Source organism: Monodelphis domestica, chromosome 3 (genome assembly GCF_027887165.1).
Source record: "Monodelphis domestica isolate mMonDom1 chromosome 3, mMonDom1.pri, whole genome shotgun sequence".
Taxonomy (NCBI): domain Eukaryota; kingdom Metazoa; phylum Chordata; class Mammalia; order Didelphimorphia; family Didelphidae; genus Monodelphis; species Monodelphis domestica.
In genome coordinates this window covers 329410024-329482112 of record NC_077229.1, presented here as the reverse complement: position 1 = coordinate 329482112, position 72089 = coordinate 329410024, and the positions used below count along the sequence as shown (strand labels likewise).

The window sequence follows — 72089 nt, the reverse complement described above, 5'->3', positions numbered from 1 at the left end:
GGTCCTGGAACATCAAGGTACAACAAGAAAACTCCTACCACTATCACCACTATCACCACCACCACCATCATTCTGAGGACTATACAAGGTTTTAGTTTCGTACTTTTTTCTGTCTTTGGGGCCAGACCCAATACTATCTCTTCTATATATGGATAAATAGACTCATCAAGGAAAAGTCAAGCAGTAAAAATTGAAATGAATTTAAAATAGTCAATGAAGTTGTCGCTGTACACTGCTTAGTTGTTATAAAACAGCTCATCATACCAATAGAAACTTTGCTTGATCCAGAGAAAAACTAAAGAAGCTGTAAAAATGAGAAGCAGCATAGTAGAGCAGATAAATATTGGATTTGGAGTCAGAAAAGCCTACCTTTAAATCCTGACTTAGTAAGCTGCATGACCTTGTTTGTATGAGTCTCTCTGGACCTCAGTTTCCTCATCTGTAAAATGAGACAGTTGGATTCAATGACCATTCAGGTATTTTTCCAGTTCTAAATAAATGATTGCACTGTATTTTCAAGAGTATGGTGATGGGATTAGTTTGGTAAATCCATAATTGATAATGAAATAAAGACAAGTGATTGCTAACTACCTGAAGTTAAAGATTGTTTAACATAATATCTTGATTTTGGCTTCTGGAAAAAAGCTAACTTTATGTTCATAATTTTAATAGGTAATGTGGGATGACCTTTATAAATATATTATTTTTATTATATTTATTATATATTATTATAAATATAAATAAATTATACTTTTTTGAATCATTCTCAGAAATGCAAACAGTAAAGCTGTAAACTAAAGCAAGAGATTCAATAAGAAATTTTGTATTTTAATGTTTTCTTATTGGTATTTCCATTCTAATGTTAATTCTATGCATTATTAATTAAAACCTTATTGTGGGGCAGCTAGCTGGTTTTAGAGCTAAGATGGCAGATGGGAAGTCCTGGATTCAAATTTGATTTCAGACACTTTCTACCCATGTGACCCTGGGCAAGTCACTTAACCCCAATTGCCTAACCTTTAGTGCTCTTCTACTTTAAAACTGATTATATCAAATTTAAGAAAGAAGGTGAGGTTGTTTTTTTTTTTTAATTTGACTGTATATAGCCTATACCATGGTATTATGAAAGATGTAAAAGAGATGTGACCACTGCTTTTAGGGAATTTAACTGATCATCAGGAAGGGAGGATTCGCACATATGAGACAGTTATAAAATCTAATCAACCAAAAGAATATATAACACAAATGAAAGATCAATACACTTGCACACAGGAATGCCATGAATAGGTCAATGTGGAAAGAAAGTATTCTAAGGCAGCTTCTTAAAAGAGAACTGTGTCCTGATCTTGATCTTAAAATGATAATTATTGCTAGAAAGGAGGGTTTGGGTAGTAAGTCCAGTAGAAAGAGGACAGGTAACTTTTAAAGAGCATCTAAATTATAGACTTCACTTATCAGCATTGGTAAAGGAAATTTCCATACAAGGAACTAGCCATATAAATAAAACTATGGGTCCAAACTATATTTAAAAAATTATTCTGAAGATTTAATTGTTGAAATAAAAACTCTTTCTACCTTATGTCTAATAAACATAAGTGAAATCTAAAATGATATTTCTATGTAAACATTTCTTAACCTAAGTAAGATTAAATTTAATGAAGTGTTTTTTTTAATTTGTGAAATACCATTTACAGATCTAAGATAACTACTTTTGAAATAAAATTAGAACAAAGACCCATTAACAAAACATATCAACTCTTGTGATCATCTTGAACAACAACAAAAATACTATAGAATAAAGTCTTTGAACTTGCATTCCATTTTGTAAAGTAGAACCCTGCCTTTGGGGGAGAAATATACCAAATTAGGACACCAACTACTTTATTCAGGCTAGGGATTTCAACTAGAAAATAGCAGGATTGAGCTAAAATGCTGGGTGTAAAATGACATGTTAAGGATGCCTAGGGAATAAGAGCTCAATGAAGAACATTTTAAAGCTCCCCCTTAGGAATAAATTTGAAGTATTTAAGTCTGTCCATAGAAAGCTCAGTCCTGAGGGGTGAAAAGTTTTAAAGCATGGTTTCTGAAATAAACTGAAATATTTTTAAAAGGAAATAAATATTTAATTGATTAATCCAACAACATCACAAAGAAGGACATAACTCTAAAAATTCATTCTTTGTCTGAAAAGAAATATAACATTCCTATGTGAAATTGCATTGTTCACATATTCAATTATGATTAAACTACCTCATGCAAGTTGATATACCATAGAAAGGAGTGGAGGGGGAAAATCAATCATCTTCTGGAAGAAAATAGAACTTTAATATGTTGTCTCTTTTATATATTTCTTTATAATATTTAGGAAATATGGGTCAGTCCCATCATCCAATCAGAGCAGATATCTGAAGTTTTGTGTTGTTTTATTTTTTAAGTTATGAAATCAAGAACAAACATTTATTAAGTGCCTGCTATATACCAAGCACTCTACTAAATGTTTGGCATACAAAAACTAAAATTAAGCAGTACTTAGATTAAAAGTAGGAGAACTGTTTTCTACTGAATTTTTCACTAATGGAAAGCTTCTTCCTTTATGTAAAATAAATTTATTGTGAATTTTTTTAAAAAGCTACCATAAAGTAGCTTTTATTCTAATATTCCAGAAACGTGTGTATGTATATGAATAAATGCATACATGCACATACATATATGTATTTCTCTACTGCCTACTATGTGCAAAACACTATGTTTGGGGTTTAAAATAAAGAGACATAAATAACAATAGTTTCTGACTTGAAAGACTTTACATTCTACAATGTGAATACAACATGAATAAATGTAAATAAATGGGAAGCATATGCAAAGTAAAAGCAAAATAATTGGGTGTAGAGTGAAGAGGAATGACCTAACAACTGGGAAGGACTAGGAAAAGCCTTTTAGCATGAGGAGTGGTTCTTGAGCTGGACATTGAAAGGAAGTAGAGATTTCAAAAGGCAGAGGTGAGGAGAGAGAGCATTCTAGCCATGGGGTATACAGATTCTATACAAAGATTCCGAGAGGGAGATGAATGCCTCACTCAGTAAATACAACTGAAGTGTTGAGAGTGTGTGGAGTAGCTAAAAAAAATTCAGAGAAGTTGGTGCTTTTGTTTTTATTTGGTGGTTGGTTTGGGGGGAAGAGATCATTTTGTTTTGTTATGAAAACTTGTCTAAATTGGCCAGGTACTCTACTGAGATTTTCCAGGCTAACACATCTTTCATTCTGCTATGCAGACCTGGCTTACTGTGTTTCACGACCATTGTTCTCATTTTCTTTCTTTATTCATTGGCTCTACTAATACTCCTAGGCTTCATTTTTCATTTTTACCTAAATAGCAGTTTTTGTTTTACTGCCCAACAAAATTAAATATGCCATATGAAATATATTACTAGCTTAGCTTATAAGGAGAGAAATGCATACAGAGTGAGACCTTCCCAGGGAGAAAAATAAGGTACCATATGGCAGATGGGATGAAGGTATGCTACTAAGCATCTGCTTTTATTGTTGTAGGCAATCTCTGACTTATAGTACAAAGGACCCACATATAAACATCTTGCCCTGTCCTTTTCCAACCCAAATTCACAAGCCCACACTGTGGTTTAGAGCTATTGTGAAAAAATTGGGGGTTTGTGATAATCTGTGGGTTCTGGATCGCATATGGGAAATTTGTACAGTGATTTTAATGGTCCCAAGTTGCTCCTGGAAGCAAAAACCCATCTTTTTTCACATCAGTGTTCTCCTAGGGAGGCTTTAAAGTTGCAATCTTTGAATAACACAACTTTTAAACTAAATTAAAGTTGTGGGTGAACCAAAGGGCAAAAGAAAATCATATGACAGATATAAAAATCTATAAAACATTTCCAATCATTAGCTATATGCAAGAAGAAGAACATAAAGAAAATGATCAGAAAAGGTAGGCAGGCCAGCCAAATGGTAACAATAGAGGTTCCTAAATGGAATCCCTGATCACTACATCTGTATCAATATAATGTAGAAAGACTTTAAAGCTCCCAGTACATTATATAGATAGATCTTTTGTGAAGTATCTAGGATACAACTTGGTTAAGAGTTATGCAGGATAAGAAATGTGTGGATGAGTGCTGATGAAGATGAGAACACAGATCACTAAATATTTAAATAAGCGGATTCAGAAATGGAATAATATAAACCTAAAAAGAAGAAAATATTGTCCAATATTTTTTGTCACATTTGTTACACCATGTGGGTTAACTACCATTCCCTTTGCAAATGCCAATGCTTCTAGATTATTGTTAAAGAATTTTTTTTTCAGAATTCTCTTTTCCTGATATCTAGCTAATATCATTTGCATTGAGGAGTTTTGATGGGGTTTGGGAGAGTAGACAGATCCTTTTAAAAGGTGGATCATTTTGAAACATAGGGCAATAAGCCTAAATAGAGTGATTCAGTGAGAGGCTCAGAGCAAGGTGAAGGCACCAGTAGCCTAAAAGTAGGGGACACTAGAAACCCAGGGAAAAGAAAAAGGATTCCAAAGGCAAATCAATTATTTCAAAATGTTGCCTCAAGCTGTTTCTGCTTGTAGGAAAGAAAAGGAAAATTATGTTCTTCCTCTTCCTTTATTTTGCATCAGATTTTGCATCAGCTCCCAAGATCAAGAATTGGGAGTAATAGTATCAATATTATAATTTGGCCTTCCATTAAGGTCTACTCTGATATATCATCATAAAGCAAGTGACCTTAGGTTTTCAAAGGCTGTCCTAAAGGAGGGAAAACTGGCAGATCCAACTGAACTTAAATACAGATAAGGTGGCAGGCTTTCATTAAAGAACCAGTTTAGCAAAGTTCATAAAGACTCTTCACAACAAAATAATGCAAAAATAGTGAAGAATTTGGGCATAGTAACTCATGGATAAGGCAAAGGGACATATATTTGGAAGAGATTTTAAAGGTCATCTATTCCAATCAAAGTAAAATAATTCAGTTATAGACTGTGATACCTATATTTTGGAGGGATAGTCTAGTTAGTTAACCACCGTATATAATATTATTTTAAGGAGGAAAAAAAAATCATCTCAAGTTAAAGACCTGATATACAAATAGACTTTAAATTGGAGGTCTGGAAAAGCTACAAGTGTATTTGATAGGGATAAAGAATACCTACATCTAGTAAGGGCTCTGAACTTCTATCAGGAAAGAACATTAAACAATGAAAAGAAGTTCATTCCTAATCAGATTCGCCTAAACAAAAAATCATTTAAATTCCAGCAATAATCTAGTTTTTATTGTTTCTCATGAATTGTTGAGACTTTTTTTTGTTAATTCATGATTATTACTAGCTGATTATCTATTCATTGGATTCCTCACAAGCTTTGACTTTTTCAGGCTCTCTTTGCTATCTATCTTTTGTCCATTTCACAATGACAATAGACAGAAGATATAAGAAAAAGCAAAATTGGTCAAAAGATATCAAGGGGAAGAGTTCAAATATATTAATCACCCAGTTTTTATGTTAAAAGCCAATAGCATTTATCCTCCATTGCCCTTGAAATCAAAAGTTAACTATTTTTCTGATACAGTAAAATCTTATTAGATTCTACTACTTTGGAATTTGTGAAAATTCAGGAAAACAGGATGAAATCTATCTTTACAGTGTTTATGAAGAAATAGTTTTCCTTATTAAATAGTATACATAAGATTTGCAAGAAGATATTTAAACCACTTAAGAGAATGAACTATACAGGTCACCTTCTTCCACTTTAGAAACTCCTATCAATTTAATAACTTACATGTCAATTACAAATATTTCTTATTCATTTAAAGTTTTTTCCACTACGATTGCACTTAGACAAGTTTCAACTATTATTAAAAGATAGACTAGTTGCAGTTATCATATGTGAAATAATATTGTAGCTCTTAAAATAAATATGCACTAATTCAGGACATTTAACTAATTCAGCTGTTGTTGTTTAATTCCCATGAATCTAAATTTTATTGCAGATCAGAATAGACAGGGTTGTGCTATTCTTAATAACTGAAATTACTGTCTTTCCTCATCTCTGCTTGTTAAAATCTTACTCACCCCTTAAATCCTAACTCAAATGCAACCTCCTCCAAAAAGGCTTCCTAAATGTCATAAGTCAAAAATTATTTCTCCATACTCTGAATTTCTATGACTAAAATACAATGGGAAAGCATCTATTGAGTATATACAATATATGTTTGTATCTTAAGCCCTAGAGATACAAATATAAAACTAAGACTAATCCTGCTGTAAGGAGCTCACATTCTAATAAGGGGAGACAAGATCTATTGGAGAGGTCTATTTCAGGTTAGATAGACAGAACCAGGAGTCTTAGAATTTAGCAATAAGTCAAATTATAATGCATCTTCTTAAATGTAGATTCCATTGATGAAACTCCTTCTGTTTCTCAAACTGAACCATTTCACAATACTAAGAACTTTGATGACAAAAACTTTCTCAGACTTTAGTAGGTATGAGTGTGGAAGCTATGAAACTAGGGGGAGCAGGATAGTATTGCTATTTGCAGGGTGCATGGGCATAGGTTCCTGGGGCACTTCCACTGAGGTCACAATAGTTTGGTCACCTGGCACTTCATTTATATTTACTTTGGATCAGTTTCTACATGTATTATCATTATTTTATATTTAATCTACCATGCCAATTAGAAGAAATCATCTTAGGTACCCAGAAAATTGGATAAAAAAAGGAATTAGATAGGACTATGCTTACATAGAGAAAAGTTGTGCTAGCTCCAACACTCCCTGCTATACTGGCTCAGACTTATCAGCAAACTGCCAAGAAAAATCTCCTCAAAAAATGAGCCAAATGACAACATAAACTATTTCCTTGAACTTGTATCAGCAGAGCAATAGTAAAATATAAAGCATGTCAGGCTTTTAGAAAAATCTTAACATGATTCAAATTTTTGAATGTGTTGATAACATCTATGAGGTCTTGTGGAAAATGAGAATTGATGTCCTTGATCAACATTAATAGTTGCAAAATTCCATTTCTCCTTATTAAATTTTATTTTTGGTCAAGAATTTCCAATTGCTTAAAGAAAAAAAAAAGGAAAACTTTAGCATATAGGGGTATATTTCTATAAATCTCAATTTTAAATTTATGGTTCTACACTGCTTTAAATTGTATAGATAATTACATCCTATATTTTATGGAAAAAAACATAACTTAGAAGCTATGTAACCATCAAGACAGAAGGATGAAATGGATAAGTCCCAGCAGTAGAGTAAAAATTGAATAGGAGACATTATAGAGTACTAATAAGAAACTTCAACTATGCAAGCCTCTACTGTGTCACACTTTATGCTAAAAGCAAAACAACTGATATATTCTTGATTTATGTTACTAAATTACATTCTTCAGAGGATGAAGGAAATTATAAGATGACCTTCTATTCTATCCTTATCAAAACACTAAGGAGAAACCATTTACCAAATCAGACATAGTTCTTGAGAATCTTAGAAAGAAATAATCAGTCCAAGGTAGGGGATGTAGGAAAAACCAAGATGGCAGAATATAGACTGAAACTTAGCTAATCTCTCCCAACATTCCCCTCTAAACAACCTAAACTTTAAATTAAATCAAATCAAATTAAAATGGGGGAAATTATCTCTTATAAATGATGTACACAAGAGAGAGAGAGAGACCAAGGTGGCTGGCAACACTTGAACATCACCCTCTTTAGCACTTGTTCAAAGAGGAAATAGTATACACACTCAGTTGGGCATTGAAATCTATCTTACCCAACAGAGAAATAAGAAGGGAAGGAAACAAGAGAAGGGAGAGGAGTGATAGAAGGGAGGTTGGATTAAGGGAAACAATGATCAGAAAGAAAACAGACTTTAAAAGAGGAACAGAATTAAAAGATGGAGAAGAGTAAGAAAAAGATAAAGATAAAGAAAGAAAGATAAAGAAAGAAAAAGATAAAAGAAAAAAGAGTAAGAAAAAGGAAAATACAGTTAGTAATCATAACTGTAAATGTGAACAGGATGAACTCATCCATAAAATAGAAGTGGATAACAAAATGGATTAGAAACCAGAATCTAACAATATGTTGTTTACAAAAAATACACTTGAAACAAAAAGGCACAAAGTAAAAATAGGGAGATGGAGTAGAATCCATGAGGTTTCATGACAAGTTAAAAAAAGGCAGATGTAGCAATAATGATCTCAAAACAAAAACAAATATTGATCTAATAAAAATAAACAGAAAAACTTCATTTTGCTAACATGTACCATACATAATGAAGTTATAGCAATACTAAATATGCACCAAGTGGTGTTGAATCCAAATTCTTAAAGGAAAAGTTAAGTGGGGTTACATTAAGAAATAGATAGTAAACTTATACTAGTGAGAGACCACAACTTCCCCTCTCAGAACTAGATAAATATAGCAATGAAATAATAATTAAGAAATTAAGGACATGAACAGTATTTTGGAAAAGATATGATAGAACTCTGGAAAATTGAATGGGAATAGAAAAGAGTATACGTTGTTCTCAATCCACATGGCACCTGAACAAAAACTATGTTTTTTTTGTTAGTGTGTAAAATCATCACAACTAAAAGAAGAAAAGCAGAAATATTAAATGCATTCTTTTCAGACCATAATAAAACAAAAAAATACATTCAATAAAGGCCCCTAGAAACATAGAATAAAAATTACTTGGAAACTAATCTAATCCCTATAAATGAATGAATTTAAGAACAAACCATAACTAATCAATAATTTCATTAGTAAAATAAAAATGATGAGACATATCAAAATTTGTGTGATGCAGCCAAAGCAGTACTTAAGAGAAAATTTATAGCTCTAAACACTTGCATTAATGGAAAAAGAGAAAATGTGTGTCAATGAGTTGAGCAAACAACCTAGAAAAAGAATAAATTTAATAAACCCAAATAAAAACCAAATGGAAATCCTAAAAATCAAGTGATAGATTAATAAAATTGAAAACAAAAAAATCTGAATTAACAAAACTAAGATCTAGTTTAATTAAAAGCAATAAAATTAATAAACCATTGGCTAATTTTATTTTTTTAAAGAAAGAAGTCAAATTACCAGTATCAAAAAATGAAATGTATCAAATATGCCACAAATGAAAATGAAATTAAAGTAATTAGTTATTTTGTTCAATTGTAAGCCAGTAAATCTGATAATGTAAAAGAAATGAATGGATATTTACAAAAATATAGATTGTTCAGATCAACAAAAGAGAAAATAGAAAAATAAATAACTCTATCTTAGAAAAACAAATTGAATGAGACATAATTGAGCTCCCTAAGAAAAAACTCTCAAAATCAGATGTATTCACAGGTGAATTCTACCAAGTACTTAATTCAATGCTATATAAATCATTTGAGGAAATAGGCAAGGAAGGAGTCTTTTTTTTTTTTAACCCTTACCTTCTGTCTTGAAGTCAATACCGTGTATTGGCTCCAAGGCAGAAGAGTGGTAAGGGCTAGGCAATGGAGGTCAAGTGACTTGCCCAGGATCACACAGCTGGGAAGTGTCTGAGGCCAAATTTGAACCTAGGTCCTCCTGTCTCTAGGTCTGGCTCTCAATCCACTGAGCTACCCAGCTGTCCCCACAAGGAAGGAGTCTTACAAAATTCCTTCTATAACACAAATATGGTGCTGATACTGGAACCAGGAAGAGGGGAAAAAAAAGAAACCATAAACCAATTTCCCTAATGAATATTGATATGAAAATTTTAAATAAAATATTAGCAAAGAAATTAAAACAATATGTCTCAAATATAATACACTATGTCCATATGGAATTTATACCAGAATGCAAGTCTTGTTCAGTATTAAGAAAAATATCAGCATAGCTGACCATATCAATATAGAAACAATAAAAAATTATATGATTACTTCAATCAATGCAAAAAATTAAGCTTTTGACAAAAATACAATACTTATTCATATTACAAACAGTAAAAAGGACAGGAATATATAGGGATTTCCTTAAAATAATAAGTACTATGTATTATGAAAGATATTTTCTGGGATCATCTACTCTTTTTCATACTCAAACCAACCCTTTAATACAGTATCTAAAACCATCAGTAAGCGTAATCTGTAATGGGGAAAGAAACCTTTCCAATAAGGTCAGGAGTGAAGCCAGGATGTCTATTATCACCATGATCATTCAATATCCTATTATAAATGCTAATAATAGTATCAACACAAGTAAATAAAACCAAAGGAATATTAATAACCAACAAGAAACAAAAGTAAGGCTCTTTTGAGATGATATAAAGGTATATATAAAGAATCCTAAACACTCAACTAAAAAACTAGTTGAAGTAGTTTTAGCAAAGTTGCATAATATAAAATAAATAATTAGCATTAAGATATATTACCAAAAAATAAAAGTCCAGCAGGATGAGATAATAATAGAAATTCAATTTAAAATAACTGAAGATACTATAAAATTCTTAGGAATCTACCTGCACAGTCAAACCCTGGAACTATAAGAACACAATTCCAAAAAATTTTCACAAAAATAAAAACAGTTTTGAACAGTTAGAGAAGTACCAATTGCTTATGTGTAGACCAAGCCAATATTACAATTCTATCTAAATTCATTCATTCGATGCCATACCATTCAAACAACCAAAAAACTATTTTATAGAACTACAAAAAAAAAAGATAATAAAATTCATCTAGAAGAGGGGGAAAAGATATCAAGGGAATAATAGAAGAAGAAAAAAAGATCCAAGCTTTGGAGTCAAGAAATCACGATTTGATAAAAATTATTGGGAAAACAAGAAAGCAGTTTGGCAGAAACTAGGTATAGACCAACATCTCACACCACATACCAAGTTAAAATCCAATTAGATACATTATTTAGACACAAAGAGCACTAACATTAGAAAATTTGGGGAGCATGGGAAAATTTACCTTTCAGATCTATGAATAAGTACACAATTATGACTAAATAAGAAATAGAGGGAATAGGAAGAATAGAGAACTGGAAGAAAAATGGACAATTAATTGTTGTTCAGTTGCTTAGTCATGTCCAAATTTTGTGATCCCATGGACTATACCATCCATGATGTTTTCTTGGCAAAGATACTGGAATGGCTTATCATTTCCATCTCCACTAGATTATGCCAAACAGAGGTTAAGTGACTTGCCTAAGGTCACAAAGCTAGTAATTATCTAAGGTCTGATTTGAATTCAGTTCTTCCTGACTCCAGGCCTAGTGTTCAATCCACTGACCTACCTAGTTTCCTCCTTTTTTTTTAACCCTTATTTTTCATTTTAGAATGAATACTGAATATTGGTTCCAAGGCAGAATTGCAGTAAGACCTAGGTAATTTGGGTTAAGTAAGTTTCCCAGGATCACACAGCTACGAAGAGTTTGAGAACAAATTTGAACCCAAGATCTTGTCTCTAAGCCTAGCTTTCTATCCATTTCATCTAGTTAGCTGTTCCCCTCAGTGCAGCCAAGATTATAAGGAAAAGCAGAAAACCTGGGGAGGGGGAAAGAATTTTAGGAAAAATTTCCTATAATGACCTCATTTCTCAAATATGTAGGGAACTATATTATTAGTTATCCTTCAATTGATAAATGGTCAAAGGATGGATGGACAGTTTTCAGAAGAAATCAAAGCTGTCTATAGTTATATACCAAAATATGTCATAAGTCATTATTGATTAAAGAACTTCAAATTAAAACAACTCTGAGATACCACCTCATCCCCATCAGATTGACTAACATAACAAAAATGAAAAATAACAACTGTTGAAATGGACATTGAAAAACTGGGACACTGATGCACTGTAGGTGGAATTGTGAACTGATCCAATCACTCTGAAGAACTATTTGAAACTATGATCAAAGGACTATAAAAATTATGCATACCATTTGACCTTAGCAATACCACTACTAGGTCCCTGTCCCAAAAATATCAAAGGAAAAAGAAAAGGACTTAATGTATAAAAATATTCATAGTGGCTCTTTTTTATGGTGGCAAAGAATTGGAAATTCAAGGGATGTCCATCAATTGAAGAACAGCTGAACAAATTGTGGTATATCATCATGATAGAATACTATTTGGAATACTATTGTGCAATAAGAATTAACATGGGGGAAGACTTATATGAACTGATGCAAAGTAAAATGAGCAGAACCAGGTGAACTTGTACTTTGTAACAGCAATACTATATGATAATCAAATTGAATGACTTAGGTTTTCTGATCAATAAAATGATCAAAGACAATTCTGAAGAACTTCTGATGAAAAAACACTATCCACCTCCAAAGAGAGAACTGATGGAATCTGAGTATAGATTGATGCATAATATTTTCACATTCTTTATTTTTCTTATTTTTTGCATAATGTCAAATGTGAAAATGTTTTATATGATTTCACATGTATAATTAATATATTTTTGCCTTCTCAATGGGTGAGGGAGAGGCAGAAAAGAGGAAGAAAGTTTAGAACTCAACATTTTTTAAAAGAATGGCAAAAATAAATAATAAATTCTGAGAAGAAAAAGAAATGATTAATTCATATTCTTTATACAAAGATACTCTGTATCTTCCAATAGGATCTCTCTTCCTCCTCTTTTCCTGCCAAAAGTCTTGCCCAGACCCTCTTTGGGAGAAGAAGGGTGGTAGTGCTTAGTGTGATAATTAAAATTTAATTATTCCAATCTCCACCTTCAAGAGAGCCTCCTTTCAAGAAATGTTTCCAGAGAATTCTCCTCCTTCAGAGCCAGGCTTCTCTCCTGGTCCTCCCACAGAGCAACCTCCTCAGTCCTCCTTCAGAGCCACCTCGCTCAGAGCAAAACCTCCCCAACCAACCACCCCCAGTCCTCAGACCCCTCTATCTTTAAGGAAACCATCCAAGTTCCCTCCCCTCAGTTCTCACATCTACCAATCACTATCCATGTCTTCCCTGTGCCAATGGTGGCTCTAACTTAACCCATGACTACCCAGAGGTCTGTGGCTTTGCACATGTCTTTGAAGGTCATATTCTCAAATAATTAAATCTTGATCCTTTGCTACAGCCCTTCCTAAATCCTGTTACCCTGAGTAGGGTGGAGATTGGAATAATTAAATTTTGATCTATGCTGCAGCCCTTCCTAAATCCTGTTAGGACTGAGTAGGGTGTAGATTGTAATTTCCAAGACCTGGTTCTGTCATTCCAAGTATCTCTATTGTATCAATTCTAAAATCAATCATGACTCAAAGAACTTCCTGTTCTATGCTTAAGCATAGGTCCAAGCCCTTTCCATTGTTCAGCAAAAGGTTTTTGTCCTAAAATAATCTCAGGTAGGGAGGAGAAGGACCCTCCCTACCTAATGTTGGAAATGGGGAAATTTCCAACATTCATGAGTCTAAGAAATTTTAAGGTTTACATTAGAAGGCCCCAACTGGAACAGGCAACAAGTAGAACTCCATTTTCCCCATCTTTTCCCCATTAAACTTATTTCCAGTCTTCTTGGAAATGCCTGTTCCCCCTGGAGGGAAGGAACTCTTTATCCATTCTCTACTCTAACTCTAAATGCATCCCTTCCTCAATAATGATGAGCTATCCCTGTGGGACAGAAATCTCAAATCATCCTAAGAACTATTGTTCTTATGAGATGACCCCTAACTAGACTGAGAGCACTGAGGTCACTGAAATGGAGGGACTAAAGGAAGGAGAGAGAGAAAAACAGAGAATGGAGGGTAGAGAAAGGGGAGGAATATAACAGGAAGGAAGGAAGGAAGGAAGGAAGGAAGGAAGGAAGGAAGGAAGGAAGGAAGGAAGGAAGGAAGGAAGGAAGGAAGGAAGGAAGGAAGGAAGGAAGGAAGGAAGGAAGGAAGGATAGAAGAAAGGAAGGAAGGAAGGATGGAAGAAAGGAAGGAAGGAAGGATGGAAGAAAGGAAGGAAGGAAGGAAGGAAGGAAGGAAGGAAGGAAGGAAGGAAGGAAGGAAGGAAGGAAGGAAGGAAGGAAGGAAGGAAGGAAGGAAGGAAGGAAAGAAGGAAGGAAGGAAAGAAGGAAGGAAGGAAAGAAGGAAGGAAGGAAATTCGTACAAAATAATGTCATCTCACACTTATCTGTGTCCATGTTATATTATGCCCCCAAGCAGAATTTCAGCTCATTGAGGATAGTGGTGGCTCCATTTTTATCTTTGTATCCCAAATTCAGAGCTTTTAATAATAACATTAGAATCACTACAGAACAATAGGAACTGAGGTTAGTAATAAATGATACGAATAATAAAAATAATTCTTTAAAGCTATTTGGTGACAAGAAAAAAAGTCAAAAAAGAATGAGGATAACTGCTTGGGGTAGAAAAGTTGACAATAAATTAACTTAAAAAAAGATAATAACCCTAGTTTTTATTTTCTCCAAAAAAAAAGGAGAATTCTCAGATTGGAGTGTATAAAAGGGAAAATGACTAATGAGACAGCAGTATACAAGATAAGCAAGAAGATAGTAAGATATTAAGAGAGCTCCTAGCAATCCTCAATGATTTCATATCAAAAGACCTAGATGAACTCCATTTCAAGCACTGCAAACAACTAACTATACTGCTATATTGGTAATCACTTGAAAACTATGAACAGGATATTCACTTCAAGATTAGAGAAGTTGAACTATATTCTCAGTTTTCAAATTAAAGTAGATTCCTCAGTTTAACCTCAATTCCTGGGGAAAATTCTAAAATCTAATATTAAGCAGATGATTTGTGAACACTTCAAGAGCAAAGTGGTAATAAATATAAGCCAAGATAGGTTTCTAAAGAAAAAGACTAGTTAAAATCACCTAAATTGCTTCTTGATAGTTATTAGCCTGCTAGCTGAAGGTGATCCTGTAATCGTAAGATATCTGTATTTAGTGAAACATTAGGAAATTTCCCAAACTCTTTGTAAATAAGAAGAAAAGGTGTTGATTTGATTAGGGAGATTCCGAATTAGTTGAATCACTTACTGATCCAAAGAACAGTAATCAATAGATCATTTTTAAACTGGAGAGAGGTTTCTGGTGGATTGTGAGAAGATTCTTCTCTTGACTGTTCTCTACAACAATGATTCCTATGTACTAATGTCTCTTTCATTAAATTTAATGCTAATATGGAACTAGGGAGGATATTTGACACATGAAAGGACTATCAGGATCCAAAAAAAGTTCTCCAGAGACTAGAACAATTGGCTAACTCTAATAGGATAAAGTTTCATAATAAGAAATCTTAAGTCCAACACAAAGTTTCCAAAAATAACTGCATGACTACAAAATGGAGGAGACAAGAGTTCCTATGGAAAAGACCTAGAGATATAGTAGGCTTTAATAGTGACCTTATTATGAGACACCAGTGAGATGTGACACAGAAAAAAAAAAATAGCTAATGCAAGCTTAGGCCACATTAATGAAAATGAAGCATCCAGAATAAGGAAAGATACAGTCACTCTATACTCAGGGCTGGTCAGATCATATCTGCAATATTTGTTCAGTCTCTGGAGCCAAATGTCATTGTCCCTGACATTTTTGCATCAGATTAATTTCTCTTAAATCATTTGTGTTCAGGAACCTTCTGTTAAAATGCAAGTTTTAGGAAGAACACTGATATCCTATCAAGGGAAGGTTGACTTGGATTAAAAGGTAAATTAAAGTCAAATCTTGGAATCATTCTTTAGGAGCTTCAGATGCTTTGGCTGAAGAGATAAGATTTGAAAAAGAATGCCTTGGCTTTCTTAGGTTATTTGCAGGGCTGTAAAGAGGAGGACTTTGAATTTTTTTTACCTCAGACAGAAATAGGAACAAGTGGATATTTTTAGAGAGGTAGTTTTCTGTAATGAAAATTATCTTAATGATTAGAATTTTCTCAAAATGTAATGGAGTGCTCTGTGGATAAGTGAATTCCTCATCACTAGAGGTCTCTCTCTTCCTGCAAAGGCTGATGATAGAGTATAATCTGTGGATGTTTAAGACTAGATGTTCCTTCTAAGGTGAGGGTTGTGCTGGATGCTCTGAGCAACACCATGGTGCAATGGAAGGAGTCCTACATTTAGAGTCAAAGGATGTAAGATCAAAGCTAAGCTCACCATTTATGGCACCTTGGGTGTCACTTAATTTGAGCTTCAGTTTCCTCACCTATAAAACAGAGACATTAAACTAAATGACCTCTAGGGCCACTGATAGCTCTAAATCTACGATCCTGTGATCTCTTTAGTCCCTTCCCACTCTTCAATTCAATGATGCTTTGATTCTCTTTGATTCTGTTTCCTAATTTGTAGAATGAGCAGAGAGGTGGTAAAGCACAGGACCTGAAGTCAAGACCTGAGTTCAAATCTGACCTTAAACACTTCCTAACTTTGTGATCCTGGCAAGTCATTTAACCTTGTTTGCCTCAGTTTCTCCATATATAAAATGAGCCAAAGAAAAAAATGGCAAATCACTCTAGTGTCTTTGCCAAGAAAACCCCAAATGGGGTCATGAGGAGTAGAATACAACTGAAATGACCCAACGACAAATTTGTATAATAAGAATAATAATCTATTGTCTGTTTACTTCACAGAGTTGTAGCAAAGGAACATCAGCTTATATATAAATGTATAAAAATAAATTCTCCTTTTGAGATGTTAGCAGTTCCTACACACACACACACACACACCCTCACAGAAGGGGGAACACAAAGCCATGAAAGTGCTCAAAACTGGAGCAGGAGAAAAAAGAAATAAAAGTGTCAAAAATAATAACTACCATTTATATAGCTCTTTAACCTTCACACAATGTTTTACAACTACAATCTTCTCCAAGTCCAACAACTCTGGATGTTAGGAAGAACATAATTATTAAGCCCATTTTATAGATAAGGAATTCAAGTCTCAACAGGGACAAATGACTTGCCCATGGTCACACAGTCAAGTAATATAAGAGAGGAATTTGAGCCCAGATCTTGCTAATTCCATGATGAGATCTCTATCTATCACATCAAAGCATCTCTCAAGACTATACAATATGTCAAGCCCTATAGATATGTTTACATAGCAATCATATTCTGGGCAAATTCATCTTGCCCGTGTTTTTATTAAAAAAAAAATATGAGTGCATGTTCTCAGTAATGATCCTAGTACTGGAGCCAAATGATTTCCCCAGGATGGCTTGATATATGAGGGAGGGGTTTAAGGTGGCACATAACTACATATGTAAGTATGCCCTCATGGCTGACCTTACAATGCACTTAGTATCTTGTACTTCACTAATGCTGTCTCTACTACCATGAGCAATTTATTCTGCCTCACGTTCCTCAAGTGCTCATAAATCAGCATTAGATCCGTTTTACTGAGTGGCTGGTTGAAAGCCAGCACAGACAGAGGGAGCATTTGGATTCAAAGTATAATATTGGCACACATATTGATTTTAATTAGTCTAATTAGTTCATTACACTAGAAACCACACAGATCATTTATTACATCAAACCTAATGGCATATGATCAAGGATTTAATATGATAATGAAGTAGATCAATTATCACTCATAAAGGAAGTCATTAACAAGTGTAAACATTGTCAAGCTGAATACCATTACAAATTATGAAGTCATGGCTGGCATATTTGCATGAGTATTCCAATATTATTTCATAGAAGTCATGCATGCTAGATTGAAGAGGGACTTTAGAGCTCAACCAGTCCAACTCCCTCACTTTGCAGATCAGGAAATGATGTTCTGGAGAGGGTAGTTCATCCATAGAAACACTATTATTCACTGGCAGAGCCATAACTTGAATCCTGGCTCCTGGTCTGGTGATCTTCGTACTATAGAATAGTTGCCTCTCACTGGTGCCGTCTTGCTACTAATTAAGATTCCTTATTACCATTTCATATGTGTCATTATCATTTGTTATGATTATTTTGTGCTAAGTAGGAACAGGCTGTTACAGGTTGCAAATGTAAATTTATGATCCCCTCAGGTGTCTCCCTGGTGAATGTGGACCCTTGTTAAACTTTTTCCTTTCTCCTATCTACATCTCCAAGACTGGTTCCTCATGAGTACAAGTCAAGTGTTACTCCTGATTTGGACAATAATAGACAATGAATGAGTCAATGGCATTATTTATGATATCCATGTGCATATTTTGTGATGTGATTTTTGATCATTATAGGTAGGCACCTGTACTAATATTCCTCACTACCCATTTTTAGTTTGGAGTGCTGTGTACTCCTTTATTCATGCATTTATACAGCTTTTCCCTTCTCCAAGAGATCTTAAATAAAAGCAGCCAACTGCACGCCCTGTTCCTAACTCAATCCCTTGCCATTTATCATGATTATTGCTATCATTACCCTTTGCTTAGGGTCCCTTCAGTCTGTTTTAAATCCATTTGACAGTAGTTCACATCCAGGCCAATATGGATTTATTTTTCTAGTAAGAACTCGTAAGGCAGTGTATCAAATGCTTCACTAATATCAAGATATAATGGAGCTAATCATCATTCCTTAAACTTTAAACCTTTTCAGGTAAATTCAGTCTCTGTCATTCTCCCATACCTCCATAGAACACGTGGCAATCACTAGTTCTTTTGCATATTATGACATCCTATTATTTACAATGCTATATTTAAAATCTAGGAGATATATTAAATGTATGAGTAGATGATAAAAGAAAATGGATAAAAATGAATCTCTTCCTGAAATGTCATTTCACTCATCATGCAAAATAGACACCTTGGCTGAGGGAGTTGACTCCTTGTTGTCACTCATCAAATTTGTTGGCAAATCCTGCCCTTTGCTCTTTCTTTGCAGCTTTCTTACAGTTCTCAAGTAATAAATGTTCATCAGACTAAAGTTAGAAAGAACCTCTTTAGAGGACAATTAGTTCAAGCCCATCATTTTAAAAATGAGGAAACTGAGTTTCAGAGAGGCTCCATGATTTGCCCCAAATAGCATGGATAGATTTAATTCAATCCCTCACTTTCCTCACCTTGGGGCATTCTGATGTGCTCTTGCTTATCTGTCCCTTCAAATATTCCGTTTCTGAAATGTTCTCTCCTAGAATTCATTCAATCAATCAACAACCATTTTTAAGTGTCCACTATGTGTCAGGCCCTGTCTGTTTATAACATTAGCTTCATTGACTAAATGTATTCTTTCTGTCTCAGGAGGCTTCTTGATGACTCCTTCATGAGTCTGCCAAGCACCTTGAAATCCTACTTCTTCATGAAATATATAAAGGAGGAAGAGATCTCCCTATCCAACTCTAAATCTGATTTACCTTTACACATAGGTAGAGAGGAACATTATTCATATTGTTGGAACTGCAGAATCCCCAGGCCAAAAATTTCCACCCTACCTCCATTTGATTAAGTCTGAAATTTCAGCACTAGATTTATCTCTCTTAAGATAGGCTACTGTCTGCAAGAGCCAACTACAAAAATGCAAAAATCCCTGGTAAAAATAAAGGTAGGCTTTCATCAGCATCATTGCTTTGAATGAATGTAGCAGATAATTTTACTTTGTGACAGCTTAGGAGAAACAGAGTACCAAAATAATGCAAAATAAGTCAGGTAAATTTTGATTGAAGTCAAAGTGACAGGTTAGATCATGAGAGACTTACAGACCTTGAAATGTGAGGAGTAATGGTATCTAGGCACTATTGCTGGTGTCCTTGAGATTTCTTTAAAAACCATTTTGGAACTTTAGCTTTTTATGGACATATGGATATGTTGATATTTCAACCTATGGAAAGACACTCTATGTATGCCTTTGAATCTTAAGGATTCGAAGGAATTCACCATAATAAAATGATTCAATGTTTCATGATCTATTAAGTACCTACCTTGAGAGAGTCACTATGCATCACACTCCATTCTCCCATTCATTCCTAATCCTTTCCAAGGAGGTATAATTGATTAGATTGTAAACTGTATGAGGGCAAGAATGATGTTTGTTTTTATGTTCATATCTTTAGTTTCTGTATGCTAAATAGTATTCACTGAATGGTATAATGTCTCTTTGTATACCATAATGAACTTTTTAAATTCTTCCCTCTTCTATCTGTTTGCTACAGTGAAAGCTTCCCACGTTCTGTCTCTCTCACTCCACTATTAAATAAGGTTGGCTATAAGATGCAAAATATTTGTCTATTTGTGTCTAAATTTAAATAAATACTGATTTTACTTCGAACTGCTTTTTCTTATTTATTGTTGATTTTTTTGTGAAATTTTTTATTGGTGAAAAACAATGGGATGGAGCATAGGGTTTGTTGCAGACCATTTCTTAAAAAGGGTTTTCCTCTTTAGTCATTAAAATAAAAAGATTCATTTACATAGGAACACTTTAATGATCTGATTAGCACTGGAAAAGAATCATATACCAAAAGACTACATAATATAAATTCATTAAGATATCAGAAACTAGATTAAATGCAATGACCAAACTTGGTTCTAAGGGACTGATGATGAAACATACTTACCTCATCAAACTAGAAAGGTATTGGATTGCAGGTACAGAATATTGGCTTTGATTAATGATTTTTATTGTTTATAAGGGATGTTTCTGTGGGGAAAGGAGATTTGGGGGAAATGACTTTGGTTTTTAAATTTAAAAAGGAACTCATCAATAACACATTCAAATAAATAACACTTAAATGGTCACTCAAGTATAGAATTCATCATATGCTTTGCCTTCCACCTCATTATCTCTCATTCTTCATCATTCTTGGAAGCCAAAAGACTAGGTTGTTCTTGTTTTAGTAAAAGGCCAATTAATGTCAGTAAGCATATGCTTCTGAGAGTAAATACCAACATCTTTGAATTGAAACCAAATTCTGATACTTTGTGGTGATTCTGTTATTATATATAAATCAAATTCCTAATTGTTGAGAAACTACAATGGAAGGAGAGGTAGCTAGGGGAAGTATGGGGGAATTTCTAATCAGAGGGGAAGCATTCTACTTAGGAGTAAGAGATTCCCAAAAGGGAGGTAGATGGATAACAACTCAAAAAGAACAGTTCTTCTATCTCCCAGGTTTGCCTAGCATTAGTCCTACATTAATGAACATGCAGCAAAAGCAGATTGTTAAAAAGTCCTTTCTGTAAATACTTAAATATAATAAAAAATTATGTTACTATAAATGGAATATGGAACATAGGAAAAAAGATATCTAGAGCAAATCTGTTCCTCCCAAAAAAAGTGGCATAGAAAGAATACTCTTCCCCCTCACAACCTTTAATGATCTGTCAACTAAGCACATTACTTACTCTGTCAAGATCAGGAAGCTTGGGTGAATTAATTAGAGATTTTCTTTTGTTTTCAGTTCAGATAGGCTGAGTGCTTTCTTTTGACAGGGAATATGCTACCCTGTTGGGGTGAGGGAAGAAGCTCCCAAGGAAACTACTGAGAGCTGGGGAGAGTTCCTAGGTTAAAATTGAGAGACAAACTGTGCAGGTGCATCCATACACACACGTGTGCATGCATACACGCATGCATGCACACATCACACACAGACACAGACACAGACACACACACCCACACACACACACACACACAAATTAGTCAATCATTAGCATCAAAGTCCAGCACAGTGCCTACCACACTTGGTTTGACAGCTGGCTTAAAAGGGCATTTGACAGCTGGAACTTAAGCAATGGGGACTGCTGATTGGTAAACTTCAGGACACCCTGTTGGGAGCTCCTGTGTTTGAAGAAGGTAAGAGGAGGTATTGAGAATATGTCTCTGTTTTCCATTTGGGAACATGAAACATTGTAATCCCAATGTCATTACAACATAAAGTACAGTCTTGGGGTTCTTTGTAGGAGTCTAAAAATATCGTAACACTGTCATGTCTCTGTAAAATATTATCAATATTTGTTTGCCCACCAACTATCACACTTTTTCACATAATCTCCTAGAACAGGGATCTTGCTTCCTTTAGATAATCTTCAGCTTCAGTGGCAAGAGAGGGTCATAGTATACAGCACTTAGAAATTCAAGTGGTCAGTGAGTCAATCTAGCATTCAGTCATTCCTACTAAAACCCACTTTGCTCAAATGGATATTGATGGAGAAAGACAAACTGAAGTACAACTTTAAATCATGTACCACAACTGAATACCATTGGAGAAACAAAAATCCTAGGCGAATCAAGCTGACATATGGCAATTACAAATGAAATGCCTCTCTGGGTAACAATAATTGAACAAACCATACATCAAAGAGTGACTGATGATTTTTGTAAGCATATGTATTGCTTCATACCAAAAGGCAGGCTTTATATTTTCCCAAATGTGACTAATATGGTCCAATGACTATTTTAGATCTTAACAATTACTATTTCCATGGCATAGAAATAGCAGACCCTGAGAGTTTAAAAGGACTTCAGAGACCATCTAATCTAATACATATATGGTCAGGAATCTCTTCAATAGCATCCCTGAAACGTGGTCATCCAGCCTTTGACTGAAGATGCCTATTAAGAAGGAATCTATTACTTCCAGAAGCAGCCCATTAAACTTTTGTATAGCTCTAATATTATGAAATTTTCTCTCATATGTAACATAAATGTACTTTGAAAAATATTTTGTCATTTAAAATAATTTTTCTTTACTGAAACAGTGGGAAAGGGGGAGGAAAAACATTTTTATTAAAATTAGCTTTGATACATATAAATTGGATTTTATTATTAGATCTCAGTATAAATACCATCTCTTTTATCTTGGCAGCTGAGTGGTACAGGGTATAGCATTCCAGACTTAGAATTAGGAAACCTTGAGTTTGAATCCTGATAGGCACTTAATAGCTATATGGTCTTGGGCAAGTCAGCACCCACCTCATAGAGTAGTTGTAAAGATCAACTAGATGTGTATAAAAGACTTTGAAAGCTTAGAAGTGTTATATGTATGTTTATGATTAGGATTACCTACTAGTGAGGGATCTTCAAATGATTAATATTACTTCTCAAGACATCGGTTCTCTTGTCTATAAAATTAGACATTGAATGAGGATTTTTACAGACTAAAAGATTCTTTCTCTATACTTACTTCCTTTGATTAAAAATACAGTAGAAGATAACTAAGGCCTTTATTACAAAGAGTCAACTCAGAAAAGATTTTTTTGTTTTGAAGTGCACCAGTAGCTATAAACAAGAAAAAAATTGGGGGTTTCACATAAAAAAAAGAACCTTTAAAAATCTTAAAGAAAAATATTCAGCTGAACCATTTTCAATGGCTTTTTTCTATAGCATAGGTTTCCAACAGCTTTGAAATCACAGATCCAGACCCTTCATATGTTCCCCCTCAAAAATGGTAATATTAAGAGTATTATATACATTTATGTGTGTATGTATTGAAACTTTTATCTTTTGTCTTGGAATTGATACTAAGTATTTTTAAACCCTTACCTTCTGTCTTCAAATCAATACTAAGTATTGGTTCCAAGGCAGAAGAGTGTTGAGGGCTAGGAAATGGGGGTCAAGTGACTTGCCCAGGGTCACACAGTTAAGAAATGTCTGAGACCAGGTTCAAACCCAGAACCTCTTGCCTTCAGGCCTGACACGGTATACACTTAGCCACCTAGAAGCCTATTATAAGAATTTACTTTTTAACTCATTTTCCTAAACAGGTAGAGTCTCCTATTCTCAGAAACTAGGATTCAAACTACAATCCAATCATTTTTCCAATGACCAAATCAATGTAGCAAGAACACTTGCTCAGTTTCAGCTTATCAATGTTTGTTTCTGAAATTTTATGAAAAATACATATTTTATGAATAATAAAATCATCTTCCCATCAGTCATATAAGTAAATCAGGCAAAATAGTTATAGTAGAATATTGAAAACCACTCTTGCTTCTCAATCCTATTTCCTTTTCCAACACCCAATTTTTTTGAACAACCACTTACCTTTACACCTGTAATTGCCTATGAATTAGTTCCCATTGTTAGCTTCATAAGCACATTAAGATCATGTATTATATTTTGGAATAGAAGAGACTTTAGTGATCATCTAATGCAATTCTCTCATTTTATAAATGAGGTTTCAAATTAGAATCATCCTGATCCTCTCAAATCAAATATCTTTTTTTTAAGTGAAAAGTGTTCATCATCCTATTCTCTCTGCTAACTTTACAAAATGATGGATTGTGATTGAGAAGGCTCAAGTCACGGCTGACCAATCATCCCAGGGATAGTATTTTTTCCTAGTGCTCTCACCTACACAAGAACTTTTAATGCATCTCCTAACACTCCACCACCTTTTGCCTTTTATTTTCACTTTCAGAAATTTCACAGTGGCCACTGACTTACTAGTCTGTTTATTTGCAAACCTCAATGACAGTATAATATCTCCCATAATAAAGTGAATAAGGTATCTTTACCATCTTTTAGGTATCATTCAGTCATAGATACTGACATTGTTCTTGATAGAGTATCTGTTCTATTCTTTTAGCAATATCAGATTGTTAAGAACATTATCGATACATATCAATTTTTATGGAAAGATGAATTTGCCTAGAATCCTTGTCAAATCAATGTTTACTCACAAAATACCACTTCCCTTTTTTGTCATAGAAATCTATGCAACATTCTCCCCTTGGAGATTTAGCTAGTCAGTTAGCCTGGGGATGATTATTAAATATTGAACATGAACTACATTATTCCTACTTGTCTCCCCTTGGTGGTCCTATTGACCAGCCAAACTATCATAATAGAAGTAGCAAATAAAACCTTCATAAATAAGGGTGAAAAATGAAAGTTATCAAATAATGTGAGGAATTTACCTGGCTATTAGAAATTTTATTCAGATCTAACGATGAAACCTGGAAATCAGAACCAAGTTTTTCAAGTTTAACAATACTCCATTTTCAACAATATACTCAGCCCAAAATTGATCAAACCAAGTAGATTATTATGAAAATCACCATAATATTAAGGATATAGTTAGTGCTAGACTTGGAATAGGGAAGGCCAGGATTCAAGGGAAAGGAAATATATTTTAAAAACACTCTAGGTTTGAAGTTAGCGACTATGGTTTGAATTCTAACTCTTGTCACCTTAACAGTGAAGCCAAGAAAAATCACTTACCTTCCCTTGGCCTCAAAGTACCTAGTTAGCAATGTGGATAAAGGACTGGCCCTAGAATCTGAAAGGTCTGAGTTCAAATCTGCCCTTAGATCCTTGTTAGCTATGAGATTTGGAGTAGGTTACTTAAATCTGTCTGCCTCAGTTTCTTCCACAATAAAGTGGGATAATAATTGAAAATCACTTAGCACCATGCCTGGCACAAAGGAGGTTCTTAATAATGCTGAATATAGAGTCAGACATTCTGAGCTCAAATTCCAAACCTGCCTCTTCCTCCATGTATGACCTCAGACAAGTCACTTAACTTCTTGATACCTCAGTTTTACCATCTGTCAAACATAGTGGTTGAACTAGACAACTGCTAAGATCCTTTACAGTTCTAAAATTTATGATCCCATTACATAACATAACCTTTCCAGGCCTTAGGAAATCCTCTGAGACTTTTCCATTAACTTACTGTGGGGATATGATCTAAAGCAAGACATCACATACAACTTTGAAGCCTCTTGAAGAGACGGAGATAGGCCATAAATTTAATAGAATGAATTACATTACTGAAAAGTCAACAATTACTTTATTGTCAAGCAATGATGTAAATGAAAGATTCGAGTCAATCTCGAGAACTCAAAAAACAGGAATTTCAGCTACACAAGAGAAACTAATAGGACCTGAAAATGTAAGAAGCTGGTCCCCTGGGTCGACATATTGAAGTCAGCTAGTGCCAAAGTAAGAACTATAGTCCTCTAAAATTCTCTCTTCCTATAAGATTTAAGAGGTTTCCATCCATGAAGAAGGGTTATGCTAACAGATTCTGCTAGAAAAGAGTTCTGTAAAATATTTTCAATATTCACATTAGAAATATAGAAAAAAATACTACAAAATATTTCCAATTGAAGAAAATCCAAATGACTCGTAAACTTGATAATGGAAGTTACAAGGAATTACTAAAAAGAAAAGTTATTAAGAGAAAACAGATAGAGAATTCTATATCAGCAGTGGATATAGGAAATGACTGAAGAGTAATAATGCAGATCAAAAATCTGTTGTAATTGTTATGACAGTGCCATAGCTATGACTAACTAAAGAATAAAAGAAACAATTGTAAGACTATGGGACCAACAAGCTTAAGCAGTATAGAATTTAGCAATGTATCTATTAGCCATGTATCCAAAGGTGATCAAGGAAAGAGAAACCCATATGGACAACAAACATTAAGAGCATCATTTTATATCATAGCAGATGACTGGAAACTAAGGGAGTGCCACCAAAATAGGAAATGGATGAACAAATTGTGATTTAATGTGATAGAAAGGCAGCTAGGTAGCACAGTGGATAGAGTGCTGGGCTAGGAAGCCTTATCTCCCTCATCTTCCTGAATTAAAATCTGGCTTCAGATACTTATTAGATGTGTGTTCCCAGGCAAGTCACCTAACTTCGCCTCAGTTTCCTCATCTGAAAAATGAGCTGAAGAAAGAAATGGCAAAATGTTCCAATATCTCTGCCAAGAAAACCTCAATTGGGGTCATGAAGAGTTAGACATAACTGAAAAACAACTGAACAACAAAATTTAATAGAATGTTATTGCATTATAAAAAATAAAGTGATGAATTCTGAGAGATCTGAGGAAAATTGACACAAAATGAAGCAGAATTAGGATGTTTAAAATGATACAATGTCTACAACATTGCAAAGAAAAATAACTTGGAAAGACTTGAGAACTCTGATCAGTGAAGTGACCATCATGAAGACCAAGGATGAAGCATGCTTTACATTGTGACTCCCATTTGATGTACTGATAACACTAAAAAAGCTATACCCCAAAGAAAGCAGAGAAAGAGGGGAAAAGTTTTATATGTACAAAAATATTTACAAAAGCTTTTTGTAGTGGCAAAGAACTGTAAATTAAGGGGATAGAGGTCCACCCCTTTATCTGGGGAATATCTCAAAATATTCTGATATAGGAATGTAATGGAATATTATTGTTAATAATATTTATAAGAAATAAAGAGGCAGCTTTAGAAGGCAGTTGACTCAGTGGATAGAGAGCCAGGTCTAGACACGGAAGGTCCTACATTTAAATCTGGTCTCAGATACTTTCTAGTTGTGTGACCCTGGGCAAATCACTTAACCCCAATTTTCTAAATCTTCGCCACTCTTTTGCCTTGGAATTGGTACTTAGTATCAACTTTAAAACAGAGATGAGAAGGGGAGTGGTATCAGTTGTTTTTGTTTTTGTAATTTTTAAAAAGACAGTTTTAGAGAAATATAGGATGATTTGCATGAACTAATACAGAATGAAGTAAAAAGAAATAGAATTATTTGTGCTATAACACCAACATTATGAAAACAAACAATTTTGAAAGTCTTAAGAACTCTGATCAACAGTCATCAATTATTAATCCAGAAGACCAATAACAAAGAATGCTACCTACCACTTCACAGAGATGTAATGGATGAATATACAGAATGAGGTACAGATTTGTGAACATGATCAATGTAGGAATATTTTAACTATACTTATTTGTTACCAGGGTTTTGCATTTTTTTCCTTTCATCTTTTTTTTTCTTGTTTACAGTGAAGAGGTGGGAAATGAGAAAGAAAAGTTCTTGATAACTGGAAAAAGTAAAATTTAATTATAGAATAAAATGTACAGAAGAGGAAAAAAAGATGCTTGGATGTAGACACAAACAAGTAGGACATCTGGAACTAATGTGTTGGATTTATTAAATGCTTCTTTATAAAAAGTTATATTTAATACATTCATTGTTCCAAATGCAATCTCCTTTTTCTGTTATCATATATAGGAATGTCCATTTTTGCTTATTTCATATTTAGAGCAACAAAAAATATTGAAAATATCAAAAAACTATTAATAAGTTTCTAGTCTCCCTTTTATGACCACAGGGGAGATAGAAGCATGCTATTCTAGACATGGAAGAGAAGAGAGAGCACATTTTTCTACCATTGTCAGTTAGTTGTTCTGAAATTGGAAATGTAGATCTTTCAACTCATAGCTAAATCCCACCACTTATAAAAAAGGGGTACACCTGAAGCCAGTCTTTCAGTTCTACCCCAAAATTCCTCACCCCATTTTCAGTTGCACTCACTTTCAGAGTCAGTCACTTCTTTCTCTATAACCATACGTTGCATTCAAACTTTTCAACATGAGATAGGGGAAGAATGACCCTCTGTTAATTTAATATAACATACTATAATATAGAACTGGATAATCCACTGAGAGGAAATACTCATAACCAAGAAATTAGAAAATGTATTATAAAAATTTATAATTACAAGAGTGAACTGCAACTTATATAATAAAAAGAGCAAAAAAAATTGATAAAGATGCAGGAAAAGCGAGATTTTAAAGATTGAGTTTAAAGATCCCCAAAGACAATCAAAGAGGAAAATAATATGAAGCAAGAATATATAACATTAATTTAACCCTAAAGGGAAATAGAACAAAACAAAGCATTTGCCATAGGAATAAAAAGAAAAATATGGGAGTTTTATAAGAACTGTATTTGGGGAAAAGATAATTGAGAGAAAATAGACCTAATAAACAAGAAGGGACACAAAATTTATGATGACTTGAGAATGACTGAGATATTGAACAACAGTTCTATATTGGTCTTCCAGGAGAAAAATTGAAGAAATTAAATCTGTACAGTTGGGAAGTACTGAAGAACTGGCAAAAGAGCTATAAAGTTAGATAGTAGAATACTTTAAAAATCTGAAAACACATAAATCACCAGCTATCATGTAATACCAGTAGGATGACATGTAATCTAAAACAGAGTGAAATGTAATAATGTTTCCATGGGACCAAGTTTTTTCCTGATTATTATAATCATTATTTAACATGTACTGAGCTTCAACAATATATTAGGAACTGTACTTAAGAGTTGTACTGTCCCTTGCTAGATGAATTTATGATCTAAGTTGAAAGTCAAAACACAGGAGGGAGAACAATAAAAATACACTTAAGGGAGGAACCAGAAATCATTTTCCCCCCCACAAGACAATATAATATACTACATGGGGTAATATTGTTATATTAGCCCTTGGAAAAAGACTATGAAAAATGAAGGTTATACTTGTAGAAAACTTTGAATTGGGAATATTATTATGAAATATTCTTTCTGAATCAGTTACTATACATTTAAAAAATTTGAAACCTGACACTTTATTTCTAAAAAATAACTTATGGCAATATAATATGGGCATATGATCTATCAAACTACCACATGAATAAATGAATCATTTTGGAAAGCATGACACCTTTTTGACAGCTAAGGTACCCTTTACCTAATTGCATATCATCCATAGAAGTGTTTCCTAGTGGTAAGAAAGATGTAAAGAATCTCCCTCAAGAAGTTTTATTTACTCATTTGGACCTTTGGGATTGTTTTCTCCTCCAAATGGTTATTGACCGATTGATCCTAACACTGCTTTCTTACACCTATAGTCTCTAACAAATTCCTCCAAATTTAGCTAACCTCCTTATCTTCAAGCTTATCTTATTCCACATTACCCATATGCCAGCATGACAAATCTACTTAAAACCTGGGGGAAGAGTAAAAGATATTTATTGAACATGAGAAAAAACTTTTAAAAAAAGTAATCTTCCACTTCAATAATGCTAATCATAATTCATTTATACCCACCCATCCAATGAGAATTTGGACGATATGCCTCCCAGAATTTCCTCACAAGAGAACCATCAACATAACAGGGTCCTCCCTTGGGATTTTCCTTGATTTCTTCGGGATATTAGTAAAGAATAGTGAATGTGCATCAGTTACCCTTCACTCTCAACATGTGATCAATGTATATTCTTTTTCAATTATGCAAGCATTATAGGACATCCTTTATACTATTGGTGTCAAACTCAAATAGAAATAAGTCCCCAAGGGCCTCATGATGATTTTTAAAATGACAAATTAACAGTATTTATATTTTATGTTATTTTTATTTATTTTGTTAATAATTTCTCAATAGCATTTTAATCTGGTTCCCTGGAGCTTGGAGAGTTTGTACCTTATCATTATATCATTTATTCTTCATAATTCTTTGAATTGTGTGATCACACTTACATTATGCCTCTCCACTGTCCTTTGGATAATCCTTATCTTCAATGTTTTGGAGACAATAGTGTTCCACATTCATAGATATAGACTCAAACATTGTATTCCTGGTCATCCTTTTTAGTACTGGTAATATCTTACCTCATAACAACTAAAACACTAGTCCTAAAAAGGGAGTTTCCTAGAGCATTCCTTGCTCCCCATTTCCATCTATCTCTGCCAACAATTCTATTTTTTCTTCATTTAAGGTGAACTCGGTCCAAGCATACTATCCAAGCCAAATCATAGTGCAGTTGTTTTGTGGCCTCCTATTCATTCTCCCTCCTTTCCAAAGAAATTTGGTGATGGACTCACTATCTTCCTCTCCACAATTTTTACTCTTATGCTAAGAAACAACAATAAACATGCTGAAGTGCTACCATCATGCTATTCACTAGTTCTTCAATATCCTTAACTCCCATGACCACTTAACCATTTTACTTCAGTCATAAATAAGGATGATTACAATACTGACCTTTTGATCTTAGCACAATCATCACAATAATTTTTCTGTTTCCATGATCAAGAACTCAGAAATTCCTCTATCTGGCCATAAACTAATACATGTCTATCTCTCTCTTTGCCTTATTCCTTCTAAAAATCCTTTTCTGTGATCCTCAGTCCCTCTACCTTCTAATAGTATCATCATTTCTATTCTATTTTCACCTTTATACTTTTCAAATTCTTTTCAAATCAAAAAATGTTATGGTTAACCAATTCAATTATACATGGTCCTCTACTCTCAAATATATTTGCCATTTGGTCAATTGTCAGTTCTTTGTCAAATTCTCACCTTTGTTTAACAACATCCACCTCCTCCATTCACATGCTTTTGAACAGAGCTGGAAGAATTCATGAAATTTAATCCCACTAATAAGTTATATAAATTAATTTCAATTGGGCCTCCTGCCTGACTGATTCTATTGCTCTCCCCAAAGGAATTGTCCTAGATCTTCTCTTCTTTCTCCTATACTGTCATTTTACCTAATCCTCTCAACTGAGGATTTTGCCTCATACTTTACCAAAATAAATAAATAAATAAACAATAGAGCTACTTCTTCCTTTCACATTTCAATACCTCTTTCATCATTTTCCATATTTTCTTAATTCTTTCCCTCCAAAGACTTACAGAACTGGGGCAGATACTATGCCTAGCATAGTGCCTGACATCACATAACAGCCATAAATGTTAATTTATTGATTAAGTAGCATATTCCTATTATAAAATGATAGAATGTATCTTATACCATCACCTCTTTTTAGGAACAGTAAAAACCTTAGAATCCTTTTCCATCAATTTTTATTTAAGGAAATTAAGTGAAACAGAAATGAGACCTAGAGACTTACATATATATGTATATGCATGTTATTGTTTCCACTAAAATATTGCATATTTGAATGTGTCAATGGAACTGATTATATTGGGGATAGAGGGTTAGAGGGGAGCAAGGGTGGCAGAGTATGTTCTCAAGTTATACAGATTGCAATCCATTTACACCTTTTCATTCTGGGAAATTTGTGACAATTTCCTTCTATAAATTCACCATAGAGCATCTATCCAAAAAGCTATATATAGGCTTTCTTCTGTACCTTTTAAAATTCCATGAGTTCCAAGGCAACACTCTGGTTGTCCATCTGTTATCTTGTACTCTCATTGCTTGACCAGCTCATCTCATATTCGGTCTATATGCTGCTGCATTCATTTTTAGTAAGATTGACAATGTTAATATAGTTCATTTCCTCCAATAGTACATGTAATTTTAAGTTGTTGAACAAAGATCTCACATTTATATTACGGATAACTAAATTAATGTTTATAGATTAACTAAAAGGTGTTATTCATAGGCACCATTGCATAGTGCATTAAGGCTAAACTTAGAGTTAATATATTTGTGCTCAAATCTCATCTCAGTCTTGTATAAACTGTGTAATCATTGGGAAATCACTTTTTTTTCCTTTTGGAGCCTTAATTTCTTCATCTGAAAATTGGGGATATTAGTGCTTATGTTACTTATAGAGTCACTGTGGGGGAAACACTTTTCAGAATTGGAAGAGGTATATAAATGGTACTGATTATTGCTGTTAACACTCTCCGCCTCCTTTTTCAATATCACTAAAGAAGCAGAAGAAGGCTATTTTTACATTTTTATGCATTTCATAGGTTTCCCTAGCCAAAGAATTCTTCACCTAGTGACCAGACTACTGCTGGTAATGAGCCTATCTGGGTTTAGATAAGTTGAATATCACAAGAGAGGGAATAATTTATAACCTGGACTATGCTTAAAGACATACAGCTTGATAGAACTTCATAGAATTTGTTCTCTGATGCATAGACTTAGAAAATTAGAAGAGGGGAAGAAAACCACATTAGGAAAGGAAATTAGTTCCATAGACAAAGATATATTTCTGACAGACAAAACTGACTGAAATGTCACTGAAATGGGGTTGAAATGTCTAGGCATACCATATTTAATTTGAATTTTTCTTTACAGACCATATGTAGTTCTCATATCTATTATCAAGTAGAATGAGTTCTCCTGTTATATGTGCTGAATAATCATAAATTCAACTGTTTTAGTAATATTTTATTAAACTTATGAGAATAATATAATTACCTCAAAACAGGTGAGTGCATCTAAAATAAACCACAGCAAGAGCTAAAGGAACATGAAGTTTATTCACAAATATGTGCCTTTTCCTCGAGCTAATTATTAAGGTCACTCACTGATCAGGGAACATAGTATAAACTACATAGCCATGAAAGTCTTTCAGCAACTTCATGACCATTTTATTTTCCCTCTTTTACACAGCATTTTTTTCTTCCTTCTATTTGATTTCAACATAGTCTGGCTAAACACTATCTTTCCTTAAAACATTTCTATCTCATTAACATTTCCATAAAGTCTCAAAAAATTATGACCTAGTTATACTTTCTAAAAAGTTAAATTACAAGTCTTTGCAATATGCTCAGTTAGTTTGGATGACAAGATGCCAAATTTACACATGAGAAGGTTGATGCAGCTGCATAAACTTTGATTTTAGTGAAACGAGGGTGGCAGACTTCTTGGCTTCTTTTGAGAAGAGTATATAGAATATTTTTAACATCATATACCTCTAATGACATGTATTTAAGTGGCATACTACTATTAAATTAGTCTTCCCACAGAAGTTTTCAAGGACAATTATATGTTATTTTTTTGGTTTTGATGAGAAAAAAGCTTTTGCCTCTACTTTAAGGTGGGGATAAGACCTGGGATCATGTCACACCAGTATTTATGATTCATTTGATAATCTTATCCAAAACATATATTAAGATCAAAATATGCCATGTGAGCAAGCTGAGTAGCAATCAGAGTGACAGAGAACCCTTTGCTACAATCTGCTCTGGAAAATGTTCTAGAGCAAATTCCAGTGGTAAAAAAATCATTTAAGAACCATAGAAGCTTCTAGATTCACTCGAGTGGTCAAGAACCATTGATTTACAAATGAATGTTTTGGGGTTCAATCTTGTTTTGAGTGAAAATGTGTTTTTATTCCCCAGGATGAAATATTTATATCCAAAGGATACGGTGTGTTCTGAAGAGAAAGGACCTTTGCTGCTTGTCAGGGAAGAAGTCTATTCCTTCACCATAATGACATATCACAGACCTGGTGTGCAGTCAGTCAGTTTCCTAGAATCAAAACTATCCTAACTGGCCCTGGAGTCACTAAGAACAAACAACTGACTCATCCTCTCATGTCAAAATCCTTTATAGAGTTAAGGCATCTTCCAGAGATATGATTCATAGAACAATTAAATTAATTGTTCAATTAATTAAAATTAAAAAAAAATCACATTATTTTTTTATTTTTTATTTAATCAATATTTAATCAATGCATATTCCTCACCACAATCATCTGTGGTACTAATATTGTTCCATTTAAAGGTGAGGAAATTGATGATTTTCCCAGTGTCACAATCTAATAATGAGCAGAGCCATGACTGACAAATTCAGGTCCTCTGGCTCCCATGCCTATTCTCTTTCTACGATACCATATTACCTCACTCTGAAAGGGATGTTAGTTGCTAACTTTGAATCTGCTGGTTCTCTATCTATAAACTACTTGGGCTGTGGAAGATCCCTGATATCTGACAAATGGCAGAAACATCAGCTTTTTTTTTAATTTGACATAAATGCTGTGTTCCTGGTATATATATTGGAATGGACTTGTGAACTCATTGGTAAGAGGAATTCCCAGTGAGGAAATGCCATCTATCAATGCCAATTGTCACCTGGTCTGCTGCTTAGAGTCTTAGAGTTCCATAGGACAGTGGGAAGTTAAAAGACTTGTCCAGAGCCATACATTCACTATGTCTTAGGTACAAGACTTGAATCCATATCTTATCAACCCTAAAATAAGTAACTACTAGCTATCTTGATATTCTGCTTTTTCATTCCACTTCCAAAGTTTTATGAGGTATATTAATTTGGTTATTAGTTTGAAATTGTTTATGAGATATATGAGTTTTATTTAAGTTAAAGAATGTCAGTCAAAAAGCATTTAAGTACAGACTATCTTCCAGGCTTTGTGCTAAATCCTGGAAATAACAGTATGCAAGATTTAAGATTGTAAATACTGAAATGGATAAATTTTTAATGCCCAAAATGAAGGAGGTTATCCAGTATTCCCAACACACTCTGTCCTACATTTTGGGTAATACATTCAGATTTGGGTGTCACATTTGGGAGGGGGAATGACAAGCAAAATGTGTCCCATAAAAGGGCAACAAAGAAGTTGAGAGGAATCAAAATCATGTTGTGGGACAATCACTTGGAAGAAGTTAAGGAAAATTATCATGGAAAAGCAATCTTATGATTGCAGACACATATTTAAAGGTTAGTCATTTGGGAGAAGGATCTTTCATTTTATTTGGCCCCAGAGAACAAAAAAAAATTATTAAAATTTGCATGGGAGGGGCAGCTGGTTAGCTCAGTGGATTGAGAGCTAGGCTAGATGGCAGGTCCCCGATACTTCCCAGTTGTATGATCCTGGGCAAGTCACTTAACTCTCATTGCCTAGCCCTTACCACTCTTCCGCATTGGAACCAATACACAATATTGATTCCAAGATGGAAGGTAAAGGTTTTTATTTTTTTTTTTAATTGCATGGGACAGGTTTTGACATGATATAATCATTCAACAAGTATTTATTAAGTGCCAACTATGTAGGCAGACACTAAGCAATGGGGGTAAAAAGAAAGGCAAAAGGCAATTCTCTGACTACAAATCTTCCATTTCCTGCCATGCATGTCATGGGAAGGAAAGATGCTTGGGGTGACTTTCCATCTTTGTAAGCACACTTTGTAAGGAATGATTTCCCAATTGTAATGTGGAATGGCCTCCAGCAGAAAGAGGAGCAACCTCCAATCTCCTTCTGAACCTGTTCCTTGAGGGAAGAGGAAGAGGAAAATCAGTGAGGAGAAGCTGGACTTCCTTCACCTGCTCATCATTTCCTGCCTAATCTCTAGCCTTGGGAAAAAAGAGTAGTTATGAAATTGGGTCTCCTATCTGGCATCTGATCTCATGCCTTCTCTATCAAGCTGCACTTGTCTCCAGATTGATCTGTAGCTTCTGAGAAAAGGAGTAGTGCCTTCCACAAAATAATAAACATTCCCACATCTGATCATATCTTAGACATCTCAGTGATTCTGAACTCCCAGAGGTCATCATCTAAACCATATATATGCCATAAATTTTCCTTCATTCTAAATCTTTTCCTTTCTCACTCCTTTCATTTTCTAGATAGCACATTGAAACCTGGCTTCTCTTTCATGATGCAGCCTCCATGGCCACTCTTTTTAGTACCAGCTGTACTTTTGCTCATTCTTTTTGGCTTAATGCTCCAGGCAAGAAAGTTGGAATATTCCTTTCTCTTCATTGCCATTTCCAGATTCTCTCCCTATTATCCTTACTCAGTAATGTCTTCTCCCTCTAGATTCATGCTAGTCATATCTACCATCCAATCAAAATCATGGTTGCTGTTGTCTACAAACCTTTAAATTGATACTCTTATTTCCTTAACAGTTTTTCTATTCTCCTGGCTCACAGTTTTTCTATTCTCCTCAACTCCTGCCATCATACTAGGAGACTTTAACATTCATATTGTTTTTCCCTCAGACACTCTAGCCACTCAGTTCTTCAACTAATTCACTTTCCATGATCTATTCCTCCAGCCCACCTCAACCAGAAACAAAGATTGTCATAACTTTGATCTTTCCATCATCCACAAATGTACTATATCTATGTTCAAGAATTTTGAAATTCTCATCTCTGGTTACAATTCATTTTCTTTCCACCTCAGCCTCTTCTTTCCCTTGTGAAAACTTATATTTTTTTCCGCACCATGACCTCCATAACCCTTCAGTTATCTCCCAAGCTAATCTCCCAGCACTTGTCAGCCTCTCCATGTTTCTCCATTCTGATCCCTTGATGAATCAGTTCAACTACAAACAGTCTTCTTTTGAATCCCAGTCTCTCTTATGATACTGCCAATTACATTCTGGGAAGGATCAGTTTTCAATGATTTCCATCCTGCCACCTCCTCTTCTACATATAATATGTTAAGTATATATGGAGAAAACTATGAAATCATACTGGATGGACCTACTACAAATTAATTATACAACTCAACTGAACCCTCACTTTAGGCTTCTACAACTCCATTATTTACTCACTATCTCATTATCCACAGCACTTCTTCCAAAGTTTATTGTCTCTCAAATCTCCTTCCTACTCCTCACTCCCTTTCAGCTGAGAACCTTATCTCATACTTTACGGGGAGGAGGCGGGGGGAATGAGTGTATTTGCCATGAACTCTCTTTATGCTCCTCTTATCTACTTAGATACTTTTTCTTAATATCTCCTCCTTCATTTCAAACTCAGATGAAGAAGTGGACTTACTCCTTACCAAAGTTATACAAGTTTTTATCTATACAAGCAAGCTCACTCCATCTCATCTCAGTTCTTTCTATGATTCCCACTCTATCAGTTATCATGTCTCTCTCCATCTGCTGGCTACTTCCCTACTGCCTACAGGCATGTTTATATCTCCCTCATCCTCAGAGAAACAAAAAAACTCAATTGATCCTTCCATCCTGCTAACTATTATTCTGTAACTCTTCTATAATTTATGGCTAAACTCCTTGAAAAGACCATCCCCTTTCTCTCTTTTCCATGTTACAATCTGGCTTCCAGTCTCATCACTGCACCAAACCTGTTACCTGCAAAGTTATTGCTGATGGTCTAATTGCCATATCCAATTTTCTTTTCTCAGGCCTCATTTTCCTCAACCTCTCTGCAGCCCATGACACTGATGATCACCTCTTCTCCTCCTTGATATTCTCTTCTCTCTAGGTTTCCAGGAGACCACTCTCTCCTGGTTCTCCTGCTGCCTTTCACACCATTTTTTGTATCCACACCTAGATCATACCATCTAATTATAGATGTCCAACCATAGATATCTATATGTGCAAAGACATTTTTTCTCTATACATACTACTTTGCTTGGTGATCACATACATTCCCATAGATTTAATTAGCCTCTCCATATGAAAGTTAGCAATTATTGGGAGTAATGGATGAATCAGGTACACATTAGACTAGACAAATTCTGAGTTCTCTTTCAGCTCTAAAGTTTTGTGATTCTATCCTATCCAACTTTTGGATTTTATAATTTCAAGTATTTCTTGAGGAAGTTAGAGCAAGGACAATTTCATGTGATAGATAAAACTTACAGTTATAAACCTCAGGTCCATATGTAATTCAACATTTATTAAACACAAGAAGTCATTTTTTCTAACTTACATAGGTATTTTTTTCCTCTAGTTCCTCTAATTCTTTAGGATCATGACAAATTATGTGCTTCTCTGTAAGTTTTTACTGTAATTCCATATGTTTGTTATGTATTGCATTATACTTATATTTTAATTACTAATCCCTGAAATAAAGAAATTTTTGTTCTAATTTTGTCACAGGTACTGCATTCCCCTACTGTAGTCTGCCAGAGATTTCTAGGAGTCATGTTTCACTTTGACATTCAAATGTTTATCATCTCTGCTCTCTTCAGGAGTATTTCAACACAATTTACTGAATGGCAAATGTCTATGGCTTCAGGATACTTCCATTGTCTGTAAGTGCTATGTATGTAAACTTGAAGTTATGTGGCAAAATATTCTACTTCAGTGCTGATTAATTGGCTACACTCCAAACTCATTATCCATGATCTTGTACTGTCATTTCACCCTCTTTGGCTTACATGTGTCATTAATTAAACTCTTTAGAAAGCCAGCTGTGATAGCTGAGAGGCAACATGGCATAACTAATAGAATGATGGAGTCAGGAAAACCTGGGTTCAAATTCTGTCTAATTTGTGTTTTGATGTTTATATAGTCTTGTGTGACCATGGTCAAATCATTTTCAGTTTTCTACAACTAAAGTCTGTTTCTCCATCTATAGAATGGGGATGATAGTAATCCCTCTAATTAGAGCTTTGGAAAAGTGGAATAAGTTTCTTTTTAAAGTCAAAGGAGGATAGATTTCGAGTTGGAAGGAGAATTTAAAGGTCACATAATCAAATACCTTCATTTCACATAAAAAGACATTGTCCAAAGAGATTAAATTATTTCCTACTATGATGCATGTAATAGTACACAATATAGGTGAAGAAGTGGATAGAGTGCTGGTCCTGGAATCAAGGAGACATAAATTCAAATTCAACCTCAGACACTTACTAGCTTAAGTGAGATCAAGTCTTAATCCTCTTTGCCTTGGTTTCCTTATCTATAAAACGAACTGGAGAAGGAAATGGCAAAGCACTCCAATAGCTTGGCAAAGAAAAGTCCAAATGAAATCACAAAGAATTGGACCTCACTGAGACTACTAGATAATAATTGGGAAGATTTTAATCAGGATCTCAATTTCTCTTTCCTCCGTACCATACTGATTTCCCCTTGTTATAGATCTCACAGAGTTGCTGTAATGTTCAAATAAGATATTTAAAGTACCTTGCAAACACAATATATAATGTAAGCTCATATTGTTATCTAATGCATCTGAGTCTTACATCCTCTAAAATAAGGCACTCTAATTTTTCTGTCAGCTCTCTGTCTGATGAGGTACAATGGTGGCAAGAGAATTTTCAGTTCAGGGCAATGTTCAGACAGTACAAAGCTGACAACATTGTCCCAGGATCATTGAAGATAAACATGGTACACAGCCTTTCCACTAAACAAAGAAGAGTGTAATGTCCCAATAATTAATAGAACCAAAAGTCTTAACTTCCTCCTAGTGCAGAGGTTCTTAACCTGAGGTCCAGAACCAAAATGCCCTCCATGATCATTTCTTATTAATATTGTATATTATTAGAAAGTGCTGTTTAGAAGGCAGAATACAAAGGCGCCAAGGCCCCAGTGCAGCCTGGTACATGACTACTGCCCTCTTCAGACTTACACTGAACAGAAATGACTAAGCCAATCACTTTAACTTTTGTTCACACTCCTTGTTAAGATTTAAGAGTACACTTTCACACTGGGCCTTGAAGCCTCAATGACTATTTCAAGAATTTTGGGTGATGTTCACACACTGTTGAGACAAATAAGTTTTCCAGAAATTCTGCATCTATCTTAATGTTAGAATTTACTTTACTTGTTATGTTGTTTATCAGGGCTGACTAAATAGGCTGAGGGAAAATTGCACTTAAGCAGAAATGACTTAGTAGTAAAGGAATGCTGGACTTGCGGACTTCAAAATTCATATCAGACAATGACTAGCTGTGGGATAAGGGATACATTTCCTAACATCTTTGAATCTGTTTCCTCACCAAAAAAATTGGGTTAATGATACTAATAGAATATTTATGAGTAAAGCACATTCTTTATACTGCTATAAAAATAATAATAATAATGTAATTATGTACTGTAGGAGAGAGAAATCTGGAAACATGTCTGTTTCCTGTACAATTATTACATATAATATATACATATTACATATATACATGAGCTCTGTTTTGAAGTCATCGAGTACTTAATATTCTTTACTCCATTGACCATAAAACTTAGAACTATAGATAAATGAAACTGGAGAGAATGTTAGAGATCATCTCAGTCAACACTTCCATTTTACAGATAAAGACACTAAGATCAGAAAGGTGAAGTGATTTGGCCAATTTTTTTTTTTGCGAGATTCTATAACTCGTCAAAGTTCCATGCTTTGTCTATTGTGCCATGGTGATAACAGGGAATATGTCAGCCAATATATAGGTGATACTTTGCATCATCAAATCTAGCAATAACTAACCTCATCATATTGTTGTTGTTGCTGTGAAGTTATTCCAGTTATGCATAACTCTTCATGACCCCATTTCGAGTTTTCTTGACAGAGATACTTGAATATTTTGCAATTTCCTTCTCTACCTAATTTTACAGATGAGGAAACTGAGACAAAACAGGGTTAAGTGACTTACCTAGGGTCACTCAGTGAGTAAACATCTGAGGCCAGTTTTGAACTTAGAGAGATGTGTCTTCCTGATTCCAGGACTGTCTCTCTAACTGCTATGCCACCTAGCTGCTCAAGCCTCATCATTAAAAAATTTTGGTGGCTTCCTTCCTCAGAAAAAAATATATACGGTTGCTTAGTACCAGATCTAATAAATTATGTATTGATACCAATAGGTTGTTGAATGTGGCATAAAGCTCCTGTTGGTGAGGTGTATGGGGTGCTCAGGGAGGGGTAGTATCTCTGGTATGGAGGGCTTGTCGTGCCCTCCTAGGGCAGCTCTCCAGCCTCTGACCCCCACCTGACACCCAGCTCTCACTTATGGCTCCCAGTAGCTGCTAGCATGTAGCAGTAGCCACACCCCGGGCAATGGCTTCAACAGGCCGGCTAAACCTTGTGAGGGTAGCCATCAGGTCATTGACCCCTAGTGAACCAGGGCTTTGCGCACCCAGCATGTGAAGACTGCTTTGGCAGAACAGGTGGAAGAAATCAATAAGAAGGTTCAACGGCTGAGATGGCGACGCAGCAAAGCACTGTGGAGTGCTTAGGGCATGTTGGAGCACAAAAGACAACACGGCCATCCAATGCAGCTGAGGAAGTCTCCAGGCATAACAATTTTTCATGCCACTGGGCCCAGGCTTCCAACACCGAGAGAGGGGGACTGTCTCTGTGCATCGACTTTTCCACTTAAATCTCTTTCACACACAAGTATCTTTGTGCACACTCATCTATCCTAACCCCGTCCACCCTCTTCAAGACCTGCGGCGATGGGGGAGTGGTGACACAACAGGTGGAGGTGACCACTGGCAGTTGTAGTCACGATCCTGCACGTAGGCGGCCCACAGACCAGTGATCGCTCGGCCCTGTGGGCAGCAGGGACGTTCGGCAGCATCATGGGCGACTGAGCAGCCCTCTCTAGGACAGCACTACTCACCCTAATCAAGGGAATGGACTAGAAAAGGTGTCCCAAACATTGCCTGCCCTACAAACACCCAGTCAGCACACCGCAACTGGTGGGTTATCCCTTTAAGCGGTCGAAACCAAAAGAAACATGTAGCAGTCCAGCCTATAGGCATTTTGGAGAGACAAGGAATGTGGGTGAGCTCATGGCCATCCTGTGCATGGCAATAAATTTTATTGCCAGCGTGGCTGAAGTTTAGGCGCGAAACCTGGCTTTCCTTTGTCTCACTCTCCCGGGGATAATAACCCCACCTTCACCTTGTCATAAGTTGCATTATCCAATGGGAATACCCCAGGTAACTCATCCATATGTATTGAGGTATCATATAACTGTTCAATATGTATTGAGCTGTCAAGACTATAAATAAACGAGCCCCAGCAAGCTCCCCCCACTTGAAGATCTTCTCCCCTGCCTGTCTCTCTCTCTCTCTCTTCTCTATCTTTCTCACTAAGGCCTGGCCTTTAGGCCAGGCCTGCCTTACTTCCTCTCTTTCTCCTAATGCTACCTAGCATCATCTACCTCCTGTAGTTTCTGATCTCCTTTCCATCTGAGCTAGCATTATCCTCTGACCAGTATGGTGTTAAGTTGAGATCATTGGGTGGTTTTAGCCTGAATAGTCACACTCAGTGGTCGGAGCTTAGCTGTGGCTCATACAAATAATATTTGTCTACTGACTCGGTTATTCACATCTCTAAAGTCGGCTCGTTCACGCCCTTCGCGGGATCAATACTTCTACTCTATCTCTATCCTCTCTTTCACCCCTTGCAGCCTCTCGCAGGCCGGGAGGCTACATACTGGCCCCAACGTGGCTAGAACTCATACCTGCCACTTTCTTGTGGCATTCTACCTTTATTTCTCACAGCAGTAGGGAGGGCGCGCCCCGAGACGCGAAGGATTTCTCAGGCTAGGCGGAACGAAGCCAGAGAACAAGCCCTTCGAGTCTGGCCAACGGAAGGTGAGTTGTTCTCAGAGATGGGTTTGACTATTTCCTCCCATGCAGGTTATATACGACTCCTCATGTCGTTAATTGAACAGGGAGGTAGGAAGGTCTCTAAAGCGCAGATCAAAGCCTTGCTACAAGTAATTCAAAAGGCTTTCCCAGCCTTCCCATCTATGGGGACGCTAGAAGTTGCTCAATGGGACCTTATAGGACAATCCTTAAAGGACTATCAAAAAGAAGGTAACAGAGTCAGGAAAACGGTATTTAATACCTGGTCAATTATCAGAACCATTCTAGAGGATTTAGCTACTCGTACCTATACTGCAGGGGAGAAGGAATCTCCACAGACTCAGGAATTTAAAAAGCAGGATCTCAAACGCACTGCTCCTGAGGAGACTGATGGGGGAAGGGAAGGAGAGTGTTCAGGATGGTCTGGGGATCCTCCAGAGGCCCCAGGCTATAATTCAAAGGAGAGTAAAACAAAAGAGTCATTTACAACTCCAAGGCTGTATCCTTCTCTAAACACTCTGACCCCTCCCCCTCCCACCCCTCCCCCAGACTACGGGTTGGCTTCACGAGCCTCTCTCGTGGCCACCCCACCCCCACCTTGCTCGCCTGAAGTTTCTAAGCCTGATTCACTCAGGAATGAGCCGATCTCGCCTACTCAAAAAGGCAAGGAGGATATTTCTGCTTTCCCAGTCAGGTATATAGAGGACCGTGAGGATGCCAACAGACACATTGCTCAGCACAAGCCCATAGACTGTAAGGTCTTGAAAATGCTCAGAAGCAGCGTATTGAAAAACGGGGCAATCGCTCCATTCACATTAGCGCTCCTCAGTAATCTGACTCAACAGACACTCACACCGGCTGACTGGTACCTGGCAGCCGAGTCCGCCCTCAGTGGAGGTGACTATCTGACCTGGAAGCTGAAATTCCATGATCTATGTTCCCTGCAGGCCTCCGAGAACAGGCAGGCAGGAATCAACGTGCCCTTTGAACAATTGGTAGGGCAAGGAGAATTCGAACCAATTGCTAGGCAAATAGCAGCCACAGAGCAGGTTTTTAACCAGATAGCCAGCGCGGCCACTAAGGCATGGAGAGCCCTACCCGGGAAGGATTCAGAGAGCCTGTACACAGAGATCATCCAAAAGCAGAACGAATCTTTCGCTGACTTTGTGGATAGGCTCAGTACAGAAGTCCGCAGACATATCCCTCACGAAGATGCAGCCAAGGTTCTCATTCGGGACCTTGCTTTTTTAAATGCTAATGAACAGGCCAGGAGAGCTTTAGCTCCCATTAAAGCTACAGGGACCCTGACAGATTTTTTAAGAGCTTGCCAAGACATAGGCATGGGTGAGACACGAACTATTTTAACAGTACAAGAGCAGCCAAGAATGCTTAGAGGGCTATGCCATGCGTGCGGCAGGAGAGGTCACTATCGTAGAGCATGTCCAAATAAAAGATCAGGAAAGACTCCAGATATCTGCCCCAAATGCGGAAAGGGCAGGCATTGGGCTTCTGAGTGCAGAGCTGGCAATAAGCGAAGTCTTCCCAACACAGGGTCTAACACCCAGTTAAACTAGACTTCAGGCCAGCCTTGAGCCCAGGAGTAAATCAGGGCAGAACCATGAGGTGTTCTTTTCGATTCCCTATAATTGCAGCCGAAAGCATAGTACTAAAAGAGAAGTCAGAACCGACTTGGATTCCAGCTAGCTTTCGTTTTCCAGTACCTCAAGGTGCTAAAGGGTTGATACTAGGCGACCCTGACCTCATTGCAAAAGGTTTAGAAATCTTTCCTACATTGTTTCAGGATGAGGAGACAAATGGGCTCCACATCCTGGCTGCCGCAAAGCCAGCATTTTGCATTTCAAAGGACACTAATCTAGCTTACCTGACCATATTCCCTGAAGCTGATTTCTCTCTAAAGAGCAAGCTTCAAAAAAGCAGCCTTGACTCCACAGCCCATGGATTGTTTTGGTCTCAAAAAGTGACTCAGGATAGGATGGTAATGTCTTTATTTGTAGAAGACAGGGTTATCTCTGGCATCCTGGATTCTGGAGCAGACATCTCGGTGATCTCTGCTACGGATTGGCCAGAATCATGGGAAGTCATTGAACCTCACCAAAAGTTAATAGGCATAGGCACTCCTGAGCACATTCTCCAATCAGCGAATACTTTATCGTGGTCTGATAGTGAAGGACATAGAGGTATATTTAAACCTTATGTACTAGATATTGCCCAATCTCTTTGGGGCAGAGAGGTGATGTCCGCAATGAACATAACATTGACCACATCGGACAAACTGCACACAGAATTTGTGGGTGCGGCAAGCATCGCCCCGCTATTCGCTGACCCTATCACGTGGTTAAATTCCAAACCCATTTGGATTAACCAATGGCCTATATCTAAGGAGAAATTAGTACATTTAGAGGCCATAATACAAGAACAATTGAGCTTAGGTCACATACGAGAATCAAACAGTCCCTGGAACACCCCGATTTTTCTAGTGCCAAAGAAGGCAGGGAAGTGGAGGCTAGTCCATGATCTTAGGAAGATCAATGAACAGCTAGTGGACATGGGGACAAGGCAACCGGGATTACCTTCCCCGGGTCCGATTCCCATAAACTGGAAGCTGATAGTTATAGATTTGAAGGATTGTTTTTTCAATATCCGCCTGTCCCCACAAGATTGTCACAGATTTGCATTCTCTGTACCCTCAATAAATTATGGTACTCCTTTCAAAAGATTCGAATGGCTGTGCCTTCCACAAGGGCTTCGTGTAAGCAGCTGTTTATGTCAGAAATATGTAGCTAATGCACTAGAAAAGGTTAGATACCAACACGCCAAATATCACATACTTCAATATGTAGATGACATTCTGTTAGCGGCGCCATCTAGTGGCGAAGTGGAGATATTGCTCGCAGACGCCACCCAAGCTTTAACGGAGGCGAATCTGGTGATCTCTAAGGAAAAGATTCAAACCACGCCCCCTTACAAGTACCTAGGGACACTAGTGTATGATCAAGAGATCCGACCACAGAAAATTGAGATTCGTAGAGATTCCCTGAATACATTGAACGACTTCCAGAAGTTGCTAGGTGATATTAATTGGCTCAGACCTTTTCTAAAAATCTCTACAGGACAGTTGGAAAACCTGTATGCCACTTTAAAGGGAGATGCTGCGTTATCATCCCCTAGAACACTTTCTCCCAAAGCAGAGGAGGAGTTAAAGGTAGTGGAAGAAGCGGTGTCAAAAGCCAGATTGTATAGAATTGATCCATCATTACCCTTAATAGCGTCTGTTCTACAGACAAGGTATACTCCCACAGGTGCTTTACATCAGGACCAACACATCATAGAATGGATTCATTTAGCCAATCAACAAACTAAATCCCTCACTAGCTATCTAGAACTTATCATTTTACTGATAACTCAGATCAGAAAAAGGGCAAGACAGTTAACTGGCATAGATCCTAGTACAATTCATGTGCCTATAACAAGAGAGCAAGTTCAGAATTTATTTGCACAGTCTTTGCCATGGCAAATTGCTTTTGCAGATTATACAGGACAGATAGATAATCACATTCCTGCTAATAAGATACTGCAGTTTGTAAAATTGACTCCTATTATTTTTCCAAGAATGACATCCATGCATCCCCTTGTAGATGCTGTGAACGTTTTTACAGATGCATCAAAACATGGGAGAGCAGGAGCTGTAGTCCAGGATAGCACAATGTTATTAGACACTACTTATGGCTCTCCACAAAAAGCTGAATTAGCTGCAGTTCGCAGTGTACTAAGGGATGTAGTACAAGCTTGTAATATAATCTGTGATTCATTATATGTGGTTAATTTGGTTAATTCGCTGGAAACAGCAAAGATTAAACCTGTACCTGATGAGGAGTTATATCTCTTGTTCCGTGCCACCCAGATGGTGATATGGCAGAGGCAGAACAAATTTTTTATAACACATATTCGTTCACATACTAACCTCCCTGGTCCTCTCTCGGAGGGAAATGCTAAGGTGGATACCTTAGTGGCATCTGCTTTTCAAGATGCAGTTAGATCACATTCTTTATTGCACCAAAATGCGAAATCTCTCAAATGCCAATTTGACATTACTAAAAGACAGGCACAGGAGATAATCCAGCAATGCAGCTCGTGTGCCCAGTTCTCCTCTACACCTTTTCCCCCAGGAGCTAATCCCCGAGGACTCAAAGCTAACCAGCTTTGGCAGATGGATGTGACTCAATATGCTCCTTTTGGAAGGTGGAAGTATGTGCATGTGACAATTGACACATACTCAAGGGTCATATGGGCCACGGCACAAACGGGAGAAAAAGTTTCTCATGTCATTGCACACTTGCTGGAAGCATTTGCGCATTTGGGCATTCCAAATCAGATAATAACTGACAATGGTACTGCATACACCAGCAAAAGGTTTGCAGAATTTTGCAAACTGTGGAATATAAACCACAAAACTGGAATTCCAGGTAACTCCACTGGTCAAGCAATAGTGGAGAGAGCTAACAGGACTCTCAAGAACCAGATACAAAAACAAAAAGGAGAGTACCTGACAATTTATGAAGGTGATATCTCTAAACCCAAACCTATTATTCCTAACAAATTGTTAAGGATGGTACTTTTAACTCTCAATCATTTCTCCATCCCAGAAGGGCTGAAGGCTACACCTATGCAGACGCATTTTGAGCGTCATGATACAATGGACACGGTGCAGCAGCCCTGGGTTTTTTGGAGATTGCCAGGAGACAAAGATTACAGAGGTCCGAACAGACTAATAACGATGGGTCGAGGATATGCTTGTGTTTCCACAGATGATGGAGAGATCTGGACTCCCAGTAAGCATCTCAAACCATGGAAGGGACCGCTTCCAGATGCAAGGGGAGCAGAGGAACAGGCTCACCAGTCTAGCACCGCACCGGCTGCCCGAGACCAGGACGAGAAGCAGACGAGCATCGCTGCTGTCTCCAGTCAGCTACCTGATGGTCAAGAGCAGGGCACCGGGATCGAAGGCAACACTGGTGAATGCACACACTCTGAACACTGACATTACATTTACTCTGATGACATTCACTATTTTGACTTTGCTGAACATCTGTCATGCTGAAGTCTACTGGTCCATCGTGCCCAAACCTCCTATTTTGAGAATGTTAACTTGGAGGGACAAGCCCCCTCTGGTATATGTTAACAACACGGACTGGCTACCACACCCTATTCTAGCCAAACGTGTTCCTCTAGAATCTGAAGGAGCTCTGTACAATTATTCAGGATCTACTGTGTATCCTCCATTTTGTATGTCTTTTAGAAATTCGTTTATTGGTAATTCTTTCTGTGTACCACGCAGACATCAAGCGTGGATTGTCAAAAACGCCACTGACAACGGTTATGTAGGGGTTGGCATGGGTGTGATAGGAATGGGAGATGAGTTAGCACGTAAGACGTTCCAACCTAAACACCCGGCTAACAAGTACCTATGTCCAAATCAGATAGGTACGGTACAAAAGGAGTTGCCATGGACAGATTGTTCTGTCCGAGTTCCCAGAAAGGTTAAGATGCCGGCAACCACAGACTTTAACATCTACAATTGGGCACCCAGGTTACGTTGTGGTCGCTCTGAACAACTGACGCGATTAGGCAAATACACTGACTATGAGAAATGGCACATGCCATGTCAGAATTTTCAGAAAATTGAGGACTTACTAGAAGTGGACATGGCTGGTTCTAGACTTGCTATTGAAGCAGGTCCTATACAGAACACGCAGTGGAAGATAGTGGCTGCCACGCAGCCAATATACAAGTTTAAGGTCAAGGTGAAGAACTCAGGACTTGATCTTGAATATGACAGTCACGTTAATGTCACTGCATGTGTTTTTGCTCCTTATGTAATGCTAGTAGGTAACAGCCTTCGAATTTTTAAAAATGACCAAGGTCTATATGAGATCAACTGCACAAAATGCCGCCTACATCAATGCCTTAGTCCTAAACACCAAGATTCATATGTTGCTATCATGTATCATCCACCTTTAATGTGGGTACCTGTCGACTTGACAGAGACGTGGGCATCTGCGCCTACTGTGCACATCATTCAAAAGGCATTTAACATGGTTATACATAGGTCCAAGAGAATGGTCTTGGAGATTATAGGAGCCGTAGTCTCAGTAATTGCCATGATCACATCACTAACCACGGCAACATTGGCATTAACTTCCTCTATCCAGAACCATGAGTTCATACAGGAAGTGGTGTCTAACTCTTCCAAATTATGGCACACTCAGCAGAGTATTGACTTAGCTTACAGAGATGAGCTGGACAGTTTAAAAGATGCTGTGTTTTGGTTAGGTAAAGAGGTTGAAGCTTTACACACAAGGATTACTTATCCATGTCATTACAATCAAACGGGTTATTGTATTACTCCGTTGCCATATGATAATGTGTCATATGAATGGCAACTGGTCGTTCAGCACATCAAGGGTGCTTGGGGAAGCCATAACAGCACCTTGGACATTATTAAATTGCAACAGCAGATCAACAAATTAGACCAAATTGTATATGAGAATGAAGCTGCAAACATAGCTGCAAATTGGGAAGCAACTTTATCTTCCCTAGATCCCCAAAATTGGTTTGGTAGAGCTAACTTAACCAGCATTGGTACTATCATTTTATTCATATTATTGGCTATGGGTTTGATTATACTTTGCAGCAGAAGCTGTAAAAACAGAGCCTACATTCAAGGCATACTGCCAGAATTGGCACGGTCTTATCACACTAGGCAATTGGTGCCTGAAAATGTTGAATTGAACACGACCGTTCCATGAAAGACCAGAGTATCATGATATTTTACATTCCAATCTTTGCTATATACTGAGAAGATGAAGGCATGTTTGCTATGTCACATGTCTGTCCCTCCTGAATTGTTCAGAGAGGATGTTTTTTTTTTTTCTTTAAAGGGATCTCTCCCACCACACAATCAAAAAGAAAAGGGAGAGGAATCTTATACAGATCAGTATTTCTAAGAAATCTTACAGAGATCAGTATTTTGCTATAAGATCAGTATTTATATTTTAGAGGACACTTTTTAAAGTCACTTTTGATTGATCAACCTTGAATTTTTCTTGTACACTATTAAGGCCAGAACTTTGAGTATAAGGAAGGTACTGTTAATGCTCTGATCCAAATTATGAAGGTGCCAAGATTTCTAGAATTACAGTCACCTTACGGTCAGTAAACATGAGAACATGACAGAAATTGTTAATTTTCAGTTGACCATTCTGGAGAGTGATGTCTGATTGCATGCAACGGGAATCATAATGAATCTTTCATTATGGACCAGACAGCCTAGCCACGGTGATGCATTTTCCATGTGAAATGGATGCTTGAGGTTGGGGAATGCAGAGACATGGTGCACTGACGCCCTCAGTCACTGGATGTCCTGGCATCGTCCTACCAACCAGTTTCTTAGGTGGCAGGCATCTGGCAGTGAGAGCGAATAGATCCCAAAGATGCAGAATCAGTTCAAGAGAAGGAAAGCATTTATCCTTCGGGTCCAGAGGAGGTCAGTTTTGCTAATCATGATGAGATCTGACAGCTTCTCATGGTTCTGACTGGTGAAGAGTGACGTGGTTAACTGAAGCACCTATCTTGTCAGACAGAGAACTTCTACCTCATGAAACCAGGATCAGTGTTATGGAAATTATTTTTTCTTTTTGACATTTTTATATCTTATATCATTATTTTGTTAAGCACTTAGATAGAAAGAAAGTTCACACTTGATTTTTATATTTGAGTTTTATAATCTGGTTTGATTTTCTCACTTTGAATTATTATGATTGTGCACCAGTGTGTTTATATTTAGCGTGTGTTGAGTTACATTTTGATATTACTCTATTCATTTGTGTGTCAAACAAAAAGGGGGAGATGTAGCAGTCCAGCCTATAGGCATTTTGGAGAGACAAGGAATGTGAGTGAGCTCATGGCCATCCTGTGCATGGCAATAAATTTTATTGCCAGCGTGGCTGAAGTTTAGGCGCGAAACCTGGCTTTCCTTTGTCTCACTCTCCTGGGGATAATAACCCCACCTTCACCTTGTCATAAGTTGCATTATCCAATGGGAATACCCCAGGTAACTCATCCATATGTATTGAGGTATCATATAACTGTTCAATATGTATTGAGCTGTCAAGACTATAAATAAACGAGCCCCAGCAAGCTCCCCCCACTTGAAGATCTTCTCCCCTGCCTGTCTCTCTCTCTCTCTCTTCTCTATCTTTCTCACTAAGGCCTGGCCTTAGTGAGTGAGGCCAGGCCTGCCTTACTTCCTCTCTTTCTCCTAATGCTACCTAGCATCATCTACCTCCTGTAGTTTCTGATCTCCTTTCCATCTGAGCTAGCATTATCCTCTGACCAGTATGGTGTTAAGTTGAGATCATTGGGTGGTTTTAGCCTGAATAGTCACACTCAGTGGTCGGAGCTTAGCTGTGGCTCATACAAATAATATTTGTCTACTGACTCGGTTATTCACATCTCTAAAGTCGGCTCGTTCACGCCCTTCGCGGGATCAATACTTCTACTCTATCTCTATCCTCTCTTTCACCCCTTGCAGCCTCTCGCAGGCCGGGAGGCTACAAAACAAAAGACAAAGAAACTCCTACTAGGAGCATGGAACATCAGGACATTACTTGATAGAAAGAATACCCCAAAACCTGAGAGAAGAAGCTCTAATCAGTAAAGAACTGGCGTGATATAACATCAACATCGCAGCCTTAAGTGAAACACGCTTACCAGAAGAGGGATCACTCAGCGAACCCACCACTGGATATACTTTCTTCTGGAAAGGTAGAGCCACAAATGAAGACAGAATCCACGGTGTTGGTCTGGCTATCAAGACCAGTTTGCTCAAACAGCTGCCAGACTTGCCTGTGGGCATCAGCAAGAAGATCATGAAGATCCGTTTACCTCTCAACAAAGACCAGTATGCCACAATCATCAACGCATATGCCCCAACACTGACCAGCACAGAGGAGACCATCGAGCAGTTCTACTCTGACCTGAGTGCTGTCCTGCACTCAGTGCCCACAAATGACAAGCTGATATTACTGGGAGACTTCAACGCCCACGTTGGCCAGGAACATGAAAGATGGAAAGGAGTGCTCGGCAAACACGGTGTGGGCAAAATGAACAACAACGGCCTACTGCTACTCAGCAAATGCTCAGAGTTCGAACTCACCATCACGAACACTGTGTTCAGAATGGCAAACAAATATAAAACAACATGGATGCACCCACGATCAAAACAGTGGCATCTCATTGACTACATCATTGTACGCCAGCGAGACATCCAGGATGTAAAGATCACCAGAGCTATGAGAGGAGCTGAATGCTGGACAGACCACCGATTGGTTAGAGCGACTCTTCAAATGCGCATTGTGCCTCACCATCCAAAATGCGCCCAGATAGTTCGCGCATTTTACAACATGAGTCGTCTTAGAGAGCCATCTTATTTGCAAACATTCCAGTCCTGCCTGGACGACAAGCTGTCTGCCAAGGGACCACTCACTGGAAGCTCAACCAAGAAATGAAACCAGTTCAGAGATGCAGTGAAGGAAACATCAAAGGCAGTCCTAGGCCCCAAACAATGCAACCACCAGGACTGGTTCAACGAGAACAACACTGCTATTGAAGACCTATTGAGCAAAAAGAACAAAGCCTTTATGGAGTGGCAAAATAACCCAAACTCTGCTCCTAAAAAGGACAGATTCAAGTCTCTCCAAGCCACGGCACAGGGTGAGATGAGGAAGATGCAAGACCGATGGTGGGGAAAAAAGGCAGAAGAAATCCAGCGTTTTGCTGATACGAAAAACTACAAACAATTTTTCAGTGCCCTCAAGACTGACTATGGCCCATTAAAACCCACCACCACTCCCTTGCTATCCTCTGACGGTGACACTCTCATAAAAGATAAAAAAGGCATCAGCAGCAGATGGAAAACCACTTCAGTCAGCTTCTCAACTGACCCTCTTCAGTCGACCAAAGCACCCTTGACCAGATCCCCCAAAACCTCACCATTGAACAACTTGACATCCCTCCTCCAATAGAAGAAGTCCAAAAAGCCATTCAACAAATGAGTGCAGGCAAGGCACCCGGTAAAGACGGGATCCCAACAGAGGTGTACAAGGCGCTCCAGGCATTCCACATAGTGCTGACCAGCCTATGGGAAGAGGAAGACACGCCTCCAGAACTCAGAAATGCCTCCATCATAGCCCTATACAAGAACAAAGACGCACGAGCAGCCTCTGACAACTACAGAGGCATCTCACTACTCTCCACTGCTGGAAAGATCCTCGCCCGTGTTATACTCAACAGACTCCTGTCATCTATTTCAGAACAGCACCTACCTGAATCACAATATGGCTTCCAACCAGATCGTAGTACCATCAACATGGTCTTCACAAGGTCTTCAGAGGCAAAGAAAAGATTCAAGGATCAGCTAAAGTCCAACTTGAAGTGGGCTGGCATTACACCAAAGCAACTAGAACTTGCTGCCTCTGACAGAAGCAGCTGGTGAACTCACATTAACCATGCCACCGCCACCTTTGAAGATGAGCGACGTCGATGTCTTGCCGCTGCGTGTGAACGCCAACACCAGGCCACAACCGCACCTCCTGTAACAACTGGCGTCCCATGCCCCATGTGTCACAAACTTTGCACCTCACTCTTTGGACTTCAAAGTCACATGAGGGTACATCAATAGATGAAAATGCATAAAGACAATAGTCATTCTCGGTCACCGAGAGACTACCACCACAGGTGATCCCTCCATTTTTCAATGAACATGCAATCTATCACTAGTTATTTTTGCTACATCTCTTTTTGTTCTAAATCTACAATGAAACTGAGGAAGTACATAGCTGATAATATTGTACACTGATCATTAGAGATAAAAAACAGTACAGGGCATTTCCACTAAACAAAAAACAGTGGAACATCACAGTAGTTAATAGAATCAATATTCCTTCCTTGTACACTAGAGGTTCTTAATTTGGGATCCAGAAACTTAGTTTTAAAATATAGATAGATAGAGAGAAAGTAAGAAAGATAGATAGATAGATAGAAAGATAGATAATTTTAATTTTAATAATTTAATTTGAAATTTTGAATTTAATTTTAATAATCAGTTTCCTTTGTAAGTCTATAAATTGGGTTTTATGCATTTAAAATCATTATTCTGAAAAAAGGGCCATAGGCTTCACCATACTGCCAAAAGGAAATTTTTAAAGTTAAAGAACTCTTATTCTGAAAGATGCTTATAACAATGGTATCTCTGAAATCTTATTATATTTCCTCAGAATTTGATTCCATGACAAAGAAAATTCTAAACAGAATTTTAGAGATTTCTTCTTCCACATCAATTTTGGAAGATTTACTCTTCTATTCAGGCGTTTCACTGTTTCTTATTTTGACCAAAGAATGTACTTCCTTAGTCAACAAACATATTAAATGATTACTATATGCTAAGCACTAGGCCTAAGATTAAGGATACAAACAAAGTCAAAGAAGTTTATAGAAAGCATTAATTTTTTTATATTGTTGTACATTCTTCACACCTTTAAGGCCTCAGCTAGTGTAATGTCATTCAAAATGATGCACAATGCCTAACACATAGTATTTAATCAATGACTCAAGTTTATTAGTGAATGAAACCATCTTGAAGAAAAAACAAAATATTTTGGTAGCCCATTTGGTGTTAAGAAATTTCAGACAAAATTATCATCATAAACCCTGAGTTAATTTTCTTAGAATGATGGTTATCAATTGTGTTTTGTTGTTTCTTTGTTTGTTTTGGAGAGGGTTGTTTCCTCCCCCAACCCCCAATGGAACATTACCTTTAATGAATAATAATTATAAGAATATAACAATTTAATAGTATATACTATATATAATATAATAATAATAATAAAAACGTTTGGCACTTACATCTTTTTAAATTTTTTTTGTTTAAATATGTTCCACTAATGACTTCAAAACACCATAAAACTGCTTTTTTATTCCAGCTTTGTTAATTTTACAAACGAGTTTCTTAGTAAGAAAGGATCTGATTGTTGCCTATCAGTAAGTGTTTTAAAGTTTGGAACAATCTTTGATGTGATGGTTTACAGCATGGGATGTTTCAAGATAATTTTAATTTTCCCCTTACATAAGTAAACCAATATTTGGGACCAGGTTTGGGGTTATTGCAAGTTATATTCAAGTTTGTTTTTAAATCCATTGCTTTGTTTATATTTGATATTGATTTCTATATTGAAACTGTAGACTAGCTAGGTAATACAGTGGATAGAGTACTGGACCTAAATCAAAAAGATTTGAGTTCAAGCCCAGATTCAGATGCTTCCTACCTGCATGATTCTGAACAAGTCATAATTAACTTGTCTACCTCAGTTGCCTCATCTGTCAAGTGAGGTTAACAAGAGCATCTCCAGATTTCTGTAAAGATAATATGAGACAATATTTGTAAAGAACTTGCAAATCTTAAAGTGCTAAGTAAATACTAGAATCTACATTATAAATGTATATAAACATTATATAATTAAAATAATTATATAATGTTTATAACAAAATTTTCTTTAATATGTTAACATGTACTATATAAGGATTACTTTCAAACCCTAATCAAAGTCAGAACTATTATTATATTTTCATTTGTTCAGTATTAGGGATTTGAAAGTAGATACAAGAAGGCAGTAACTAGATGACTCAGTGGATAGAGAAGCAAGTCTGGAGATGGGAAGTCTGGGGTTCAGAGGTGGCCTCAGAACACTTGCCCATTTGCTTGACCCCATCTACCTACCTTCCCACTCGTGCCTTGAAATATGATACTTAGTATTGATTCTAGGGCAGAAAATAAGAGTTTTAAAAGAATTAATTAATGCTTGTTTATACATCTTAGTTATGAATGTTTTTGGTTTCTTCTCCCCAAATTTCCTGTTTTGCCTAGCTTCCTCATAATTGGATCCTCCACTAAAATCCTCTCTGATACTTCATGAGAAATTAATCTTGGATTCCCAGAAGTTATCCCAGAAAAATACAAGCTTGGTAAGGGCCTATCAAAGCAAGAAAGGCTTTGAGTCCAGACACAGACATGGAATATAGTCAAAATTTCAGACTAGTTAAATTTAGAAATCCTCATAACACAAGACTTATAACAACCAGGAGGATATGTTTTCAGTCATAGTCTTTAAGAAAAATCACTTTCCATGGCATAAAAAGGTAGAAGTCTTTGGTGTGTCAGAGGGAATACCTATGTAGATGGCATCACAGATCCTTGTAATAAGTATATATATATATATATATATATATATATATATATATATATATATATATATATATTTATTTATTTATTTATTTATATACTTATATAATATATATATATATATGTATGTATATGTAATGGATTTTAAGACAAAAATACATAATTAGAGAAAAAACTCCAAGAATATAAAGATACTAATTATTTTTTAAGCATTTTGATGAGTTACAATGGCAACAAATTGATTAGCCTATTTTTTCAGGCACAATCAATCGTTGATTCTAACTAATAGAAATCACTGTTATAACTAATTTCTGTTGATTTTCCATACTGGGTGAACATGTAGTGGAAGCATTAAACCCAGCTGTGAAATTGGTAGCATTAGTATTACCTTCATTTTACAGATGGATAAACTGAGATAGAGTGATTTGGTTATTGGTTTTCTATTGATCTCTTTCAAGTCAATTCATTCTTGTGGGTCTTAGTTTCCATAAAATGAGTTGACTGTAGACTAGATGATCTCTAAGACCTTTCTATCTCTTGAATTGCACAATTCAAGTAGAGTCACACAAATGGTAAGTGACAGAGTGGGAAACTGAACTGATTCTAAACTCTCTTGATTCCAAATCCATTGCTCTTTCTATTTATCAGCTAAAGATCAAAGAGATTGAAGGAATTAAAACCAAGCCAAGGTTCATTTATCTAAAACTAATTTATCTAATTCCTATTCACCCAAAATCAGCTCCTCCTGTCTTAAGATACCTCACTCTAAGCTCCTAGACCTTGGTCATCAAGTACTAGTGTACTTGAATTCTGTTAGCAAACTCCAAAATGGGGCTAGTGGCTATTTTCGTAGATGTACTCCTGTTGGTATTTTATACTGAACTGTCATTAGAATGTGTCTCTGATAAAGTGAAAACGTTTACTTGATGGAAATTCTTTTTAACAATATAAATATGTTAGTGGTACTAAAATATTATTTGAAGTATAAAAGATAGCATCTGTTCTGTGGTACAGAATGAGCTGTGCAAAATAAAAATTGAGGTAATATAAGTTGCCAAAGTGAAGACAGTCATATATTCAAAGCCATTTATTCGAAAGCAGGGTGTAACTGCCAGGAGATCATGAGAAGGGCAAAGGGAGGTTTGAGACACGGTGCTTCTGGAACATGTGAGGATGAGAAAACACTTTCAGCTGAGAGATCATAAAAAAGGTTCATGGAAAATTTGACTAAAGTTGATCCTGGAAAGAAGAGAAGGATTTCAAAAGGTAGAGATGAGTAGGAGTGCTTGAAAATGTAAGCGATGGCAGGTTGAGAATGGGAGTTTGTAGTGCAGTTTCATAGAACAAAGAGTCAAAACAAGAAAGTAATGTAAAATGAGACCAGAAAGACAAATTGAAGTCAGATTGTAATGGGCATTAAATACCAGGTTAAAGAAACTGCATTTCATTCTTGATTCAATAATGACACTTTGGGAATTTCCTGTCTTCCATAAACTTTAATAGGTCAGACCTCCAAAGACTGAGTACTACTCATAGAGTGCTATGGTTAGTTTTCTAGTCCTGTTATTCATGTACCCCCTAGGATGCTTCCCATTATTTGTTGTTGTTTAGTCATTTCAGTCATGTCCAACTCTTCATGACCCCTTTTGGGAGTTTCCTTGGCAAAGACATGAAATGATTGTCATTTCCTTCTCCAGAACATTTTTCAGGATTAAGTGACTTGCCCAAGGTCACTGTATTATTATTATTATTATTCTAAATTGCAAATTTTAAATTCTTTTTGAGAGTAATTTTAGGATAAGAAACATGCTATCTCTCCGAATCCAGAAAGTGAACTCTTTGGAGAAGGCACCATTAAGATGCCTGCATAGACCACACGCTACACCAGAAGATCCAGAGTGAACTTTGGGATTTGGTGATTTGAACTGTGTGGGATTGAATGCACTTGTTTTGTATGTATACTCTTATGCCAAAGGGGACTGCCCCAACTGGCTTTTTGTCAATGAGTCTAGCAATCATTGGTTTTGTTCTCTTTTTCTTTTATCCCCAAATTATTGTAATTTCAAAGTTGGTTATATTTGCAAGATCCATTGGAGAGACTACTCTTCCATGGATCTGGGGGGGTAATGTATAATTGAAAATCTGTTACCCTAAAAAAGAACTACATTTCCCGAGAGCCCACCAACTTCCTGTCATTATGATATTAGGTGGGGACATGGAAGGTCCCACCTCTTTACTTCCTGTCCTGAGCTTGGTGTTGGTAAGGTGAGTGTTTGAACTGGCTGATCAGCCATGGGTATGTGGTCTTTATTTTTGAATCCCTTTATCCCTTTATTTCTAATGATCACGTAGTAAACTTCCTAAAATATAAAATTGTATTATTTGGGATTTAATTTTTTTTTTTACAGCCACACACCTAGTAAATGTCTGTCAGGTTAGAAATCATGAAGATAGATCTCTAATTCTAAGCTCAGTGCTCTATCTACTGTGCCAGCTAACTGCCCTTCCCACTATTAGCCAGACAATTAGTTTCTAGCAAAAATATTAACTATGATGGTATGTCAAAGACTATAATTACTGAACATCTCTCAGAAAAATCTAGGATATATTCTCCCACTTAAACACACAAGGTCTGGGGAGGGGGGAAGTGAGCAAAAAATTTTAGTAAAAAAATGGAGGCATACATGTAGTGGATACATGTGCCAAAACAATATTCTACAAAATTTGCTATCTGAAGTCCTGTTTCTTTCATAATAAGGATTCATGAAGTTCCCATTATGTGTACATCTTGACTTATCTCTGAGGTTTCATGCCCTTAGTGGGGAATCTGTAGTCCTATGACAACATGAATTGGAGTAGGATGAAATCCTTCTTTGACAGGGAAATAGGAAATATTTTTAAGGTGAAGAGCGACGTGGTCAGACTTTTGCATTGGTGGTACTCTTTTAGCATTTATGCACCTCATTATTCAATTGAAGAATAAAGGCAAATATGGTTAGGTGACTTGCCCAAGGTCATACAGCTAATATCTGAGGCCAAATTTGAATTCATGAAGATGAGTCTTCCTGACTCCAAGCTCAATGCTCTATCCACTGCACTACCTAGCCACCCTTCCCACTAATAGTGAAATTTAATTAGCTCTTAACAAAAATATTAACTAATATGATTAGAAGGCAGGAAAGGCAGTTAGAAGACAAGTGCAGTAGCTTTGGTATGAGACAATAGGTCAATGTGTGTGGAAGGAAGGGGACAGATTCAAGAAATATTAAGGATAAAGAATCAATAGGAAATGTCATGTGAATGGATGTGGCAGGTGAAGGAAAAGGAAGATCTTTTAGTTTGCCATAAACAGAACTAGGTAAGTTGAGGGGTTTGTTTAAAGGGGTAAAATGAAGAGGTTCATTTTGAATATATTGAGTTTGATGTATCATGATTAAGAAATAAACATAGCTAAATCAAGAATAAGTTGGGGTGGGGAGCAACTAGTGACTCAGTGGATTGAGAGTCAATCCTGGAGACAGGAGGTTCTGGATTCAAATATGATCTCAAACACTTCCTATCTGTGTGACCTTGAGCAAATCCCTTAACCTCCAATGCCTAACCCTTAGTGATCTGCCTTTTGCAGAATATGCAATATTATTCTTAAGATGGAACGTGTTATTTTTTAAAAGAGATAAGTTATGCAAGGATAACTGCATTTCCCTTTCTGAAATGGTTAGCTGGATCTGGATAAATTCACAGACAGTACACCTGACGATAGGTTCTCATGACTTCTATGATGCTATTATAAATAAAAATGGACCACGTGAAGTTAATCAGTATTAATTTCCCCACTCTCAATATCATGATGGTTATTTACTGAAGGTAATAATTTTGAACAAGATAATTGCAAACTGTCTATACCTGAATATTATAATGTAAATGTTAGGGAAAAGTGGTTTTATTTTTCCTCCAATGCAAAGTTTAGTTTATCCCATTCCCTGCACATGATATTGAAGTACATTCCTTTAATATGTTAAAATATATTTTTCCATACAAAGTTCTATTGCTGCCCTCCCTTACCCAGTCTTTCTGCTTCAGTTCCAATTCCAATCCCATTGATGTGGGTGGGGAGTACTAAATCTGCTTTCTTGTAACAGGATTTCCCAAAAATGCCAGCTTTGCCCTGTCCCCTGAATGGCCAGGGGTAAGCTTTAACTGCTTCATTTCTGCTTGGCCTGACACTCCCTTGCTCCCCTGCCCATATGACAAAATATTTTATGTTATCTTAAAAGACAAGATAGACAGATATAAACAAGATTATAATTCATTTGTGCATATTCACAACTAGTTAAAGATTAGACCCAAAGAGTATTCAATAATGAAATGATCTAACCTAAAGAATGGTCTCAAGTGAAGCACTCAATGGATCCATCTTTATTCAATGCTTTTACCAATGACTTGGATATAGATATGTTTAGGTATGGAGGTGTTTTTCATCAGAATTGTAGATGACACAAAGTTGGGGGACAATAGTAACAGTTTTTAAAATGACAGCAGGATAGGTCAAAGAGCCAAACTTACTAAGATAAAATTTCATAAGAATAATTATCAAGTCTTAAATTTGGATTAAAAGATACAAATGCTCCCAATTAACAAATGGTCAAAGGTTAGGAACAGGAAATTCTCAGATGAAGAAATTAAAACTATCTTAAATCATGTGAAAAAAAATGTTCCAAATCACTATTAATTAGAGAAATACAAATTAAAACTACTCTGAGTTACCATCTCACACCCACCAGATTGTATAACATGCCAAAAAAAGGAAAATGATATATGTTAGGGGGAACTTGGAAGAATCAGGATACTAATATACTGTTGGTGGAGCTATGAACTGAGGCAACTATTCTCTGGAGAGCAATCTGGTACCATACCCAAAGGGCCATAGAACTGCATATTCTTTGATCAGGCAATACCACTACTAGATCTGTATCTCAAATATATTAAAGATGGGGGTGGGGGAAGAACCTACCTGTACAAAAATATATGTGACAGTTCTTTTTGTGGTGGCAAAGAACTAAAAATTGAAGGGATGCCCATCGATTGAGGAATGACTGAACAAGTTTTCATATATGCCTATAATGTAATACTACTGTGCCATAATAAACGACAAAGATGAACCCCCCAAAACCCACAAAGACTTCTATGAAGTGATGTAATATGAAGTGAGCAGAACAAGGAGAATGTTTTATACAGTGACAATATTGTATGATGATCAATTGTGAATAACAACTATTATCAACAAGTCAACAACTCCAAGAGACTGGTGACAAAAATGTCTATCCACCTCCATAGAAAAAACAGACTGTACTATGTCTGAATGCAACTAAAGTATACCATTTTTTACTTTATTTCCACCACTAATTTTTCTCTAGTGTAAGCAATGTGCCTTGGTTCACAACATGACAATCATGAAAATATGTATTATATGATAATATATGTACAACCTATATCATATTACCTGCCTTCTTGGGGGAGGGCAAGGGGTGGAAGGAAGGGAGAGAACAAGCCATAAAACAAATATTAAAAATTATATTGACTTGTAATCTGAAAAAAAGTTTTTAATACAAGTGCTTGAGGATAAGTATAATAGAAAGACATGTTGGTCAACAGAGGTAGATGGGGAAAAGACAGGGAAGGAGGAAGGAAACACTTATTGAGTTTATGTTGTGCCAATTCCTCTGGTGAGCACTGGGGATACATATAAAAGCCAAAAGGAAAGATAATCCCTGCCATTGTGAATCTTAAAACTACTCAGACTCTACTTTAGAATATTTGATTAAGCTATTGCCCATTTTTAACAATGAAGATACTTAATCTTAATCTGGGGTGAGTTGTTTGGTCGACCAAGGAAAAGATACAAGGATCAGCTAAAGTCCAACTTGAAGTGGGCTGACATTACACCAAAGCAACTAGAACTTGCTGCCTCTGTCAGAAGCAGCTGGTGAACCCACATTAACCATGCCACCACCTTTGAAGATGAGCGACGTCGACGTCTTGCCGCTGCGCGTGAACGCCGACACCAGGCCACAGCCTCACCTCCTGTAACAACTGGTGTCCCATGCCCCATGTGCCACAAACTGTGCACCTTAGTCTTTGGAATTCAAAGCCACGTGAGGGTACATCAATAGATGATAATGCACAAAGACAATTGTCATTCTCTGTCACCGAGAAACTACCACTACTACTATTGAGAACTTGTAAAATTACTCCACCCTACTCAGACAGTGCCTTAGGGGAAGATAAAGTTGTATATTCCTTATTAAACAAGGAAAAGTCCCTAACTCATACCTTATAGTAAAGCTAGAACCTTAAGCTAGGTGGTCTATTTTTAGATCTAATACAAAAAGGTGCTAAGTACCTATAAAGGTTAAATTAGTACCTAAAAGGTCAAGCAACTTACAAAAAGCAAGCTTAACAAAAGAGGTGTGAAGTACTCAGTAGATTTTATCTAACCAGAGAAGGTGAGAAGAAAAGAAGATGAGAACAAAGAATGGGCAGTCTTGGAAAAAAGTGTCTACTGTGATTGGTAGATGTGAAAATTTAGGAGAGGTGACATAAGAGAAAATTTCTTTAAAAGGAAGGGGTAAAAAGTAATTAAGTAGTTGGAGTTCGGAGTTGAAGTGAGGACATATTGAATGGAGTTTGCAATTGAATTCAGCGTGGAATTAGACTCTGAACTCAGTTCAGGAGATTCAGTGGAGGACTGGAGCTTGCTTGGAGACAATCTTGTGGTGAGTGATAAAGACTGACTCTCTCTCAGGCCTAGGCCATTTTGGCCCTTTTCTACTGCTTGGCTAATCTCTCTCTCTCTCTCTCTCTCTCTCTCTCTCTCTCTCTCTCTCTCTCTCTCTCTCTCTCTCTCTCTCCTCTCCCTCCTCTCTCTCCTTCCCTTAATTCCTTCATTTATATTAATTAAAATTTCCATAAATCTCCAGATGACTTGGGTATTTTTCATATTTGGGAATTTCCCATGGCAACCACTTATTTAGATTTTAAGTCAAAACACTAAAAATTATCTTTATCAGTTTGGCCAAAACCTTTACAGTTTTGGCATTTACAGTTTTTAACATTAATACCCTCAATGAGTATATGCCTTAATAGGAAAAGACAACACACAAAAGGGAGCTGAAAAATAAAAGGGAATTAGAAACCCAATGCAGGGGCATGGGTTTGGAGTGTGGAAAGTCAAAAGCAGGGTATAGAGGGAAATATAGGCTGGCTCTCCTGGCACTTAACAAAATGGAGGTCCAAAGAGGAACTTCCATTTTTATGGTCTTATAGAGGAATATTACAGAGTAAAAGACTACTGGAATGGTTCCAGAGCATGTCTCCAAATTCTGAGGGAAGTTCTAGAATGAGATAAAAGTAGAAGCATGTTTTGAATTATAGGAAGTCAGGTTCACATCCTGGAAGTAGATGTTATTATCACTATTGTGCAGATAAGGAAACAGAAATTCACAAAGATTAAGAGACTTGCCCAGGATCACACACACCCATTGTGTCTGAAAAGACTTGAATTCAGGTTTTCCTGATTCCAAGGGTATTGCTCTTCCATGCTATTTTAGTGGTCTCTAAATATTAAATAAGAATGTATATGAATGTGATTTTAAAATTATAAAACCATTTGTGGATATAGAGTATATTATTAGAAAAATTGCTAAAAATATTTAGGAAATACACTAATATGTCATAATAAATTATATATGTATATAAATGTAAATATATTACTTAAAATAAATTATTTTTTCTGGTCTTCACAACAACCTAGTTAGACATTGTTGGTGGTGGTAGCAGTAGTAGTAGTAATAGTAGTAGTAGTAGTAGTTGTTGTAGAATTCCCATTTTACATCTTTATGTTAAGTGATTAGTCCATAGCCATATAGTTAGTATGGTGCTCTATATGTAATAGTCATTTAACTAAGGTTTGTTGAACTGAACTCTCAGAAGTATCAAATTTTGGGGGTTTTGCATCCAAAACAAGACTTTTAATTGTGCCATGCTACCTCTCCTTGAGGGCAGGGACTATGTCTCACTTCTAAGAGCCTTCACTTTTGTGATATCCCCAGTATCCAGTTCTTTTCCCACTTGGGGGAAAAATATTTTGGGGACCTATGATAGTCTGACTCCCAGTTACAAAACCCCCTTCACAGTGAAGATCAGCAACTGATCCTAAACTTAGAGTCTGAAGTCATTGGAGACATAAGTGCCTTTTTTCCTGAGTCACACAGTCAGCAACTGTCAGAAGGATTTGAACCTCTATCTTCCTCATTTTGAGGCTGGTTCTCTATCTGCCATTCTCCACTCCCTTGTGTGTTTCCCTTAGTAGGCATTATAAATATTTGTTGAATTAAATTACAGATTAACATCAAACATGACTGGCTATTAACTTCAAGCAAAACTCAACAAAATGCCTTTCACTCTATACTTCCATTTTTTTCATGTTTGTAAGGACCTAAGCTTTATTTACCTGATCACCCCCTCCAGCAAGAAACTGTCTATCATCAATGACAGGAACAGAATTAAAACTGGAAAGAAAGTAGATGGGAAAAAATGTTAGTTAATCTAGTTAAATCAGACACAAAAATAACCATCAACATATGAAAATGAATCATTCTGGGAAATTGGGGACACTTACCTGATTTAGTTCAATGAGAGTAGCATATCTGAGAGCAAAATCATTCTACTAGGCCTAGTATTCTTGCCTTAATTCTAATATGAGCTTTTCATCTCAGTCACTTAGTCTTGCACACCATATTCTATAACAATAATATGTGTGAACAAAAAAAAAAAGGTAAAATCCCTTAACTGAATCAGGACAGTACCCTTAATTTTTCTATTTTCTATGATGGAATTGTTTTTCTGGTGAGGTTTTGGCAGTCCCTTAAAATTGATGTCATTTTTGATTAATTCTTTTTATACTCTGATGACAGCTAATGGAATGATTTGAAAGCTATTTGCTTTACAAAAAAGATCCAATAGAGCTGCCTTTTGTGCCCTTTCTTAATGCTTTTACTTCTTTTCCCTGAAATAATTAGGAAAAAAAAGAAGAGAGATTGCTGTAATTACTAAGCATTATATACTATATCTGGGTGCCTGACATTAACAGTGGCTGCCATTAAAATTAGATCACTTGTCTCATTTTAATGAAATATCACTTTTACTATTTTGATAATATTATAAGAAAAAAAGTCTTAATGGTCTGCTACCTCTCACAATGGCACAGAGACCCTTCAATATACCTGTTCCTGTAGAGGGAATCTCTAAAGTGATTAAGGTTCTACCTTCATGCCCATCAAGACCTCATGATAGGCATTTGAAAATGGATCAAAACCAATCATTAATTTCATATGAACCAGCAGTTTGAGCATCATTACAACTATAAACCAAGTCTAAAGACATGTCAAGAAGTGAAAGGCCTGAGTCTCTTCCCAGTTCCATTCAAGTCATCAAGTATGGTGTTTTTGGTTCAAGCATTCATGTAAAAAGGTTTTGATTTGGAAGAATATAGATTTCCAGATATTTTTCCCTATGTGATAATGCTAAATGCCAGAATATTACAACATTTTGTCAAGTGTAACAATTAAATTAGGTTTGACTCAATATGAGTTAAAAAATATGATTGTGGTCACTGTTTATAAAATATTAACCTTTAAGTCAAAAAAATCTGTTAATAGCTCTTAATAATTTAATATAATATAAATACAGCAAGAGAGGGAAATAGAAAATATTTCCCAGCTAAATATCCTAGCTAAATACCCTATAATTGCCAATCCAAAGAAATTCAGCGCAATTCTGACAAAAACTCCCTCTGATCCTGATCTCCATGTGGAAGTTCAATAACCTCTTCAATATGGCCTTTTCTTCAGTTCCAATCATCCAGCAGAAAGTCTCTAGCACAGAATCATGCAGAATCCTCCTTACCCAGGAGAGTCTCCTCATCAGTGAGCTAAGGAATGAATACATGTTCTTTTTCAGTCTTGCCTTTCATAACCCTTTTTCCATATCACTTCCTGTTGCTCCCCCACTTCATAGGAACCAATCACAGCTTTCCAATTTACCCTGTTCTGCCCAGGGGGCAGTGGCCCTGGGATCCACCTCCTGTCCTCTGAGGGTGTGAACTCTTATCAAAAGGATTCACAAGTTCCTTACTAATTTAATTTAAAGGGTGTTAACTCATCAAAAGGATTCACAAGCTTCTAACTGATTGAGTTAAAAGGATGGGGCACTCCAAAGTACTTGATTAAGTTAAGATAAAGAAATTTCCTTTCAAACAAGCATCACCTGAAAATTTTAACAGGAAACATAGTCCTACCTTGAATAAATGCTTCATAATTATATAGTAGTTTAGAATCTGAGACCAACATGCTTTATAAATGAAAATACATAAATCCTTGCCAATATTCATATATGATGGGTCTAATATTGGCACTCCCATTAAACAGGTAGAAATATAAACATCTAAGGAAAATTCTCTTTTGAATCATATAAGTAAAAAAAAAGTACAAAACACTGACAATGGAACCTAGGTCACTCTTCAAAAAATTCAAATAGTCTTCTGGTTAAATACAACCTGAATGGCTCAAAGGCCTTAAATTACGCTAATTAAGCACTTTCACAGGAGCAAGAAAAATCACTAGCTGAACAAACATGAATACTTCTTATTTGTTAGATAATTAAATCCTGCTTATATTATGAGCAAGAGTTCTGAGTTATGCATCTCATATTTCTATGCTACATAGACTATATAATTATGGTAAATATGTAAACTATCAATAAAAACAAGTGAAATTAATGGGAGCCAAAGTTATACTCAGAAATTAATCCTTCTCTCCACCCCAAAACAACAAAGTTGATTCTATTAAATGTGATAAATGAAATGTAAATTAAAATTTTAATAAGGTGCTTGTTAATCCATTTGTTCACAACTAATTTGAACTCAGTTAAATTAGTTCCTTATTGTGAATACTAGAGATATGATTTCTTCTAAATCTCAAGGGCAAATAAATGTTAAAGGACGGCTTGTCTCAAGACAGGTCCATAATATGTATTACTGGTTTCTAAAATTATGCACCAGACACACTTTCTGTGATGCATTTCATTTAAGAAAATCAATCATAGATTGTTAAAGCTAGCAAAGTCCTCTGAAATGGCAATTTAGCACACCAGAACGAAAGAAGAAATATATCCAAATAGAGACTGCTTTTGTGTTATTTATCATTTCTTCAGTCATTTTTGTCCCTGAAGTTAAACTACTGCAGAGAATGGATAGTTTGTGACAGTGATTTAGTTAATTATAAAGTGTAGCTTTGAATATCAGAACTTTAACATTTCTGTGAGAGAGTGGCAAACAGTTTTAGCAGGGAAAAAAAAGGTTGCCTATTCAAGTAATGTGAAAAGTCAACTTGCTTTTCCAAATTAATTTAGCAATATCATATTGGTAATGCCTCTTTCATATTAATATCCAACAACAGCTTAAAAACAGGGCTAATGTTAAAATGTGTTAGAGGAGATAAGAGAGAGCTACAAGAACATTGTTATACTGGTACTTTGGTGAACCCATGGCTTCGCTAGTGTTGCTACTCTATATGAATGAATTACAACTCTTCATCTTAAACAATTCTAATCCAGGTTTTCCCATAAATCCTCGCCTCATCAGAACCTTTACGTATTTAAGTAGGATATTTTCTGACTGAAGTTAACCAAAGAACTAATAATATAAATTATTGAAAATGAGAGCAGCTAGTGGTATCAGGTATAGGTCAAAAGGTGGAAGATTTGAAGAATATCAGTAAAAGATAAGGGAATATTTGGAGTTATGAATGACTTCCAAATAACAATACTGATAGTAAGAAAGTCAAAGATGAGAATGATGATGGAGACCACTGAGAAGTTTATCGCCAAAGGAAGAGTGAGTGTCTCTTAGACAATGGTCATTCCAAAGGAACATCTTAAGTGATTGTGATAAAAACAGAAAAAATGTTGGCACATCATACTGGCATTTAAGCCTACATTGTTTTTGCCATTTCTACTCTTATCGACACTAGACTACATCTTTCCCCTTTAAAATCTAATTCAGAAAAAAATAGATGCTGTTTGAATAGTCAGACAAGGCTAAAAGTAAAAGCTAAAATTCATCCTAGACTTTGGAAGAATGGTAAGGTTTTTACAGGTAGAAGGTATATATATTGGATAAGGTAGTAAGTCTAGATAAAGTAATGTGGAGTAAGACTAGAAATTCTTAAGAGGCAAGCATAGAAGTTTTCATACAATGCAGGATGAAATGCACACAATTAAATCAGAGGGAAACCACTGTAAAAATATTACTCAAAGATTTATCTGGTAGCAATACCCAAAGAAAAGGGAGATTGAAGTCAATTAGATGACTTTCCATTATTCATATATAAAATGATGAAGGTCTATACTAGAGTAGTGGAAATGGAAATAGAAAAGAATAGGTATAGGAGGAATTTAAAAGGAAAAAAAAACTTGCAGAATTTCTTGATCAATTGACTCCTTGAGAAGGATGTCTACACTTCCTATCCTCTCATTTTCTTCTTAACTTTCTATAGTCTGCCTTCAAACCTCATCTTAGAGCTGAAGCTTATTCTCTCCAAAGTTACTAAAGATCCTTTAATCATCAAATTCAGTGTTTTTTTTTAATACTCCTCCTTCTGGGCCTCTCTGCAGCCTTTGGCATTAGTGATCACCCTTTTCTCCTTGATATTCTCCTATAAGTTTTACTGACACTTCTCTCTACTGGTTCTCCTCTTACCAATCTTACCTCTCCTCAGTGTCCTTTGCTAGATCTTCATTCAGATATTCCTACTAATCACAGTTATCTCACAAGGTTTCTCATGGTTTTAATTATCATCTATATGATGATGATCCTCAAAATTATTTATCCAGTCCTAACACCTCTGCTGATCTCCAGTTTCATATCTCCAAACACCTTTCATACATCTCATACTGGATGTCCAGGGGACATCTTAACATGGCTATAATGAGATATATTATCTTTCCCAAAAATTTTTCCTATTTCTGGGAAGGGCATTACCATCCTCTCAGTCACCTGAGCATACAGCCTAGGTGTCCTCCTTAATTCTTCACTCTTTCTCAACTCTCATATCCAATCTATTTCCAAAGCCTCTGGATTTTACCTTCATAATATCTCTTACATATCCCCCATTCTCTTCTCTGACTCTGCTACCTCCTGTTGCAGGACCTCATCTCCTCATGCCTAACTTTTTGCAATAGATTGCTGGTGCATCTGCCTGCCACATCTCTGCTTACCCCAGTCCATTCTCCACTCAGATGTCAAAGACACAAAGATGTCAAAGATCTTCCTAAAGCTTGGCTGACAGAATTGCTCCCCCTGCTCAATAAAGTCCCTATTACCTCCATGATCAAATATATAATATTTTGTTTGACAATCAAATACCTTTATAACCTGCCCTTCCCTCACCTTTCACATTTTCTTATAATTTAATTTCTAAACTCTGGGTATTTTCAATGACTCTGCCTAAAGCCTGGAATGCTTTCCCTCCTCCTCTATGCCTCCTGGCTTCCCTGGCTTCCTGAAAATCTCAGCTAAGGTTTCACTATCTAGGAAGCCTTTCCTGATCCCTTCTCTCTGTTTATTTTAAATCTATACTGTATGGACCTTGTTTACTTGCTTAAATCTTTTGTCTTCTATTACATTGTGAGATCCTAGAGAAAAAGAACTGTCTTTTACCTCTCTTTGCATCTTCAGTACTTAGCACAAGGCCTGGTACATAATAGATACTTAATAAATGTTTATTGATTAAGAAATTTAATTTCAACACTGCATTCTTATGATCTTTCCACTAAATATTCCTCTGATTCCTTGGCATATAGATAATTCTTGATTCACAAAGTTTATTGCATTAAGGTATCAATATTAGAGGAGATCAAGCATAATTATAAAAATATACCTTGTTTTCATTCTTAAAAATGTTTATCTTCTGTCTTAGAATAAATATTGTGAATTGGTTCCAAGGCAGAAGAGTAATAAAAGATAGGCAGTTGGGTTAAGTGATTTCCTTGCCAATGATCATATAGCTAGGAAGTGACTGAGGCCAAATCTAAACAATTCCAGACCTGGCTCTCCACCCATGGAGCTACCTAACTACCCCAATATATTTTGTATATTATATGAAAGCCAGCCTGAATAAATTCAAAGGCTCATTCTGAGTTTGGCCACCAAATCATGGATTTTTAAAAAACTATAGCTACTCATACATCATACAAAGATGATGACATATATTAAGGCATAAAGGAGCTGTGATCTGCTATGGAGAAGTTAACAAGTAAAATCAGGCAAAAGTATTTATTAAGTGTTTAATGTATACCAGGCACCATGCTATGTAGGAAGTACCCTATTAAAACACAGATGCTTAAATAATTTAAATGCTTCTGTGCTCATAGAGAATATCAAATGTTGATTTCATATGGTCTATTTGGATGAAAAGAAGCCTTTCCAATCTATCCAAAAGGGGTCTCTTCTTTCTCTGGATCTTTGTAATATATTTCACTTTCCTTATGACAATAAATATATCTTGCTTTGAATTATAGTTTGCAGGCTCATCTCTTTTCTCCACTTATTGGCTATTCAGTTGTACATTTTAAGAGCTAATCCCAGAGAGAACTGTGGGGAGATGTCAGAGACTACCTGACTCCCCAGACTCCCCTATTAACAATAGAGAATAATACAACAGAATCAATGCTAAAAGTGGCAAAACCAGATAAGAGGTGGGAGTGAAGTGGGCATCTAAGGACAATGTGGAAGGAAAGTCTCTGACCTCTCATGCCACTGCCTCACCTTATTGAGGATTGAGGATTGAATGACAAATGACCCAAAGTAAATGCCCCAGAACTGATCAGTGGCCATTCCTGAGAAAGGGGAAAAAACAACAAAAGCCCTTTTTTTAAGGAACCCAATAAGTTGAAATGATATGTATCCCTATAAGAAAAGAAGATATTGGTAACTCTTAAAAAAATTGTTATCACTTGGGTAGCTAGAAGAATTATACTTAGAGGGAACTGTGATAAACTGTAAAGGATGAAATGCCAAGACATAAATATGTATGTAGATATGTATATGCATAAATATATATATATATATATACATATATAACTAGGGTTAAAAAAAGAGGTTAATACTAAGAGAAATGGGAAAAGAAACAAAATGGGGTAAATTTATATGTCATAAAGAAGTGCATGTTGGGAGTGGGGAAAAACACCAATATACTGGAAGGGTAAAGAAGTTGGAGATAGGAAATGGTTAGGAAATGGCCAAAACAAAAGACTTCCATAAATATAATAGAATCCTGTTGTTAAATAAGTGAATGAATGAAATAAAATAAAATAAAATGTAACAGTTGGAGAGGAGAAGAAAAAGAAGGGAGAGAGAGGAAAGGAAAAGACAGGAGAGAGGCAGAGAGGAAAGGAGAAGAGAGAAAAAAAGGAGAAGGGAGGAAAGGGGAAGAAAAGAAGGGAAAAGTGAGGATAAAGGAGGGCCAGGAGGGGAGACAAAGGAGGAGAGAGGAGAGGTAAGAAAAGAAAGAAAAAGGGAAGGAAAAGGAAGGAGAGGGGAAGAAAGAAGAGAAAATGGAGAGAAGAAAGGGGAAAATTGAGGAAAGTATGACTCAAATTGTATTGCATCACCAAATAAGAGTTTCAGATCCCTCTTCTGGAAAATAAATATGATCATAAAGACCAGACTGATGTGTGCCAGTTCCTGGCACACAGTAGGTACTTAATGAATCTTGATTGGTTAATTATCTCTCAGTAGGTACATAATTTCCCATCAAAATCTTTAAGGATGGCATGGATCAGAGGTCTGCAAAATTTCTAAAATAAGGTCTGAACCAGAATAAAATGGGAAATGTTTAAGAAAATAAATAACAATACAAAATGACAATAAAATAATAAAGAAAAAATCAAATAGAAGCCCAAAACGAGTTTTTGGAAATTTAAAAAAGACTTCAAAAACCAAATGAGAGAGGTTGAGGAAAAATTAGGAAGAGAATAAGAGAAATGCAAGAAAATCAAGAAAATTATG

The 72089-nt window shown here is 36.3% G+C and overlaps 1 protein-coding gene across 1 annotated transcript; it reads left to right on the top strand.

The window, feature by feature from the left end:
- The first annotated feature begins 41841 nt into the window (after positions 1–41841).
- On the top strand, positions 41842–49996 carry LOC130458427 (endogenous retrovirus group K member 18 Env polyprotein-like). The gene is made up of 2 exons (XM_056824127.1): positions 41842–42657; positions 47478–49996. The coding sequence occupies exon 2, from the start codon at positions 47478–47480 to the stop codon at positions 49476–49478; it is 2001 nt and encodes a 666-aa protein (XP_056680105.1). The 5' UTR covers positions 41842–42657; the 3' UTR covers positions 49479–49996.
- Positions 49997–72089: the final 22093 nt, after the last annotated feature.

Bases quoted from the DNA above. Each gene is read 5' to 3' on its own strand.
- LOC130458427 (XM_056824127.1), top strand. From the start codon at position 47,478: ATGATGGAGAGATCTGGACTCCCAGTAAGCATCTCAAACCATGGAAGG.